The sequence below is a fragment of the Callorhinus ursinus genome, unplaced genomic scaffold (assembly GCF_003265705.2).
Source record: "Callorhinus ursinus isolate GAN/ISIS: 27379988/994484 unplaced genomic scaffold, GSC_fseal_2.0 scaffold5, whole genome shotgun sequence".
Lineage (NCBI taxonomy): Eukaryota > Metazoa > Chordata > Mammalia > Carnivora > Otariidae > Callorhinus > Callorhinus ursinus.
This window is the reverse complement of record NW_027397067.1, coordinates 34,034,981-34,107,069: the sequence shown is the minus strand read 5'-3', so window position 1 is coordinate 34,107,069 and position 72,089 is coordinate 34,034,981. Positions and strand designations below refer to the sequence as shown.

The following is a 72,089-nucleotide window of genomic DNA, read 5'->3' as shown; positions in this document are numbered from 1 at the left end:
CCATTGGGTGGATTTTAATCTTTGTGATTTTTAAAATCAACTAATTGAAAGTAACTCAGATGTGTTCTGTTCTGAGACTGTTTCCACATTCATTAAAATTGATTCTCCCTCTGAGTCAGGTTTGTACTTGCTCTGTTCCTACTGAAACCAACATTTTGGACTCAGTGAGTTTTCTTTCACCTTATCTTCAGAAATTTCACTATGAAAGAATTGCCTGCTCTGTCCCCAGCATTTAGATTCCATGAGACTGTATGACACATTGCTTACATTCATCTATCCAAGTCAGGATTAAAGCTGAGCTCTGAAACCCATATCCCAGTTCAAAATGTCAGTTCTCCCTGGAAGAGCTAAGAGTCATGGTCTCAGAGAGATTGGCACAAGGGAGGCCAAGGACTAGGAAACAGTGTGGCCCCAGGAAGAAGGCCAAAGGGCTCCTTCTCCAGAGGTTTCACGTTTTATTCCAACAATTGCTTGGACATGTGGGTAGAGTTAACAGAAATCAGAACAAAACAAAACAAAACAAATTTTTTTCCCACTTATCCTTCCTTTACAAGTGCCTGGATATTCAAGTCTTCTGTAGACGGACCATAAGGACAAAAATTAACAAATGAATACTGACTTTTATCCAGCCCATGTCTTATCTGAGAGGCTTTACTATTTAGCTACATTGTTTAGAATTTTAGGTTCTATGTGTGACTTCTTGTGAAGTATTTCTGTGGCCACATGAATGATGCTGTAACTTTTGCTTTGAAAAGGGGCCGGGACAAATTGTTAGTGGTCATAATGTATGGCCCAGAACTCTGGGGACTCCATCACTGCTGATCCACACGTTGGAGCAGAGGAAGAGCTGTTTTCTCAGGAGGATTTGACACAACTTCCTGTTGGTGGGTACTTCTGTTGCTCACATTTCTGCTAACGTTTCTGTGGGATGGCTGTTCCTGTAAGGCATTTCTCTTAGTAAGAGAACTTTACCCTTCTGTCTGCCTCTTGCTCAATAATCAATGACCTATCTGCACTTCAGATTCTTGGCAGAAATGATAATTCCAACCCGCTCTGTGCAACTCCTCAATAAAAGCCTCATTACGAAAGCTGGTACTTATGAAGCAATGTCTGACAGACATATATTCAATTCTCTAGTTGTGCTAAATGTTTTCTCCAGACTAAAGCAGAAAATAAAAATAAAAACAACCAATTCTTGAGCACTTATTCCATTCCACTGTGCTAGACATTTACCTAATTGTGTCTTTATAGTGCTATCATATACAGTTAGTTGTTAATTATCATCATCTTACAGAAGAGGCATAGCTAGGATATGAACTAGTATTCATATCAGTGTATCTGATCCCAGCATGAGTTTCCTTTATCATCGTAGTAAAGTGTTCCTTATCAAAGAACCAAATGCTGAAATTGTATTGTTTTGGACCTTCATGAATTATTTTTACTTAACTGCAAAACTGGCAATGTTGATGATGGTTATTACATAGATGAGGACTCATCAGAAATTACCTCAAGGCCTCTTGGTCAAAAAAGGCTGAGATTCCTTTGAATAACTGGTTTTGTTTTATCTCAAGAACACCAAATTCTATGTAATAGCTCTTGTTTCCTTCTTTGCTTTGGTCACTAAGAAGCACGCAGATAATTGTCGCCAACCTCTAGCAACTTTGCATATGCATTTCCATACACCAATCTTACCACAGACTTATTATTTTCCTGCCTGTACTTTCCCTTTGCCTTAATTTCCCTCATTTACTTATTTTACTTACCTTTTATTGTATGTATTTTTTATTTAAATTCAATGAATTAACATATAGTGTATTATTATTGTTTGTATTTTTTAAACCTACTCAAATCCTTGATGAAAATAGGCAGAGTATATTAAATGCAATATAGTCATTGTGATTGTAATTCATTTATTTGGAAGAATCTATTAAGTGCATATTGTATCACCAGAACTATTATAGGTACTGCATATTTACTGAAACCTCCAAAATAAAAACAGTAACATAATCACATATTACCCTGGTGTTTGAAATATAACTTCTTATTCTACTTCTTTTTCAACTGGCCAAGCAGTGTCTAGCCAAAAATATAAAACTAAGACTCACAGGAACATACTGACTCTGGTATTTTGCTTTCTTGTACTGTAATACTCAATGATCTTTTTTTTTTTTAAGATTTTATTTATTTATTCACGAGAGACAGAGAGAAAGAGAGAGAGAGGCAGAGCGAGAAGCAGGCTCCCCAAGGAGCAGGGAGCCCAATGCTAGACTCGATCCCAGGACCCCGGGATCATGACCTGAGCCAAAGGCAGACGCTTAACCATCCGAGCCACCCAGGCGCCCCTCAATGGTCTTTTAATCTACCTTTTAACTATATTGAATATCATCAGTTTGAATAGTTTAGTGCATGAGGTATATAGATCAGTTACAACCAAAACATATTCACAAACACAGCCAGTGTGGTGCAAAGCCCCAGCAGTTTCTTCAACATCATTAGAGATATTAATCCTCAAAACTATTTTTTCTCATCTGATTAATATGCCAGCCCTTCAGGCCTAAGAAGGGGAATGAATTATACTTTATATAACCCCTTTCATTTGACAAAAATGAAATTCAGTAACAGAACACAAATGCAAGCCAGAGTTGCCTGTTATGACTACTAACCCAAATCTACAGAGAAAAGAAGAAACAAACTAAGAGATCAGTCAGGATTACCCATAACAGACATGTTTAATTCAGTTTTATTATCCTCTGAGTTTATCTCACTCGTTGAGTGCTCTGGCCACTTTTGAGAAGGTAAATTAATTATTAAGCAATTTCTGTAAAGCTACTTAAGTCAGCTTTTTCTTTCCACCCCAAGAGTAATGATGCAAGCAAATGCATTCACAGAATAGGATGCAATTAAAACTTCAATTGATTTCAATTATTGACTATATTTCAGCTAAATTAGCAGTTTAGGATTCATTTTCCCATCTAACTTTAGTTTTCTACACAAAGGAGAGATAGATGTTTTAAACTTGACTATTTACTTGTAAAACACGCTTTTTAATGTTTTTTTTTTACATTACAGCAACAATTATCCACTGTTTTCCTATTAATAGAGACCCTTCCAACTAATATGCTTATTTTTTTTCATAGTTATTTCCAGAGAAGACTGATACTTGATTCTGTCAAGGCAAAACAAAGTTCCTAAAAGGTCCTGAATTGTCCCTCTTCAAACATATATTCAACCATTTTTTAAATGTTTTGACTCTATCTCTGGTTGCCTGGTGTAATGATTTTAAAATTAGATGAACTACATATTTATATTAAGAAGAAACCTGAGATATACTTACAAGAGAAACTCAGTTAAAAATCTTTTTACTGAGGGGCACCTGGGTGACACAGTAGGTTGTGTGTGGACTCTTAGTTTTGGCTCAGGTCATGATCTCAGGGTCATGAGATCGAGTCCCTCACTGGCTCTGTGCTCAGCTTGGAGTCTGCTTGGATTTCTCTCTCCCTCTCCCTCTGCCCCTCCACACTGTGTACTCTCTCTCTCTCAAATAAATAAATCTTTAAAAATTATATTTTTACTGATGTGCAGAATTCTGTGTCAGTCATCAAATATTAAATTATGACCTTGCTTAGGTTCTACTCAAGGTAGATTTGACCTTTCAAACCAAAGAATTTCCTTGCATGAATCATTTGTGCAATTCTTATCAATGTTAATGACAAATGAAAATTAAGAGAAATATTTTTTTTAAAGATTTTATTTATTTATTCATAAGAGACAGAGAGAGAGAGGCAGAGGGAGAAGCAGGCTCCCCGTTGAGCAGTGAACCCGACACAGAACTCGATCCCAAGACCCTGGGATCATGACCTGAGCCGAAGGCAGACGCTCAATCATCTGAGCCACCCAGGTGCCCTAAGAGAAATATTATAATCACAGTTTATATATATGACATTTAAAGTGCTTTCTATTGTGAGTCACAGACAACCCTTCCCAAAGTGGCTTAAACAGTAACAGGAGGTTGAATCAATCACCAGGTGCTGGTGGCTTCACCATTTCCATTCCATGCTGTGTCCCCAAATTTCAGCTTTATCTTCAGATGGCTCCCTTCATAGAGTCAAAATGGTTCATACATTCCAAATGTCATATTGATGAACGCGATATTCAGGAAGAGATCTTTTTTTTTTTTTTTTTTTTAGTTACTCTCTGAAAAGCAAGCAAACCTCTCCTTAACAAAAGCTGTCATCTCATTAGATTGAATCAGGCCATGTGCCCATTGGGAATCAATCCCTGCAGACAGAGAAATGTCATGCCCTGATTGGCCTATGCCTGGGCGCCTTAGCCAATCATTGTGGCCAGAGGGTGGGACTGACTTGACCGGCTCTACCAATCAGGGCTCCCCACTGGACCTGGTAGAAGAGTAAATCCCACCCAGAGCACAGGCTACTGTCCCGAGCAGAAGGAGAATGAATGCTGGGTGACAGCCAGGTGATCAATTTCAGAGTTCTTTTGTTCTTTTATTCACAGGGTAAGAATGGGGGCATAATATGAAACTTAAGCATACACAAAAGCAATTTTTTAAAAATTGTTGTAGATAGAAGCCTAAAAATTGATGAGTCCCAATTTCCAATTTGTGAGACTTTACCCAAATCTGAAACACTAAAATTTGCTAGAATTCTAAATCAAAGTCAGTGTGGCTTTTCATAGTATTTTCTCACTGTTTTTTTTTTTTTTTAAGATTCTATTTACTTATTTAGAGAGAGAGCATGAGGGGAGAGGGAGAGGGAGAATCTCAAGCAGACTCCCTGCTGAGCGCAGAGCATGGATCCTGATTCAGCTGGATCTGACAACACTGAGATCACCACCTGGGCCGAAATCATGAGTCCCAGGCTTAACTGACAGAGCCACCCAGGTGCCCCAGTATTTTCCCACTGTTTTTATGAGAAATTTTACACACAAGACTTTATTGCAACTGACCCGTAGGCTTCCACAAAACTCAGCAGGCATGAGGGTTCACACCTGCCTCACAGCTTCCCTGAGGCAACTGCTCCTCGGTGATGTCACTGTGTGAGAATCCAAAGACAAAGAAGCTGCTAAGTGAGCTAGAGTCTTCTCTCTGGCACAGAGTCAGGTAATACATCCTTGTCACCAGCAGGAAGACAAAGAGACCTGATGAACTAACAACCCCTGGTCTTGTGCAGTGCTAGAAAAGAGAAATAGATACATTGAAGAATGCATCTGAGCAAATGAGTAAGTCTGGCCTAACGAGTCCATACAGGCAGATTGTTTCTGATACAGAAACAAAGTCAACTGTACCACTAAACTTTATCATTGCGTTTTCCTTCTTTCAATGATTGTTAGAAAAGACTGTAATAGTATGTAAGCATCTAGTGAAGGCGTTCTCCTGAAAGGAAAAAGGTGTCTGAACCTAACCAAACTAGTCAATTTAGAAATTTAAGAATAGTAGTCATTACCTATTAGTGTGAGGAGTTATTCTTTTATTTATTTAAGATTTTATTTATTTATTTGACAGAGAGAGTGAGAGACAGAACACAAGCAGGGGGAGTGGAAGAGGGAGAAACAGGCCTCTCGCCGAGCAGGGAGCCCGAGGCGGGGCTCGATCCCAGGACCCTGGGACCATGACCTGAGCCGAAGGCAGACGCTCAACTGACTGAGCCACCCGGGCGCCCAGGAGTTGTTCTTTTAAAACAACAGAATTTACAGTGTTTTCTACTTGAAACTTTTTATTTTAAGTCTCTTGAAATTGAGTCTCTAATAAATCCTGTCAGCTTCACAAAAAAATCATCAAACCCAACTAATCAAAGTCCTTTCAGTAGCCAAGTGACAAGTCTGTTAGGGCCTAAAGAAAGAGAAGCAATCTGTTTCGACTTAGGCAAAGTTTTAGACTCTGTCCTACTTGGCATATACTGTAAAAATCCCCTTCTAAAGTTCTACTGGCTGGAGAGTGGAATCTGTCAATTCATTAATTCAGTCAGTCAACAAGCACTCTTCGTACACTTACTGCATGCCAGGCAGAGTGCTCGGTGCAGTCTGAGTTTCCGACATTACCACCAGCAGCACCAACTGACGGTTGCAAAAAACAGGAGTGAGGAATGAAGGAAGTTAGGGGAGGTGAGTGGGGAGGAGGAAGAGAGAAAGAGAAGGACAGAGTAAGGGAAGGGAAGAGGGGAGATAAGGAAAAAGGGGAGAGGATTTATCCTTTGCTGGCCAGTTAACGTCGGTAGCTGGCTTCTGTCCTGTTGAGTGAGAATAAAGAGGAAATAAAAGCAATCTTCTCTCTGGCACAGAGTCAGGTAATACATCCTTGTCACCAGCAGGAAGACAGAGCGACCTGCTGAACTAACAACCCCTGGTCTTGTGCAGTGCTAGAAAAGAGAAATAGATACATTGAAGAATGCATCTGAGCAAATGAGTAAGTCTGGCCTAAGGAGTCCATACAGGCAGATTGTTTCTGGTACAGAAACAAAGTCAGCTGTACCACTGAAACTGATCATTGAGTAATATAAAAGCAGAGGCAAAATGAGGAGAGAAAACTCTGCCCAAGAGCGCTCTACTATCCCCACTCAGTCAGCCTCAGTGCCGTTCTTAATCTTCCACACCATCCCGGGGGCGCCTGGGTGGCTCAGTCAGTGAAGCGTCTGCCCTCGGCTCAGGTCGTGATCCCAAGGTCCTGGGATCGAGCCCCACATTGGGGTCTCTGTTTAGTGGGGAATGTGCCTCTCTCTCTGTGTGCGCGCTCTCTCTCTCTCTCAAGTAAATTAATAAAATCTTAAAAAAAAAAAAATCTTTTGCACCGTCCCACCACCAACCCTCTATTCAGTGGCAGATCTCTAGCACTGCTTCCCTGATCCCAGAATGTTGAAGACAACTCTAGTGTCTTGAAACCACCAGGGATGAAACAGAAGATGTGGTCTTGGCTCCCTAGGATGTAACTCTGAGTGAATATTCTGTTAACAGAGTCTCTATTACTACCTACAGTAGTTCTGTAGAATTAATTTTTTGAATTCACCGACTCCTGCACTGAAGACCCACTATTGTTAGTCACTATTCCAGGCTGAGAGACACCGTGATTACCTACTACCAGACGGAAATATATAATATACAAAGAAATTAACAAGAAACTATCAAGTGGTAGATTTTTGGAACTATACAAAGAATTAAAACAGGATAACAGAATAGAATGACTAGGTGGCTAATTTACCTTGGGTGTCAGAAAAGATCTAATAGTTAAGTTGAGTCGACTAGGCAGGTATACCCAGTGACATTTTTTTCTGAACGTGTGAAAGACAAGAAGGAACCAGTCTTGCTAAAATCAGAAAGAGCACATCTAAGTGAGAAAATAATGAGTGCCAATGCTCTAAGGTGGGAACAAATCTGATTATTGAAGGATCACAAGAAAGACCAGTGTAACTGGAGCACAGAGAGGGAGGGGGACGTGGTGTGAGGTGAGGTGTGAGAGGAAGCAGAAGGCACAGCACACAAGACATGGTGGGAGAGTAAGTGGTTTGAGTTTTACTCCTGGGTAAAAGGAAGTCATCGAGTCAGCCCTATTGCAACACACTGGCATCGTATGCTGCTAGCATTGTCAGTACATGTGCAAATCTATTCCATGTTAAATAAGTTTGTGGACTCTCCCGGGATCCAAACCACCATGAGAAAGATTACATCCATGAGAAAATGCTTTCTGAATTACAGACAAAACACAGAATTCCAGCACAAATCTCTTCAGACCTGATCCATTTGTAACCTAGGTGGGGATCTTCCCTTGGCTTGGGCATTGTCCCAATATTGCATCACTGTTTACTTTTATTCTTGATGAAAAAATTTGGAAAATGGACAACTATAGACTATTTGAATCTTCTAGGCCTCAAAGAAAATCTGGTTTATCGCTTCTCTCTTTTCCAATGTATATAGAATCTTGCCACTGGCAGAATACATTTGAGAGTGGTCATTTATATTAACTAGGGCTGGGTCTACAAGTCTTAAGTCTTGTTTAATTGCTTTAAAATGTTTTCTGACAAAAGAAAAATTAACTCATACCATCTTCTCCACAGTTTTAATTAAGATGACTTTCACCTTAGCACAAGATTACTTCACCTTGAATTTTTTTCATAAACCCTTTTGACTTAAAAAGCAACCACTTCAAAAATTTCATTAGTAAGCAAAATGTGAAATGCAATTATATATTTAGTTATTTGTGAAAATTATTCTCTGAGGTTCAGTTACTTTATTTTGGGAAATATATCTTGTTTTATGGGATTAGGAGATCACTCTAGTATATGTCATGGGCCACATCAATAGTTTGAAACAAATTGGGACTTAAGTAAATATATAAATGTAAATGGTGTCCTTCAAAAAGCTTACCATGTGAATCCCACAGACCCACAAATCCAAATTGATCAAGTAATTTAACAAAATTAAAATATGATTTTCCAATTATGAACACTCATCACACATAATACTACAATAACACTTTGAAAAAACTTTATATTATGGAAACTTCAAACATACCCCAAAATAAAGAAAATAAGACAATGAACCTCCATATACACACCACTCAGCTTCAATAGTTATCAGCATTTTGTCCATTTTGCTTTATTCTCCAGCCCTACCTCAGACAATTTTAAGAGCTAAAAAAAATTATATGTGTAAACTGGTAGTTATTTTGACGTTAACTTTAAGATTGCTCTCGTTTCTATAGTTTTCTTATTTTTATCACAAATATTAGATCTAGATTTCTTGAGTAAAAATTTAGGTCAATTTAAGTAAAAATTTACCATATTTTTTTCACAGCATCGCATCTTTGAGTGCCTTGTGGGAATTCAATAAGAGATAAGTACTAGTTGTTTTGATGTTTCCAGATTTTCTATTTCAGAATCCTAGTGGTAAGAGGTTGGGGGTGGGGGGCGGTGGGTGGACGAATGAGCAAAGGAGTAAGATAATGCTGATAAGGACAAAAAGGGAACTACTTTATTGTTTGATGATACTTGATGGATTTAGATTGAATGATGTTAATGATAGGAGAGGAATCTCAGGATCTGGGAATCACTGTAAAAGAATAAAATTCTTCATGGGCTTGTGTCTAATGAATAATCTTAGATTTGTTTCCCCTGCCGTAGAATCCAGTCTTACCAATCTCCCTATCTATGGCCATTCTTCTGTTTAAGGCTTTTATTTCCCCCATACATTTCTGTGACTGCCTCTTCCTGACTCTCCTAACTCCAGTACATTTTCCACTTTATCTACCCACAATCAGGGAAATATGTCTAAATATGAACATGTTGGAATTTTCCAGTGGTTCCTCACTGACTTCAGGATAAGGCTATCTCTTTAGTAGGAGAACTTAGGAGAACATTTTAAACCTGACTCCAGCTTACCTCTTTGCCACCACAGTATTCTGAACTTGTTGCATGAACGAGGATAACTGGCCAAGGTGTCACTTCCTGGTGAAACCTAACTTCACACCATCTATTTATTCTTCAAATTGTCCTCTCATTTAGAGTCCTGAGCTTCATCTGTATGAAGTGCTTCTCCCCTGTTCCCATAGCACTGATGTTGTAAAGTTTGTTGACATCTTAATTTCCCAACTAGACAAAAATTCCCTGAGGCCAGCAACCATGCTTTGCTCATCACTGCACCCTCAGTGTGTTTCCCACTGCTCAGCACATACCAAGTGTTTAATAAGTGTTTGTTCTAGAAATGGCTGAGTGAATGAATGAAAAATACACGATTCTGGTTTTTTTTTTTTTTTTTTTTGTAAAATGATTCTGCCAGAAAGAAAATGAAAGAATCATCATTTGGAGTGTAATTTGCTATAATAAACCATGGTAGAAAATTACTTCTAGTCAAGTATAAAATTCTAGAGCTATTTGCATAAATATATTAATACTCTTCCTATATTCTTAATTTTTAAATCTATTTTCTTAAGTAAGTGTATTCTAGATCTATAATCTTAAAATATTATTATTCATTGTTATCAAATCCACATTAACAATATGCCTCAGTGGGGTTTCAATGGCACATTTTCATGGTGAGCGAAATGTGGGTCCTCCACCTTTCCACCCCACATGGGTTACTATCCTGAATAGCTCTGTGTTCCCTCAGAGACTCTGAGGGAATAAGAATGGATGAGAAGAAGTTGAATCTATTTTTCCCCTCAAGAAAACAAGCAGACATTCCCCCAGAAACTGATAAGCACAGGTTACTTAGGTTTTTGATGGGATTTATTGATTTATTTGTATAATGTTTCAGGGTTTTATTGCAACTTTAAGCCATTTGTATTCTATACACTGAAGTCCTTCAGAAACAGATGGAACATAAATTTAAGATAAATAAAAGTACAATTTAATCTATATATAACTACAGAATTGTCAACACTTATGCCACATAATATGTTGGTCTATTTGTTTTATGTTTATGAAATGAAATAATTGATTTTGTTACCTATAGGATGAATTTAAACCTTATTACCTTATGGAGAATGTGCCTGACTGCTTCATTTAAATAGCTCTGATCTTAATGCAGTGTATAATAAAGAAAAGAAATAAAGAATTATGCCCCTTTTAAGTGCCTGGGGAACATACAGACCTTTCAAATACACTTAAGAATGATTTGTCTAAGAAGTTGTAATTCAAGCTACAATTTATTTTTACTTCCAGCATTTTACTATCATTTTTTTTGATATTGGTTTTTCTGCCAAAAAAAAAAAGTTTGTGTCTATCTCTAACAATATGTATTTTTAATGAGACTATAGAAGAACTTTCAGCTTTAAAGCACATAAGATTTTGTAAAGGTCCTCCAGTCTTATTTAAAAATTATAGGGAAAATTATGTGATTCAGATTCAACAAACATTTATTGAAAAGCTACTATATGCCGACCATTATGCCAAGTGCTTTATCATGATATCTCTTTTGATCTCTATAACGAGATGGGGAAGATGGTATTGTTAGCATCTCTGTTTTACAGGTGGGCAGCTGAGACCCACGGAGATTGAGTAAATTACTTACTATTACACAAATAGAATGGAAAATCTCTCTAAACAGTTTCATACATGGTAGACATTCAGTAAATGCTTGCTGAATCTGAAACAATACAGCCTTTTAAGACAAATGCTGTTTCTTTTCAGCATTCTTAGATCCTACCATACGAAATGAGTAAACATGAGGCTTGGCAAGCATTCTAGCTTATTTATGTATTCATTTTTTAAGTAACCTGTTCCTTTATCTGAACAGAATATTGAACTGTTTGCCATTTTTTAAAAACTCTCTAAGCATGATTGAGGCCAAGCTTCTCAAATTATATTGTATTATTAGCTCAACACATTTCTCCCCTTTATTATTTTATTGAGGTATCGAAGAGAAAATTTTTTCAGTGGAAGTAGTTTGAGATTCTTTTAGTCAATCTAGAAAACCATCTCCTATGTTTAATCAATGCTTATATGTACTAACATTGAAATTTGGGCTTTGCAAATGACAAATTGCTTTAAAGTCAAGCTTTATGTTTTCCTGGTCATTTTCCCCCAGCACCAACCAGATAGTGCCTTGTACATCAGAGATGTTCAATAAATATCAGATCAATGAAATAATAGATGAACAATTTCTACCTTGAATGCCACACACATATAAAACAAATAATTCTTCCCTGAAATGTTTCTTTGGGTTGATTCAATATGGCTAGTTAGGACAGTGTTCAAACTCCATCACTTGCTTGCTGTGGGAACTTGCTCTAATCATCCAACAACCCCAAGCTTCAGTTTTCTTCTTTTTTAAGACAGTAACAGTGAATTCTATTCGCAGAGCAAATTATTAAGGGATAAAGGTAGTTCTTGAAGTTTATACCTGATATGGGTTGGATCATGCCTCCCCTCATTTTCTCAAAAGGTGACTCTACTTGTACAGAGGTAATCAAGTTAAAATGAAGTCATTAGTGTGGGCCCAAATCCAATATGACCGGTGTCCTTATAAAAAGGGGAAGTTTAGAAAGAGACACACACAGGGAGAAGGAACACCACATGAAGGCAGAGATTGAAGTGATGCTTCTACATAGCAAAGAATACCAAAGATTGCCAGCAAACCACTAGAAGCTAGGAGTGAGGCTTGGAACAGATTCTCTCCCATGACCCTGAGAAGAAATCAGCTCTGCTGACACCTTGATTTTGGACTTCTAGTCTCCAGAACTATGAAACAATAAATTTTTGTTGATTCAAGTCACTGAGTTTGTGGTATTTTGTTATGGCAGCTCTAGAAAACTAAAGTAATGCCTGTAATTATGTCCTCCATTAAGAAGAAGTTCAAGTTATGTTTTGTGGGGAAAGAGTTTGGCATGGAGTTGAAAGCTTGAGAAGAGAGATAAATTTCTTCATTCATTCCACCTATAATGTGGTAGAATTCCATGTGTCAGCTATTGTGCTTATCAGCAGAGATATCACCGTGAGTAGACCTTCATGACCACTACCCTCATGAAGCCAAATGACTAGTAAAGGTTTGGAAATGCCGTGGGGGAGAACAGATAATGGAGGCAATTTAGGATGAATGAACGGATTATCTCACTTGATAAAGAAGATCATTTATTATGGATTTTGCCTGCTTCTTTGCCTTTAATTTTAACTTCCAACCTCCTTTTTCTTCCCCTCCACCCCCACTGCCCATGTACTATGTATACACACACACATACACACACACACACAAACACATACACACCCCATGCTCTATGAAACTCCAATATTATTCTTTATTTAATGACTTTATGACTTTACACATTCCATTCTCTCTGCCTGAAAATCCCCTACTCCGCTGTATTTATGTAGTAGGCCCCCAGGTCTTCTAGGAGTCTAAACTCAAGCATTACCTTCACATTTTTAAGACTTTCCCAACCAAGTCTAAGTGGAAGTGCCTCCTCTGCTCCCACAGTACCAGATACTCATTACCATGCTGGACTATAATTGGCTGTGGACTTGCTTGAGAGCAGAGACTTTGAGTCTTTCATCTATTTCCCTCATGCTGAGCCAAGTTACTAGAATAAAGTGGATGTACAATACATGTTTCTTGGATCTAATATGTTAATTAATGTAGAGAAACATCACATGCAAAGACATTCAACAACCTATACAGGCATGGCAAAGTGGCCTAAGAGCTGATTTTTGGTATCACACACACCTGCTACCTGGCCATATGTTACTTTGTTCTATAAGACAATGCTTTCCGCCACCACCCTGCACGTCCTCACCCACCATGAAGACACCACCCACTAGCAGCCCAGCTTGCTATCTGATGCTAAATGTAGGTTTACACTCAGTAGGAAGTCTTTGGAATATTGGCATTTATCTTTAGAACACAATCCTAAAGCTGTGTTGTATTTTCCTACTGCATAACTTTTATTTAAAAAATGTATAACATGGACACCCTGAGAAGTCATTGAGCGTTGAGTCCCTCTACAGTGATATATCAGTCTTTTTGGAAATAAGTAAATACATAAAATAAAAGGAAAATTAAGGTAGTTGAAAAATCTTAATTTTTATGCAACCATGTAACTCCAATGGTATGGATAAATGAACAAGTACTATTTAATATATTCTTATAAGAATTAATAATAATAAATCCCAGTTTTTACTGAACATCTGCATCGAATTAATCTGCCATTAATCTTGGTTTTAATTTAGATTTTCTCCTGTTTATAAAATGGAAATGATTTAGGTGTTTCTACTATAACACATGTTCTCTTTCTGCAAAATAGCAGAGCAAAAATAAGAGAGCTTATGGGAAGAATAGGATGGGGGCCGATTGTTCAAAAGCTGTAGAACTTCATAACCAGAGCCCTAACAAGAACAATTAACAATCCTAATACAAATATAAGCACAGTTAAATCTCTCTTGGTATTTATCCTTACTCAGTAAATCTTTGCAGCCTTAACTCTTGTTGCTGGTGCTTCCCTGTGAGGTAGATATGCTGGAACAAACCATTCTAATAGATCATTTAATGAAAATTTAAAATCTAATTCATAGTGTAACATTTTCTAACTTTCCATTGTTTTAATACAAGAGAACTGTCTTTGCACCTTCATCTACACTCACGGCTTCTCAAGGAAACTCTATATAGTAGAAAGTACAGCAGTTCTTGAAGCCATTAAACTAACCTCTACCTGCAATTCCTTAGATCTCCACGGTTCTTCCTAAGGTCTCTGCAGATTGCTAAGGCTTTCTCCTTAATTGAGAGAAAGCCTGCCCCTGATGACTTCAAAACATTAGCCTGATGAGAAAAATCATAAAAGAACCAGTACATGACTAACATGTTAAATAGACATTGTTCTTCCGATTACCATGAGCAAATGGGATAACTGGTATCAAGAAAGCACATTTTGAAGTTGATCAGAGTGTAGTTTTAAACTTTAATTGATGAACAAAATAATGAGATCATGTCAGAAAACTTGTTAAATTCCATGGGGCAAATGCATTATGTAGCAATATCTCTTTGGAGCCTTAACAAATACTTGTTGCAATCACTTTCGCTTTTACATTTAAAGGAAATATATTGTTAGTTATGGCAACTCCTACCCTGGCTACCTTCCCAGAAAGTTGTGTGCTAAATATACTCAGGAAAAAACAATGAAGACTTGCTCAAATTTTGCTGTTGGAGTTCTTTTGTGGTTTTCGATGAACACCTTACCGACCAAATGATTTGGAGGACATACAAATCACCCCTTTCCAAGGCTACCAACTTGAATCAAAAACTGTTGGAATATAAACAAGTGTGATACTAGAGTGTATTGGAAAAAAAAATAAAAAGGGGTGTTCCATTACAACCAGAATATCTTTAATTTTACTTTTTAATACAAAACTATGTTTTCTGGAGTTTGGATGACAACTATGTAGCAATTATGCAGTATTCTTATGTGAAGTTACTGTTTTGCAATGAATATTTGGAATTCTTATCCTTCTGGATTGGTCCTAGATAAATTTCTATTGTATTGATGTTATATGCTCTTAATCCAACTACTCAAAGTTGTAGATTTGCAGAATGTTAGGATGGATTGGACCTTAGAAATCAATTAGATCATCTGTAGGTTCTTTCCATGGATCACAAATCTGATGGAAGAAATGAATGGTGAGCTATCACAGGGTATTGCAGGAGCTATTTTAATCAAGATAGTAAGGCTAAGTCTTTATAAAATGACATCATTTTAGCTGAGACCTCAAATGAGAGGAAATAGCCATTTGAAAATCTCAGAGAAAAGTATTCCAAGGATATGGAATAGCAAGCATAAAGTCCTTGAAGCACACACAAAAAAGGAAGTGTCCTGGAATGAAGTGAAATGGAAAAAGAAGGCAATGAGTTCAAAGGGGAAGGCTGAAACCAGACCACAAAGGGCCTTGAGAACAGGGTAAAGAGTGGATTTCCTTGTCAATTCTATGAGAAGCCATTTGAGGGTTTCATGGAGGGGAGTAATATGACCTGATGTATGCTTTATTTATTTATTTTTATTTTTTAAGGATTTATTTATTTATTTTAGAGAGGGAGGGAGACAGTGAGCAGGGGCAGAGGCAAAGGGAGAGAGAGAATCCTTAAGCAGACTCCGGGCTGAGCAAGGGAGCCCAACATGGGGCTTGATCCCAGGATCCTGAGATCATGACCTGAGCTGAAATCAAGAGTCGGGTGGTTAACCAACTGAGCCACCCAGGTGACCCCTGACTGATGCTTTAGATTGAGAACTCTGGTATGCATGTGGACAATAAACAGCAGGGTAGCCAGAACAGAGGCAGAGAGACAGGTTAAGATGTTATTGCAGTAGTTCAGGAAAGATAAAATAATGGCTTGGACAAGGGTGCATGGGAAGTATTGGGGGAATAGAGGAATCAGATGAGATATCTACATGTTTGGTTTGAGCAACTGGGTGGGAGGTGATGCCATTTGGCTGATCTAGAGAAAGCTAAGAACAGAGAAGATTGAAGGGACAAGCTCGACTGGTCTTGTTGATCATATTAAAGTGTAAGGTGCCTCTTGGACATCCAAGTGGCAAAGTTGAATAGAGAGGAAATGCTGTGCTTCCAGGCAGAGGTCTGGAGTGGGGATAAAAAATTGGGGTTCTTTATCATGTGGGTAGCCTTTAAAGCTGATATCCTGCATGAGATCACATAGGTAGAAAGTATAGCGAGAGGAGAAATGGACAATGATTAGGTCTGTTGGGGACTCAGCAGGAGGTCTGGTAGAGAAAAAGTAGCCCGCAGATGAGGCAAATACGGGATAGGCAGTGAACTGGGAAGAAAACGGAGTGTGCTATCATTGCAGCCAACAGAACTAAGCATTAAATCCAACAAAAGAAAAAACAAAAAGAAAAAGCAATCAGTTATATCAAATGTATCAAGATGCCAAGTAAGATGAGAACAGAGAACAGAGAGTTTGCTTTGTTTCTACCATGTCTCTGTAGTCTTAAACAGTGCCATTTCAATGGTACAGTGGAGACAAAAAGCTGATTGGAGACCACCAAGGAGAGAAGGGAATGACGAAGTGGAGACAGCAAATATAGACAACCCTTTGAGGAGATCTTTTACGAACAAAGACATAGATTTGTAGCTGATCTGGTTGACATAACTTGCCCAAGTGTACACAGTTAGTAAGCAAGCAAATCCTTGCTTTGATCCTCAGATGGGATAAATAAGACAATCTCTTAACCAAATATACTCTGTCTTAATTTTTACCTAAAAGAGCATTTTTAAAAGAATTTTCTTTTTCTTTTTTTTAAATGATGACTTTGTTAAGGCTTTTTTTTTCCTTTTTAGTCAAATCTATACCCAACATGGGGCTCGAACTTATGACCCCCAAGATCAAGAGTCACGTACTCTTCCGAGGGAGCCAGCCAGGCGCCCCTAGAAGAATTTTCTTAACATTTTTTTAAAAATTTTCACCTTTAACGAAAAGTTACTACAGTCAATTAGAGAGTTGCCTAATACTGAGATGCTGTGAGAGCCAATTCTTAGATAAGAGGTCTGAGAATACTAGATAGCTGGCAGGGGCCCAAAGAATGTTGAAATGGAGCACAGATTTTATCACTGCAGTGATCCGTATCTGTCACAGGGGAGAAGTAACTCTTTATTGCATACTTTTGGGGTCCCATTTCAGAGGAGAAGTATTTCCTATTTCCCAACAGCTATATTGTGTAGAAAGAGTAGAGCTAAAAGTGATTTCATCATGGATTCACCTGAAAGCCTATCTATGACACACCAAGAAAATGATTTCTCTTTGGTTTGTATTTAAGGTCAGCCAACATATTATAATACAGGAAATGAATGTCACATGAGGTAGGACTGAATCGGAATAATAAAATATATTGTCATTTAAGTTTGGGAATATGGTTCTTGAGGTAAAATTTAAAAGCAGGCTTTTAAAGACTGCATGTGATGTTATTGATAATAGGCATTGAAAAGGAAGAAGGGAAGGGAGGAAGGAAACCAAAGAAATGAGCAATTATTGATCAGTCCTGTGCTAAGCACTATGCTAAGTACTTGAAAATGCATTATCTTTTTTGATTCTCACAAGGTCTTTTAAAGTTATTAACTAGATTTTTCAAGGTGGCAAAAAATTGAGGCTCAGGGAAGTTAGTTCCCTAATATAATGTATCAGGGAACCAATGTATAGTCTAACCAAATTCCAGCTCCAGCAGTTAAATATGTCCTATTTATCCATGGATAAATATCCATGCTAACAAACACTTCATCACAGAACTATAATGTATCGCTTTATTTCTTATTTCAGTTTATTTTGAGGAAGAAAAGCAATGGCATGGTGTGGGAATTCTTAGAATTCTGCTAAATACCATTCCGTTCCTTCTTAGCCGTGACTGTATGTCTCATGTCACTCATGTGAGCATGACACATGAGGGAAGAAATCCTTGCACCTCTCATTCAGAATGTATTTGTAATCCATTTACAAAGTCTTTTAGGAATACAAAAATCAAAACTACATAGTTTTGCTCCTATATTCATGGAAGAAACACATTTAAGTGGTCTCTTGTTTAGATTTTGAAAAAAGAACAATCCATAAAAGGTTTCTCCTGTGCACTCCTGGAAGACTGGAAGCTTTTAACTGAGAGCTCAGCACCTAATAGGAGGGGCTTGATAAATATTCACAGATAAATCAATTTCTGTGTATGTCAGACACTTTGGATTATAAGAAGGAAAGGATAACTTAGGCTGTCTGAAGAATAGGAAGCTAAGAACAGGACAGAGACAGAGACCCAGCTCTGGGGACCAGCTTCTCCCTCTTCTCTTTTGGGCTTCGAGAACTTTGTGTCCTAGACCCTGTGTGCTGTTTTCTTCCCCTTTCTCCATCAGACAATCCTCTTGTAGTCTCTAGTCTAGTTTGTAAAGAAGTCTGCCTGGTGGTTCATCTACTCCCTATTATCTCTTTTGGGCAGAAATCTTTATTCCAGGACATTTCTCGGTCCAAATTTGAGTGGGTCCTCTCCTCCACCCAGTAAGTGCTCATTGGTAACTCAGAATACAACCAAGAACTTCTTTTTTGACCAATGCATTAGTTCCTATGATCTTTAACCTAAGGATCTAATTTGATTTGTATCAACAGCATGGAATTTGGCTAAGCCTCTGCCCAGGTCATTTCAGGATAAGCCTAATGCTTTGCTGCTTGTCTTTGAAGGACAAAGGAAAATTATATGAAGTGTTGATTGAGAATTCTTTTTTTTTTTAAGATTTTATTTTTAAATAATCCCTACACTCAATATAGGGCTTGAACTCACAACCCTGAGATCAAGAGTCACATGCTCTACTGACTGAGCCAGCCAGACACCTCGATTGAGAATTCTTTTTAAAAGAAACATAACTGAAATCCAGATTGCCAGCATATTGGACACTGAATAAAGAAGTTTGTTCAACAACAAAAAATTAAATAACCCAATTAAAAATGGGCAGAAGACCTGAATAGACATTTTTTTAAAAAAAATACATATGGATGGCCAATAGATGCATAAAAAGATGTTCAGCATCAGTAGTCATTAGAGAAATGCAAATCAAAACCACACCAGTCAGCATGGCTTATATCAAAAAGTCAAGAAATTACAAATGTTGGCAAGGATGAAAAAGGAACACTGGTTCACTCTCGGTGGGAATGTGAACTGGTGCAGCCACTATGGAAAACAAGATGAAGGTTGGTTTTTCAAAAAATTAAAAATAGGAATATCATACAACCCAAGTATTTTTGACAGCTAACAAAGCTGTTAGAGCTTTATTTTACCTAATGATTTCAGGGGTGCCAGGGTGGCTCAGTTGGTTAAACTTCTGACTCTTGACTTTGGCTCAGGTCATGATCTCAGGGTTGTGGGATCTAGCCCCACGTCGGGCTCCGTGCTGGCCATGGAGCCTGCTTAAGATTCTCTCTCTCTTCCCAGCCATGCATGCACTCGCAGGTGCTCTCTCTCTCTCTCTCTTTCTCTCTGGAAAAAAAAAAAGAGAGAGAGAGAGAGAGAGAGATTACAAAAATTTGACACACTGGTGGTTGTAGGTCATATTTTGAGGTGTATAGAGGTAGCTTTGCCCTCGAAAAAGAATATGTCTTGTAATTAAGACCCTAGAATAACAAAACATGCTGGTAAAACACAGAATATGGGCAAGAAATTCATTGTTTCCCCCCCAAAATGAAGCTGTTAATAAAATACAGTTTAAGACATCAGGGACATGAGTATAGCTTCATACGTGGGTTTTTTCTTTCAGTTTGGCACCTACACAAATATGCTGTAAAAATTTCTGCTTCTTGTCAAAGACAGATTTACATACAATATAAACACATGGGGAATGTAGATTGTGTATTTTCTCCCTTCTTTTAAGGTGATGAAAATTTGTCATATATATTCCATAAAATCCTTTAGCAGGAAGTAATAATAAATAAAGTATAGACCCAAGACATTCAGGAATTTCTGAAGAATATAATTTTGCTTTGCCACATAACACAAATCTTATATAAAAGGATATTTGAATGGCATTATGGGTTGAATTGTGTCCCTCCCCCTCAAAAAAAGATATGTTGGAGTCTTAACCTTCCAGTCCTCAGAATGTGACCTTATTTGGAAATAGGGCAGGTACAGATATAATTAGTTAAGATGAGGTCATCCTGGAGTAGTGTGGGCCCCTAATCCGATATGACTAATGTCCTCATAAAAAGGGGAAATTTGGACACAGACACACAGGAAGAACTCCTGTGGAGATTGGAGTTATACCAGCACAAATCAAGGAACTACCAGAATCTAGAAGCAGTCCTGGAATAGATCCTTCGCTAGCTCCTTTAGAGGCCCAGACAACAACATCCTGATCTTGGACCTCCAACTGCTGAACTGTGAGGCAACAAAGTGTTGTTTAAGCCACTCAGTTTGTGGTACTGTGTTACATTCAAAGAATCGGTAAGAATGCTAAGCTTGCATGCTCTGGAGGAGCAGAGTTGGACAATACCCAACATGTCTGTTAAAATGAATTAGTTTATATAAGAGCTGAAAATCTGCTGTTGAAAAAGACACAGGAACACTGACTCCATTGGGATTCAAGTCTATAAAAACTTGTAAAGTGAATGGCACATGACTAAAACCAGACTGAACCATGAAAGCGAAGGTACCACAAGGTAACACAGAGTCTGGACCCTGAGCTGCCCATAGTTTGAGGGCCAAATGGCCCCAGTGCTGAGGAAGCATTCTAGAAATGTGTGTGTATGTGTACGTCTGTGTGTGTGTGTGTGTGTGTGTGTGTGTGTGTGTGTGTGTGTGGTTAAAAAGAAAAACAAACTGTGCCTCTCAGCATTTTGGAGCACTGAAAGCTCTTGGGTGGGTGGGACACCCCAAGGAAGTGTAATATGTAAGAAAAAGTGATCACCCCACCTCTTTTTCCCAAGAGCATCACAACCTGTGTGAGTGGAAGAAGGCCCACGCTAAGGCCATGCAAGTATCAGAGCTTAAGCTGAAAGCCCTGGCAAGGTTAATACTCCAGTTATGTGAGTGGGTTCCCAGCCCCAGTTGCACCTAGAAGTTACACCTAGAAGAATCAGACATTCCATTGGGCTTGCAGCATGACCTAAGCAATTTTTTCAGAGTCACACAGTTGGACCATAAGTCTTTCAGCCCAACTCTGAAGGCTGTATTTCCTGCTCTAAATGTCCTTCTTTGATACAAAAAAAATTTATTTTTATTTGTTTGATACGTTACCTGTTAATCCCTGTTGGTAGTAATGATGTATATGAAATACCGCTTTTCTCACAGCTGATAATTATATTTTCATGTCACATCAAGACTAAACTAACTTAAGAACGTGCTTTCGGTAGTAATTTCCCGCAGAATGGTCCATTAAGTAAAACAAGTAAAAATTGTCAGTCTGAAACAGATACATCATCTCCCTTTCAAAAAAATAAAAATGAAAGCAAAAATGAGAGAAAAGGAGACGAAATCTTGAATGCTTGGAGCTTGTCTCTGATACCACCTTGCCTAGGAACCGTGGAATCATTCTGCTGGTTCCAATGGGAGAAACTCAAGTGGGACTTACTTGACCAAGAACCACTTTTAAAATATACCCTTCAAGGTATTTTGCAGAAGGCACTGCAATAAGAAAGCAACTGGATTTTATTCTCTGGTTACATAAGGGTTTTCTAGACTTTGAAGCAAATGGGAAAAAATGCTTGTTCTTCATCCAGGTAGTCTTTATTGGTTTCTGTACATAAAACGACTTCACAGAAGGATCACAGCATAAATTCTTGGGGGGCATTATCCAAGAATGCAATATAGAAATATAGATGCTACCTAGGCACCAGGGATCAGAAAGAGAGGAAAAATGATAGATGAAGTCAACCACAGCTGTTTGAAAGCAGCGGCCTGATCTGAATTGGACTTATACAGAAGACTTTGCATTTTTAGTCTCTTTTGGGGTCCACAGCTCTTCCTACTCGTTGTAGCTGATATTTTTGGGGTGCTCTCTAAGCATGGTAGTATTTGTTTGACATGGATTAGCTCGCAAGAATCTTCTGTGATGGCTGGCATTATAATCCTCATTTTAGAGAGGAGGAAATGGGGATATAAAGAGATTAAACGAGATTAAATGCCCCAGTTCATGCAGCTAAGAGACAAGAAGCCAGGCATTGAATATAGACAACCTAATTCCACACCCCGTTATGATCAGCTGCAGTGTTTGCTACTCCCTTCTATTTGGCTCATGCTGGTGCCACAGGCTTGTATAAGGCCCTATCCAACTTTTAAGTGGGATTTGTAAGTATCTATTGTGTGCAAACCATGCCTCTATTCAACTGACAGGGAAGAAGTTAATAACACAGCAGTGGATAATGTAAAAGTAATTTACATTTGACTTTTTAAAAAAGCTGTGACAAAATTTGCCATTTTAATCATTTTTAAATTTACCCTTAGGTGCTATTAAGCACACTCACGTAGTTGTATAACTGTCACCAGTTATACATCTCTAGAACTTTTCATTACATTGGACATTAAAATATATTTATTCATTCATTCAGTAATATCTATTCAAAGTGTAGCTGAGCTTCAGTCCTGAGCCAGGCGCTGTGCTGGACAAAGCCTGGCTCACTTTGCATTCTCAAATTCATCCCCAAGTCTAACCAGCTGAGCATGGTGAGCCCTATTCCTTGTGGAATGAGCCAAGCAGTTTAGAGAAAGCACAGGGCTGGGGCTGGGGAGTTGATACAGTTGGAGAGCAGCACCATCAAGGATCACCCTTTACATTGCACAGTGGACGGCAGGAACACAAAACTTGTATCTGCATTCTCTTTTTGCCACATTTGCTGGGGGGACTTAGATATGTTTCCTAGTCCCCCTGATTCCCCAAGGCTTCATCTGTAAAATAGAAATAATTTTTACTTTATTCTGTTGAGAACATGAAAGAAAATACAGGTATGGTAGAAGAATTAAAAATACTAGTGACAAGCTCTTAATCTCAGGAAACAAACTGAGGGTGGCTGGAGTGGTGGGGGGGTGGCTGGGTGATGGACACTGGGGAGGGTATGTGCTATGGTGAGTGCTGTGAATTGTGTAAGAGACTGATGAATCACAGACCTGTACCCCTGAGACAAATAATACATTATATGTTAATAAAAAATTTAAAAAGAAAAATAAATATTTATAGGGGCACCCGGGTGGCTCAGTTGATTGAGCGTCCAACTTGGTTGCAGCTCAGGTCATGATCTCAGGGTTGCGACGTAGAGCCCTGCATCAGGCTCCACGCTCAGGAGGGAGTCTGCATGAAATTCTTTCTCCCTCTGTCCCTCCCCCTGCTTGCACACAGACAGGCACTCTCTCTCTCTTTCTAAAATAAATAAATCTTTAAAAATAAATGAATAAATACATAAATAAATATTTATAATTCTCCTGCTACTTTTATGAAAAGGAGCTCTTAAAACTGGAGGCATTTTCCTTTGCTGGCCTTTAATATAGTATCAAGGGATGGATATGTGTGCGTATGTGTGCAAGTGTGTGTTCATGTTCACGTGTTCGTGTGTGTGCATACACATGAGAGTGTGCACATGTGTGTATTAGGAGGGAGGAGGGGAAGATGGAAACTAAATTACTCAGTTAGAAAGAGAAGAGAAAATGAGGCTCCGGACAAGGGACCGCAGTCCAGGGAGATAGAGTCCTTGAGGGGAAAGAGAATAGAATTGATGAGTCCCTTTTTTCTTGCTATGCACTATATGCTAAAAACTTCACTTCTGTTCTCTCTGTGATAATGTCAGTCCACATTGCTCAGCAATACTTGAATTTCCTCTTTACTTTTGAGGTTATAGACCAGGGGAGTGACATGGAAAAGATGTAGCACTAAATTCTACTGCATTATTGGGTCCTGAAAGAACCAGGTGGCTCTTTAGCTCTATAGCTCACTAAAAGAGCTATAAATAAAGTATCTTATACTTACTATCATAAACACACATATTGCCAGCCAGCCAGTGTGTGTGTGTGTGTGTGTGTGTGTGTGTAAAACAGAAAATTGTTTTGGAGTTCTACATATGGGTTGCATGCAGAGATCTCAAGGCTGAAAGGCATCATTCTTCCTGCCAGAACTCTCTAACAATAGACTCCAGACAAAGCCTGCAGACTTGAAATCTTTTAGAAAGTGGAAACCTAGGTGGAGTGAAGGGAGGGAGAGAATGGACTGGTGAATGAGCACTGGGGAGACCTGCCCTGGGCGAGCATGTTGACCCCTGCCAAACAAGCCAGAAACATCCTTCTAGGAGGAGGACCAGGAAAAATACCTTCTCTAAAAACATCAGGGACATTTCTCTTTCCAAAGACAACGTGTGTGGAGAAAACCTTCAGACGCCTGGGGCCACAGGTTTGGACAGCAGAAGCGGGCGGTTCCGGCCACCATAAAGGTGGGTGTGCAGGGGGCCCAGTGTGCACTGGATCCACTCTCTCCTAAGGCAATCACAGGCCCCTGTCAGCTGAGGGCTGAAAGTTTGTTCCTAAACCTTTTCCAAGCATCTCTACTTATAAAAAAAGTCCTTGATAATGAGGCCATGATGAGGCTCTGCATATATAATTCCATCAGAGGTGCTGGATGTGGTCTCAAGCCAATATGGTGTGGTTCTCCCCCCCAAATCCCATAGAAGCCCCATCCTGACCCATCCTAAAGGAAATTGAATAATTCTCTTTTTGTGGAACATGAATTTTTCAGTATCAGAGCCTTCAGGGTTCTCTTTGGTTCATTCCACCAAACTGGTAAAAATACTAGATGAGAGGTAATGATACTATTTTTTTTTTTTTTTTTTTTTTTTTTTACATATTTCAGCTCTATATTCCCTCATAATGAAGGTAGGGATCAGGGGCAGAGAGAGGATGAGGAGAAAAGGGGAAGAAACACAAATTAAATTTCTTCCTTTCTATTAGATTTTACCAAACAGACTAAAGAAACCGTCTGAAGCCTTCAGGGGCGACCTGTTGCCAGGTGTAATGTATATAGGAATTTAAAAATATTTTCCAATGGACCTTCCCCTATCATGAAACCAATTTTCTTTCTGGGCAGTTTGTCAGCTGTTGTGACCCTAGAGCACACGGCCTCCAGAAGGAAGCGGAGTATAAGGGAAGCTCCTGTCACACAGGAAGAAGGGACAGCTGCCTTTTCTGAGCAGCGTAAAGTGTCAAGGGGAGCCGAAGCAAAGATGTCAGGTACTGAGGCTGTCATTCCCTTCCCCCTCCACACATGCAGTCTTTCAGGGCCAAATCTGGGTGGTGAGGGAAATCTAGAACTCCAGGACCTAGGATCAGAAGAGGTAAGTTGTCCCTGTGTCCCCGGCAAGTTCAGGACTGTGCAACCCGAGACAATGGTAGGGAGCAGTTCAGCTAGAGGCATCTCCAAAGACCTGATGAAACATGTCAGCAGACACAGATTGGTACAGGGCCAGCCTAGGCCAAGCCCTCCATGGCAGAGGCCAACAAGAATCTAGGGGACAACTTACCCATCCAGGCCTGCTCACCTGTCACCAAGGCACCATCTGTGTGGGTTGGGATGGGAGTAGAGATAAGAAATCTAAGGGGGTGCCTGGGTGGCTCAGTCGGGGAGTCTGCTTCTCCCTCTCCCTCTGTCCCTTCCTTCCACCCCACTCATGCTCTCTCTCTCTCTCACTCAAATAAATAAAATCCTGAAAAAAAAAATCTAAAAAACCTGCTTAAACCAGAGTATATTGAGATGACGTTTAGTAACAGGTTTGAGTTTTCAACTACCCTGCCCCACTACGTGTAGAATTAGAGATGAGAGTGATCCTAGGGAAGAGGAAATGAACCGTAGTAAATAGTGTAAATAGAACTACATTGTCTATGCCCACGAAGCATGGAGTGCATGTAGGAGACAAGGTTTCTCCTCCCCCTTCACCCACTCCACTTATTTCAGATCTAAGACAAAGTTTACTCCCCTCAGAAGGCTTTTCCTAATGCCACCCAACGCACACATACCAAACACCAGCTACATACACAGCACCCTGGGGTGAAAGACAAGCTGCCTTCCAGGAGCTCCCAGGACCAATAGGGAAATGGCCACCATCACAATTATAGCACCAAGTCGAGGTGGTCATGGATGTCAGAAGCCACAAAAGCACAAACTCTCCCAAATGAGAGATAAGGGTCAGTGGTAAGAGCTGATATTTGAGCTCGGCATCCAGGAATGGTTAAGATTTCACAATTAGGGATGGAGAGAAAGGACATTCTGGGCAAAGGGAATAATCACCACCAGGGCCCCGAGGCTGGGCTGGTAAGCTTCTGGCTACCCACAGCTTATTCTCATATGGATTTCCCATGTTAACCCAGGGTATCTACGACTATCCCATTGTTGCTGTAACGAGTTAGCCACGAACTTTGGGGCTTAAAATAATACAGGTTTATTGTGCTACCTTTCAAGAGGTCAGAAGTCCAAAAGGAGTCTTCTGAGACTCAAATTAAGATGTCAGTGGGGCTGGTTCTTTCTAGAAGCTCCAGAGGGGAGTCTGGTTTTCTAGAAGCTGCCAGCATTCCTTGTTCGTGGCCACATCACTCCGGTCTCTGCTTCTCTCATCCCATCTCCTTCTGCTTTTGACCTTCTTCCTCCCTCTTCTAAGAACCCTTGTAATTAATTTGGACCCACAGGATAATCTCCCTATCTCAAGATCTTTAACTGAATCACACCTGGAAAGTCCCTTTTACCAGCTAAGGTAATGTAGTCCCAAGTTCTGAGGACAAGGATATAGGCATCTCTGGAAGGCCATCATTCTGCCTACGACAGTATCCTTTATGCCCCCTCCCTTCTAACTGAGTGTGAATAACTGACATGGGACCCTTTCAGTGAAAGTCAAAAGAGGAATTCAAATACATTTCTTAAAAGATTTTATTTATTTATTTGTCAGAGACAGAGACAGAGAGCACAAGCAGGGGGAGGAGCAGAGGGAGAGGGAGAAGCAGGGAGCCCAACCCCGGGACCCCGGGATCATGACCTGAACCGAAGGCAGACACTTAACCAACGAGCCACCCAGGTGTCCCTCAAATACATTTTCTAAACATGCTAACACCAGTTATGATATCCATTAAGGTGGTACACACTTTATTTAAAGCGAACGATTGTCCTTGAAGAACAAACATAATCAAAATCCTCAATATTTATTATTAGGTTACACTTCTCAAACTGGGACTTTCAGGGTCTCAGCAGGTACACCTGATGACCAGAAGTAATAAGTTGCAGGATAAACATTCCCAGAGTGCCAATTTCAGTAACTATAATAAGCCAGTTGAAACATTTTATAATAAAGATGAATGTGGTTATAAGATAGAGTAGAATGTAAAATTTGAAAACATTTAGTAAAAAAAAAAAAATGAGACTTTAAAGAAGCAATGGTTTGTTTCAAACTGTGCCTGAGTACTAAGACTATACTTCTCTGCTTTAAGGAATATTTTGATGGAACATTTGATAAGCACTTACATAAATTAGAATAGTTTGTGGCACATTACAAATATGACAAAAAACTTTCTCAAAAAACTCAGAAAATAGTATCTCCTGGTTAAAATTAATTTTAACTAAGAGTGAAATAAATGTTTTTATTGCAGTATTTGGAGATCATCTGTTATGTGCCAAGCACATAATAATTCATCTATATATAGAACTCAGTTGTTGATAAGTTTCTGGTTCAGTATATAACTGAAAGCCAATATGTAAAAATATGCACAAATTAAACTCTTCATTTTATGTTTGGAAGAGATCCTCAGCAATTCACCTGAAGTAGGTTTACTTTTAGTTTACAAACAATTCCAGTTAAGGTTGGCTATAGGGGTTCCATACCCAAAGCAATAAAAAGTGAATTAGAGGAGAAGCCTCATTCCGGGAAACCAAGAAAAATTGATGGTACAGTTAACAGAATAACACACACACACACACACACACACACAAAGTTTAAAAAGTATTTTTGACCACCTCCAATACACCAGACATTACTTCATATAATTATCACAATCCTGGGTGTTATCCTCTTTTTATAGCTAGGATCAGAGAGGTTGAGAAGAGCTGGGATTCAAAACAAATCGAGCTCCAAAGCTTGTGATCTTTCTCTTACACAAAACTCAGCATAGTTCTTTAGTAAAGCAAGTGAGGGGTGTAAATGAGCTTAGAGACTTTTTTTTTTTTTTTTTTGAGAGAGAGATAAAGTGAGTAGGGCAGAGGGAGAGAGAATCTTAAGTAGGCTCCACATTCAGCACAGAGCCCGATGCAGGACTCAGTCTCATGACCCTGAGATTATGACCTGAGCCAAAATCAAGAGTCAGACATTTAATCGACTGAGCCACCTAGGCACCATGAGTTTAGAGACCTTTTTTTTTTTTTTTTAATCTCAAGTAACAAAGAGGTTTTATTCTTTGAAGGTAGAACTTGAGTTATGTGTTAAACTTGGCTTTCCAGAATAACTCATCAGCCAAAAATTCATTCTATGGTCCAGGCACACAGCTAAATCCAGAACAGTCATAATAGTGGGAGATATTGATTTCATGTATTCTTTTTTCTTCCTATCTGTAAAGAGTATAATTTACCTTTCTAAAACTCAAATTATTCTTTTACTTGTGGGTACCACTTGAATTCCCTTCTTTAAATAAAATGAACTTTTATTTGTTTTATTTCCAGGGAATATACATTGATTCCGCATATATACCTTTCTCTACCTTGCTGCTTTGAGTCTAACCAGTTCCTCTCTCCCTTGCAGGATTCATTCTTGTAGGGTTCTCATGAAGGTCACATGAGTGAGTGCTCAGAAGGCACTTAAAACAGCTCTTGGCAAATAGTACGTGACCTCCAAGGTTTTTCCTTTTATGGAAACTCCTACAATTATGAATACCCAATTATGATGGCTTATTATTAATAATGAATTAGTAGGAGTTATAAAAGTACACATTTTGCTCTTCCATTATTACCCAATGCCCAGCATAGGATAAAATAAGCCAAAATAGAAGTCTAAATTTTATTAAAGAATATATCTAAAATACAATATTTATTAAGTTATGATATATTATTGGAATGGAAATATACTCTGTATCACAACTATAACAATTTTTACAGATAATACTTCATATACATCTCTGTAATTCAAAAGACACTAAATTACAACATAATTCATTTTCAAGATAACATTGCTACAAATATATAAGAATTAAAAATTTTTTTCTTTAATATAACATCTCAGAATCATGAACATTTATTTCATCTGATTTACATTACATAGAATCATGACTATTTCACCTGATTTACATTACAGAGCTCAATTTATCTCATGGTATGGATTTGCACTCAATCATCCTACTTTCCTATGTTTTAAAGTTAGCATTTTTGTGAACAAAGGTCAGTGCTCATCACCCCATGTGCTATGAACAAAGTCAAGATGTTTTTTTTGCCTACTCCTTATATTATGTTCTCTAGTACAGAAAGGCTATTACCATAAGCAAAGCTCTAGTCACAGCAATTCGGTCAAGCACGACAACTGGTCAAGTTCTTCACATTTTACTAATAAGCACAACAGGTGAGAGATAAAGGATCTAGAAAACCAGATGCAAAGCAGCCAAGGTCCAATTTACCAAGGTAGATTTGTGCTTAGCTAAGGGGAAGCCCAAAGATCCACTCTTTGGCTGTGGGCTCTGGGGCCATCCTATTTGAAGGATGCTTTAATCTGTCTGTTGTGCAGGGGCTGAGCTGGGCGCCAATTGTCCACCATCAGTTCCTCAGGCTCGCCCTCCTTATTGAAATTAAGCCTGCGGAATTTCAGCATCTAAAAGGCAAAAATAAAAGGTTAAAAAATTTAAAAATACAAGTTTCCCAATAGTATTCATTTATGTGCTTATTCTCCAATATTCACCAATATTCACCATACTATGTATGTATCAACGTTCAAATTTCACTTTGGTTCCCAAGAAATATACAATCACATAAACATAATATATGTATGCTTTTAGATAACAAATCAATTTCTGGAAAATACAGACAAGATTGTTGGTGTCATCTGGAAGGAAATTGTCAGTGAGCTTGTTTTTTTCCCTTTTAATTTTAAAATCAAACATCAAAAGCCTATAAAATGCTTCTGAGATATAAAATAATAATAAAAATTCTAGATCCAAATTATAGAGTTTTGTTTTCTGCCCCAGGAAGATAAACTACTGCATCTATACTATTGGATAAAGTGGTCCCAGATCCACTAAGGGATAAGTGATTGGAGGGCATCTCTGCTTCAATGTATAGAAACACATAAATGAATCTGCCCAAACTGGGATTTCAAATCCTTGACACTGGCTGATTTTTATTCCCTTTTAACCTCGTTTTAGTTCTCTGGCCCAATGATGTGACACAGACAGCCTTCAATCAGTCTCCTACTGCTTTGAGGTTCTTTTTGCAAAGTGGTCCTTCCCTTTCCCTTCAAAAATCTTGATCTAAATGAAGAAGGGTGGTTTGGGCAGTAATAAAGCAATCCACAAATCAATAGCCTTTAATGATCTCTTTGGTCCAGTAATATTCCCTCAGTCTCAATCCTCAAAGTCAATTTCAATGTCAGTCAGCTACTGTAACATTAGTTAAATTATCCAGGATCCAAGTTCTTGTGGATCCTATTGAGGACTGTCCATTTTCTACATTTCAACTGTGGGGGGAATAGAGACAGTCGGTGGGCAGCTTCTCAGTCACTGACAGTGAACATTAATAACTTGAACCTCATAAACTATATTGTATGGGAAAGGTAAGAGTCTGTGGTCTGGGCTGTTAAAGCAATTTGGAGTGAGTTTTGATAGATACTTTTTCTCCAAGGGATGGCTTTTACTTTTGTCAGAACTCAGAAATATATTCTGATAGAAATAAAACTGCCGTAAGTTCTCATGTGAGTGAGCCATTGGCTGTGAGTTACCACTGATATTTATGTAACCTTGAATGTGAAATCTCATTGTCCAGGGTCTCAGTTTCCTTGTAGCTTACATAAAAGGTGACAGACACCTTTCTCACTTAATCCTTTACAGGGCAAACAAACTGCCTAAAGTTACGGCTAATCACAGCAAATATTTCTTGAATGCTATTTATCTGCGAAGCACTGTTATGGACGCTAGTTCCACAGCTAGAAGCAGCAGTAGGATTCAACACCAGGTCTGTGCGAATCCAAAAGCCAAGCTCCACTGCCTGGAGAAATGCTCTACCTCACTTTAGAAAACCGACCTGCTCACTGCTAACGCTGATGGGCTCCTTGAGCACAATCCAGGTCACGCATTCCAGAAGGGGAGGAGTGGTCAGTGAGCCTGGGTAGGTCCAGTAGTCCAAACTTTCGGGAAGGAGGCCACAAGGGTCAAAGTTAGTGAAGTCAGCACTCTTACCCTGGAACAAGGCAAACACACGGGTTACAAATGCCACGTGATCAGAGCGGGAGGAAGGCAGGGGAGTGGGAAAGACATATTCCTCTTTGGTTGCTAGAACTTTTTTTTTTTCTTTTAAACAGAGGTCCCATGTTTATCAGGAGACAAAGTAAAAAAGAAATTAACAGAGATATCTGACTTGGAAATACAGATGAGCAGATATGGGCAAGAGAGCCTGACTATAATTTTCACAGGTCAAATTCTCATCTTGTCCTCTGAAATCATCCCTTATCATTTCCATTGTTACTAACTGATCAGATCCAGTATTTAAAATGAAACTGCTGCCTCTCAAATAATATAATTTTAGGCCACAGTAACAAAAATATGGTATCTTAATGGGGAGATAATTGTCTTGCTATTCTATCTGATGACTAGGTCAGGACTAAAGAACCACCTTCCTTTCTGGACACTACACTTAAAGCCATAGATGCACACAGTAAGAGTTACAAGTAGAGGGACAAGGTTGTTACAAAGGAGAAAATCGTTGTATGGGAATAAAGGGCACTAAAGATAACTAGTCTGAGGGTAGGTAAAATGCTGTTAGAGAATGGGGTCAAAAGAAAGAGGGATCACATTTTTTACTTTATTTTGTTTTGTTTTACTGAGGTATAATTAACACATAACATTATATTACCTTCAGGCGCCCAACATAATGATTTGATATTTGCATATATTGCAAAATGTTCACCACAATTAAGTGTACTTGTTAACACATAACAGTCTGTTACCATGCCTAGTTACTAATATTTTTTCTCTTATGATGAGAACTTTGAAAATCTACTCATAGCAACTTTCAAATATGCAATGCAATATTATTAATAGTCACCATGCTGTACATTATATCCCCATGACTTATTTATTATTATTATTTTTAAAGATTTTATTTATTTATTTATTTAAAGAGAGTGAGAGAGAGAAAGCACGAGAGGGGGTAGGGTCAGAGGGGGAAGCAGACTCCCCGCTGAGCAGGGAGCCTGATGCGGGACTCGATCCCGGGACTCCAGGATCATGACCTGAGCCAAAGGCAGTCGCTTAACCGACTGAGCCACCCAGGTGCCTGATTTATTTATTTTGTAACTGGAGGCTTGTACCTTTTGACCCCCCTCAGCTACTTCCTCCCACCTCTGATAACCACCAATCTGTTTTCTGTATCTAGGAGCTCACTTTTTTGTGTTTTTGTTTTTGTTGTCTGTTTTTTAGATTCCACAGATAAGTGGGATCATATGGTATTTGTCTTTTTCTGTCTGACTTATGTCATTTATCCTAATGCCCTCAAGGTCCATCCACATTGTCATAAATGGCAAGATTTCCTTCTTTTTTATGACTGGACAATATTCCACTGTACATATATATGTGTATATATATATATAGTGCACATTTCTTTATCCATTCATCCATTTTTGGACAGTTAGACTATTTCTGTATCTCGGCTATTGTAAATAATGCTACAATGAACATGAAGGTACATATATCTTTTTAAATTAGTGTTTTTGAATCAGGTTTATTCCACATGATTCAAAGGGTTCAGCTAGGAGTAATGAGTGAGATTTTCAGAAGATAAATGTGACTTCAGTTTGAAAATGAGCATTATAAAGCCAGGGCTGACCTTGGTGATTGTATTTAGCAGATGTTCAATGACCTAAACGTGGCTCTGCCGTAGTGAGAATTTAAACATGGGGATGGATTATTCTTCATACTCACCATTGCATCTCCTACGTTAACAAAGTGACTGGCACAGAGTAAGTACTCAACAAATATCTGCTGCGTGAATAAGTAAATAATTTGACCAGATGATCTTTCAATTTCCTTGCAGTCATGAGAATTCTTTGACTCTTATAATATGAATGTTCAAATGATGGGGAAGCAAGATTAAATAAATGTAAGTCTTAAAATTATGCTAGCATTAGGATCAACTTTTGGATATAGAAAAGTTAAATGAATATATAAGCAACATTTTACTTCTATTAACTCCTCATCGAAACACCACATGTCAAACCAAGACTATTCATTTTGATCCAAAAAATTTCCTAAAACCAGTGGAATAAAAAAAAAAAATAGGTACTCTATCGAGGTGGCAAAAAATTCAACTGTACCTTTGTTTTTATAGAACCCAGTGCATCAAGGACTTTTTGTAGGCCTGGTCTGGCATCACCAATCTATAGGAAGACACAACATATAAGGTACTGTAATCCGGTTGGTGCTACATCAGTGATGATTTGAGCAGCTCTACCATAAAATGTTTCCAAGTAGTGCACCAAAGTCTCCCACTTGCTACCTGCCACCCAGCTAGCCATCCTACTCTGATTACATTGGCACCATGAACTTCCCCACTTTCGCTGACCACTTTCCTCCAAGTCCCCCCTGACCCCATCCCATGGTTCCCCTGATCCACCCTCTAAAAATCACCAGTGACCTCTAACTGACTTCCAACTGCCAAAACAAAGAACACTGTTCAAGTGCTTACCTTAATCTTGCAGGATTTTATACTATTGACTTCTCTCCTTTTTGAAATTCTCTGTCCTTTGGCTTTCCTTCTGCCCTCCAGCCTCAGCACTCTCCCTTAACTCTTGTATTCCTTTTTAGTCTTTTCATTAGCATCTTTCCCACTGCCTTAAATGTCTTAATATTTTGCAGCTTCTCAGGACTGCATGCTCAGCAGCTTTATCATCTCCCTCTTCATGCTTTCCTTGGATGATTTCATATTCACATGTAGCTCCCACCTTGACATATGATGTCAGGCCCCATGCATCTCCAGCCTTTCTTCACTTGCTTTACAACTGTCTGGAGGGCAGCTCAACCTATATGTCCCACTGTTGCCTGAAATTCTCCAATATTGAGTTACTGCCCCTGAGCCCTCCAAAACTTGATCTTAATTTCGCAGTCTATCAAGAAACAGTACTATCCAGTTAAGGATGAATTTTAAAACAAAAACCAGTAGTCATCTGAAGTATACCTCTTCTTCCTTTCACATTTCCCATGTATACACCCTTCACATTTACATATAAATAGCACCTAATGAATACCTCTCAGATTGTTTCTTTGTCTTCCATCTCCTCAATCTAGCAGACATGGAGGGGGACAGAAGCCTCAAAATACTTTGGAGCCAAAGGCATTTCCTCGGCTCTTTGTAGAATGTCCTATTATGAATGTTCTGTTTGGTTAATCTTTCTCAAAAACAGGGAAAAAAAGAATTTGGGCCATCAACTAACCTTCAAAAAAATACCTAAAACAGCAAGTCCATCAGGTTGCTGCACAGCTTTTCCAAACTCCCCATATTTGGTGTTCCAGTGAACCAAGTGAAGCTAAAGCAGTGGGAGACAAAACCACAATGAATGATACACATAATAAATCTTACAGATTTTATCCAGTGATCTTTTCTTCACAGCTAGAGGTTATTAAAGAAAGTGAACATGTGGATAATTTAAAATATAAACTTTTCTTTCATTTTAATTCTAATTATCCACTATTTGGCATAACAGCAAGTGACTTTGTCAACTCTAAGACAAAGAGTTACATATTCTTGCGGGAAGACACAAAATTTATTTCTAGATTTATATTAAAACAGAATCCTCCAATTGGAATTCATTTTACTTTTTGCAAATGATGTCCTTGGAAGTAGTAGAGAATGTTTTGCACTATTAATTGTAATACCACAAATAAAAGTTATAAGAAGTAAATGTGAAGGTCCTTTGTAAAAAAAAATGGTTCACTTGGATTGAGTCGAATTTACAAAATTAAGGTTTTGAAATTAATGCTGAATATCAATTTATATCTTTCCCTGGAAAGCAAAAAAGCATATCTTACCTCTGCAGCATATTTCTTTTTATCCACAGTATGCTCAGAACCTTGCCCATCAGATGAACCCCAGTGAAAGTGAAACTGAATCAATCTGTAAGTGCCAGTGAGGGGTCCTCCTTTCAGCACTAAAATTTAAAATATATATATATATAATATATGTATATGTATATTATACATGTGCATATGTGTGTATGAGTGAATATGTGCATATGAATGCATATACATACACACAATCACGTGTATACACACATATACATACATATGCACATGAAACACACACAGTACTAAATATTACAATCTAACTTAATCCTGTTTCATAGTTCTGAATTAATGCTTATAGCAACATTTTTGCTCTGTGAAAATTAAATCCAGACTCAAGTTTAGTCTATAGTGCTGAACAAAGTCATTTCAGCTGGCTTTTCTCCTCACTTGTGTTGTCTAGAAGGATGGGTGCTTCTCCCATCTGTTTTCTGAGCACAGTGATACTTCTCTTCTGGGTTTGGTTTGGAGTCATAGGTGCTGGTTCAGAGAGAGGAAGTTTTAGATGGAGTTATTAAGTCCTCTGTGAATCACTGAGGAAGGGCCCATGTAGCTGCTTGCCGATGCAGTTCTGTGGCACATGCTGACAAACGTGGGAACCTCTGCTCTACATGGCCCAGCGGCTGTCCTACCACTTGCTTTGCTAACCTCTGAGGCCTGTTCTTACGTGACAGAATTTGTGAAACTGTAAGCATTCTATTGATCTTAGTAGAATATCCAATTTTCCTTGCTCTGGCTTTCCAAATTCTGAAGAATTTGGATTGTCACTGGTACTAACTAGTTTTGTCCCATTAAAAAATCTTTTTTAAGATTTATGTATTTATTTGAGAGAGAGAGAGAGAGAGTTGGTGCACAAGTAGGGGGAGGGGCAGAGGCAGGGGGAGAGGGAGAAAGCATCTCAAGCAGGCTCCGTTGGAGCCTGATGGGGGCTCCATCCCCGGACCCTGAGGTCATGACCTGAGCCAAAACCAAAAGTCAGCTGCCTAACCAACTGAGCCACCCAGATGCCCCTCCCAGTAGATTTTTTATTGAATATTTCTGACCCTAATTTCCTCATCTGTAAAGTGGATATGTTCGATTGTTTATTACTTCACTAAGAATTTGTTGATCATCTAACAAATTCAGTACTCTATTGTCTCCAAAACCTTAAAATTCTAACTTTAATAACTGTCTTAAGATTCTACTATTCTGGTATTAATGGGACTTTGTTAGAGTAAAACACAAGACAGAAGAATATGACTAGATGTCATCTTCTTAGACCACAGTCCATTTGCAGATAATTAATGAGTTGTGTGTTACAGAAAATTAAAATAGTATGAAATCAGTTTCTCCCATCCTCCCCATAAAACTTTTTATTTAAGTTAAATGTATTAATGAAATTTTACCAATATATTTAAAAGATTTTAAAATTTAATTTAGTTCTACAATCTGTTGTTATAAGTGTATTTTATTAGCTTTGAGTTATAATTCTATAAAATAATGAACCTAAACTTACTTTGGCTTTGCAAAACAAAGCGACAAAGTCTGTAAAATCAAGTTTGCTTAACTTCACCCAAATACACATAGATGGTAGCAATACCCATTCATCTAACCAAAGTAAAAAACAGAGCTGGCTGGAAGACATTTAGGCCTTTCTTATGGTTCTTAATACAATCTCTGGTTGCCATCTCTGCCTTACAATAGGCCAGGAGAAAAAAAGAAGGAATAAAAAAAAAGGAAAAGAACCAATTATAAGTGGTGTTACAGATCTGGTAAGAAACACCAATTTGGATATATTCTGATAAGATCACATCTTTTGAAACTTAAAAACAAATTATTGTAAGTTTCTTTTAATCTAATTATTCTGTAAGGAAAGAATTAGCCTTATCTGCCCCCAACTCTAAGCTTTTTCAAAAACAAGAGAATTCCCATTTTTCATGATGATATAACCTCAAAACAAAATATATACTTATGAAATAAATTGGTACTGAAATAATTCCTTTATAATAACTTTAAAGCTACTAATTGGCTGATCCCAAAAAGCAAATATCCTCTGTAACATCATTAATTCTACCAAGTGGCAAAATAAACGAAATAACACCATATTAAGCATTCAAGATATAACTTATCTTTCTAAATGTATCTCCTTTCCCTTGTGAAGAATCATATCAGAATCTTAAATTTTAAAAATAATAAAGCTGATCTGCTGTTTCTTATTCTTATTCACTCCCTTGTAGATCTTAAGATTCCAGCCTAATTTACTTATTTCGGAGAACGTTTAGAATTAGGCAAGAATGTATATGAGTTTTTATTAAATAAGCTTTGCTAATATTTAAAAAATGCTCGAGGTTCAATGATTAAACTCGCTCAGTGCCAATCTATTATTACCAGACACCTGTTTTAGCTCCTGTTAAAATAAAACTATGTTGCTATGTAGATTAGAAGCCCGTCATACCTAGGAGAGGTTATTAAATTCTTAAAAATAAGTTGCTACAAAAAGAAGCATTTCTCCTCTTCTTCAGCTAGTTAGTTATTTCTCAAAGTCTTAGCATGGAGTTTAGTCAATGAAGTCCTCCCAAAAACATTGTTATAATAATCACTACAAACTCAAATAAAGGTAGCATATATTTTTTTTATTTGTGAAATAAAAAAAAAACATTTGGTTGAAAGATAGGGAGCTTGCACTTTTTGCAGAACTATTTATTTACTTACTTGGATGGCTACATGCCATGTCCAAACTGCCCCAGTTTAAAATGAAGTCTGTTTTTCTGATGCAAAAATAATTTGAAAAAATAGCAGAATCTGTAGACTCAGTATATGTTTCCTCTTTAAAATCCAGCCCTGCTAGTGAGGGCTCTGAAGAGTCAATGATTATTATATCACAGCAATGTGTTCCACAGGGATGGAGAGATACAAATGGGGTTTTCTACCAGGATATCTTTTTCAAGTTTCCTAAAACTTAATTTAAATCCAAATCTCAACACCAAGAGCTCCAGCTAATTTTAATTTCGATGGTCCGCCATCAGTTATACGTACTGCATGCATAACACACAAAATAAGCACTAACTATATTATATGTTATCCTATACATATTACTTAGGGAAATTATGTTTTCCTATACATATTTTCCTATACATATTCATGTATAGGAATCCTGTTTTCCTATACGTATTACTTAGGGAAATTATGTAAATTATATTATTTGTGAAAATTAAGACATTCACTCCAGTAATAAGTAAGACTACACAAATTAAAAACTGAAAATTTAACATTTTTAAATTTTTTTTCCTAATCACTTTATTATTACTTAACATAAGATGTATCCAAATAACAAACTAAAGACCTTAATGAATACAAAAAATTTCTCTTAAATCCAAAATACAAATAAGCCATTTCCAATAATCTTTAGTTTAAAATTCATATTTAAGGGATTTCTTATTAATGAAGTAAAGGACTAAGTCTACTAAAAATGTGGTATTTTTCAGCAGGTAAACAATCTTCTTTTATGAATAATTTGAAAATTATTAAATCATGCATTGCTGTTTTGCTTTTTTAGCAGTAGCCAATATTCCTAGGGTTGACATACTAAAATCAAGAAAATGAATGAGGAAAAGATGTCCACAATCCATTTCTTTTAAATAGTGAGATGTTTAGCTGTCACTTTCACTAGGGTAAACAACAATTAAAAATCAAGAGAACAGAAGTTTTTAGTTTCAGGTATATGGAAATTATATGAGAGTAAAAAAAGAAAAAAGAAACTTTTGACATAAACAATTAAATACAGTATTTAGAATGGTTTGGTCAGTTTTATAAATACTTAGGTTTCTGCTTACTCCATTAACAGTATGCATGGCAAACCCGTTCACTTGCTGTTATTTTGTTTCCTTTTAACTTAAAATTATTCATGGAAGGATAATTTTAAAGTTTCAAAAGCAAGTCCTTGAAAATCAAGCAAGACTCATGTATGAAGTTCTATTATGTCATACAGGCAGTGGTTTGCTTGAAATGATCATAGGTAAGCTGTCTGTTTCCTTCTTTATTTCTTGAAATAATATAAACAGATAAAAATATTTCCATTTCTAAAGAACAGAAATGATATGAAAGTTGTATATGGATGGGCTCAATAATTTCGGGCATTGGTTTTTCAGTATTTGCCTCTAAGATTGCCATAAAGCAGGAGAGTTTTAAACTCATTAAAAGTTAATGAGTTAGCAGCAGTTAATAATTTGACTAGTATTCTTTTCTCCCAGATAAAGCTAGTAATAAAGGAACTCAAGCAGAGTTATTTTTTAATAATTTTTTGAAAGCCTAATGGGATTAGCAATTTTTCATTAATTAAAGGTGGTTTATTTTTAAAGGAATTGAGAAGATTGATGAGAGCTTCCAGTTAAAGACTATTATCCCCACATTTTTTTATTAACTCCGCACTTAAAAAGAATTCTCTCAAGCGTAAATATACTAATAAACTCAACCAGCTCAGTTCCTGATACCTTAGTACTCAAGTTCGAGTCTAAGATAATATTTAGGATATATTTGAAAACAAATCTATGAGAAGTCCTAGAAGGCTGAAATCTCACTGAAATAAAAATCAATAAAATGAACTGAAGCACTTAAGTGTAGAAAACAAGACATAACAGATATCTAAAAATGTTAATGCCATTGGAGTAACTCCTAGCAAAAAGTTGTTGATTTAAAATATCGAGTGACCAAAATGAATGTTATTTTTAGACTTAAATGTATAGAAAAGCATATCAATTTTTAAAAGCATGGTATGTACACATTAAATATTAACTATGGTTATCATCCACACTTGATCTTAGCCAAAAGGCCGAGAAAGATTCTCATTCAACTTCCTTTTTTAAGTGATGGGCATTGAGTCTCACAACGACAAACCAGAAAGGAGATGACTAGCAAGTTACTTAAACTCCTTAGCATTCTGTTTCCTCATGTTTATTTTAAATGAATTTGACTGGAGTATCTCCATCACCTGTTTTAACCTGAGAGTCTAAGATTCTTTTAAAAAAAAGTCTAAAGGGTGTTTCTCTGCATGGTATGATTGTTTTATTCTATAGATGGGTTTTTCCTCAATGCCAACATTTTAACATAGTCTGCGTCCTAGGAAAAAAAATGCTTCCTTGTTTAACCAAAACAACTGACAATGTTGAAGAGGTTTGGGCAAAGTTACAAAGGGATCTTTCTTACATAAAAGAGAGCAGGTCATTCTAACATTAACTCTTCCTTGTTTGACAGAGTAAATACTGCACTCTCTCAAATCCCCGGGTCTTTCCAAATTCTCTTTGCCTGGAGTCTCCTCCAAGACACCAAAATCCTTCGAGCCTCAGCACAAGTTTTATTGACCCTGGAAAGTCTCTGCTGACTTACACAGGACGACTCCTAAGTCTCTTTCAGGTTTCCATTATTCCTTGGAATGGAACAATGTATGTCTTTGTGGCGCTTGCCAAAGTCACTCTCCACATCTGTAATTCCTGTGTCTTTCTACTGGATGTTTCCCCAGCACGAGTTCTAGGAACACAGGAAAGAGACCAGGCCTCTATCCTGCCTTCATGGTACCTAGCTGACCTTGCATTTAATTGGTGTTAGGAAGGGTTTTCTTGTGGTTGTTATTGTTTTATAAGAACTGAGAGAATAACACGTGTGTCTTTAAAGACATGGGTTTGAGACCCAATTGGAACCACTTTTTTCACAGTCTAGACATGGCTTTAATAAGATATGTGTTACTCACCAGGAGAAGTAGTTAGAAAAGTGTGGCTAGCTCTAATCAGTTACTGCCTGTGTAGAAATCCATCAGAACTTGACATATTCATGCCAAAACACAACTATATAATAACATCACATATAACATCAGTACACACTTTAATATGATAAATGGGATGTTCAGGAACATATAAAAATAAAATTTTTAAATCCCATCAAGGGATGGCAGGTAATCTCACAGCTCATTAGAAACTTTCTTCAGAAATCTTATCACAGGTGGGATTGCTAGGGCAATTGCCTAATAAAAGCAGTCAAATGATATGAAGACATGGAAACAGCAATGGTCACTTAGTGTGGAGTTATTATGTGCCAGGTGCTGGGCTAGGTGCTTTATATCTACTGTCCCATTTAATCCTTCCTCTGTGGTAGATATTACTGTTACCCCAATTTTACAGTTAAGGAAATTAAAAATTAGAGAGATTAAGTTGCTATTGTTCCCAGGGCCACTGAGCTAGTTAGTGGCAGGGCTGGAACTTGATCCCATGACTGTCTGACCCCATTCTAAGCTTACAGTTGCTTTACTAAATGCTGAAATCCACTTTCCAGGAATAATATACTACTGGAACAATTATTTCATGATCAGATTTGTAAAGAACATAGGGAATTATCTCATCCGGTTCTATTTGTTAGACATTTGTTTCCTCCTTGTTCCAAAAAAGTACTCAATTTCTATGTAGCATCCAATGAGATATATAACTGATGGACATAACATTCACTGAAAACAGTGATCTCACTGGCAACATTGAAACATACATTCACTGCGTCTCTTTTTGTAGAAGTCGATAGCTAAAGACTAAAATAGCTCACTTTTTTGGTCTTTAAATAACTAAATGTGAAATTTTATAGCATCCTTTTTATACGTACAATACCACCAAGACCTATGGTCTTGTCCTATTATAATCAAAATATACAGTATCCTTAACAGGAAAGAAAAATATTTGTTTCCCTTATCTTTAGCCTAATCACTTGAGCATTGTTTCTTCGGAGTGGGAGGCTTACTTGGGAAGACAGTGTAGCAGAATGATTGCAGGAGTGTCTTCAGTGAACATCCTCTACTAAATCTAATCAAAGTCTAATTAGTCATTACACTATGCCAGAATGTGTGTGCATGTGTGTGTACTGGGGGGAGGTGCACACAGGGCACAAGTAGGTTGAAAACATTTCTTAGATGATCTCCACATCATCCTCCATCAAACTGTCTTCCAGAATCACTATCTCAGAAATCCAAGTATCAAAAAGAAAAATTTTAAAGGGGAGAGGAGGGATTTTTTCCAAACTGGACCAAATACATTGGATAGCTACTAAAAAAGAATGGTCAACTTCGTTATAGTGGTTATAATTACACATTATATATTAGTACTATCGGTCATTACTCCAAAATTTTGACAGCATTATTGAATGCGTCCCTGTTTGTGTTCCCTTTTTGCCCCATGCTCACCCCCCTCCCATACCAACACCACTCATTATGTGTTTGCAATGACCTTCAGAGGAAAGCACTCAGGAAAATAGGGCATTGGCAATTAAACCAACCAGTGGGCAAAGAAAGCTGCTACCATGTCTGAATGGGATTGTTCTCCTGTTTCTAAATAAGAAAAAAGAAGCATTCAATGGGCATTCTGTAAATAGCTCCAATACAGATAAATTACGGTAATTGGTTTAGTCAGCAATGGGCCAGGTGGGTCAATGCCCACCAACTCTAAAACATCTTCATTTGTGGAATGTCTTTCTGGGTGCATATCAAAATATACTGCCACCTCTTATCACATTTGTATCCATAAATGCAATGTTTCAAAAAATTTCACTATTTTAAATAGTGAGGTTTTCATCACTCCCCTCATTGCTGCCTTGAAGAGAGCACTAAGGTGTACTTTTATTGGATAAAACCAATTCCGGAAAGCAAATATTTTAGAAAGAATCGTAAAAGTTCAGTTTTTGCAAATCTCATCCTTGCTGATCTTCTCTTCCTGGCGACCTTGATTTCTGTGACTTTTCACAAGCAGGTCACAGTTATTCAATGCCCTATATAGAAACCAGGAATTTTATAGGGGAGCAACAGTCCCAGGCCACTTCAAAGTAATTAGCCTATTTCTCAGAGCCTGGGACCTAATGAAGATTAGCAAAGTTGCATCTTAGAGTACTGAGACTGAGACAAACAGTGGTATTAAGCCACTGCTCCTGATTCCTCCCATTAAGCTGGGAAAATAGTCACTGGGTAAAAGGCACAAGTTATTTTTTAAACACTGACCTGCTTTGTCCTGTGAGTCATCAAATTCCACGTTGAAAGAGTGACCGTTGTTGAGGATCCTCCGAGAAACCGCTTGCTCGTAGGAAGGACACAAAGACTTCAGGGCAGGGTCATGAAGGGCTGCTTTGGTGTCAATGTCAACAGGGGACTGGCGCTCTCCCTTGGCAATGGGGAAGTCCTTATGCCAGTTCTCTGGTCCTAGCGTTCAGAAGAGACCTGTGAATCCCCCAGTGTTGGGAAGGGCACACCCAGCCCCTAGAAAGGGGCAGTGATTCTGGAGCCAATCTGCTCCGTTCTTATTTTGGTGGCACCACTTAGCTGAATACCTCTGGCAAAACCCTTAATTCGTGCCTCAGTTTCGTCATTTGCATTATGGGGTAATAACATCTGCATCGTAGAAGTTGTGAGAATTGGAATCAATACATGAAAGGTCATTGAACAAAGAGTGAGTGCCATGTGAATATTACCTATGTTTACCCTCATTTTATTGAATTCAGCAACTGAAATTGCGCAGACACTACTGTCAGGGCTTGTGGATAGCATTTAGGATATTCAAGCTCATTTAAGATTGGAGCAGATTGGGATTTCTCCCTAGTGTCCTACTGAATGTAAAGGCCGAGTCACTGCTCAGGCCCGGGCACCTCTCTTGTAATCATCAGGATCCCTACTACCTGGGAAGCCCCACACCACCCCCAGATGCGCAAGGTGCTCCAGACGCATCTTTCTCTTACGTCGGTTGACTCTGAAGAACCCAGATCGGTAGCCATGATAAAACCGGGTTTCTGGTGACCCCCTAACATTAGGAGATAAGAGATGATGGGGAAACTCAGAAATCACCCCAGTGGATTCAAACCAGCCCACGAAAATGCCCCGGGACAGTTCGTGTTGAGCGCCTTAGCCACAGGTGGTGCTGAGAATGAAGTGTGTAGGGGGGGAGGGGGGCCCCCTAATTTTTCTGCAAGCAATAACTAAAATTTTCCCATTACAAGCCTTCCTCGCTTCCTCCTAGGTCGGGTTTGGATAGTCTCCGGCTCGGGACCCGGGGACAACTGTCCTCCAGTCCCGACGCTGAGGCTGCGCTCCTCCTCCCTCGGGCCCTGCGCGCCACAGCTGGACGCAGGGATTCCTCGACAGTGACCTCGGGGGCTGGGGCAACGCGGGCATCCCAGGGCCGGGGAGCAGCGGGCGGCGCAGACTCGGGCGCACACCTTGCCTCGCGTGCTCCGACTAGCCGCGGTAAACAGCAGGTGCGAGCCGTGCGGGGCCGGGGCCGAGATTGGGGCCCCGGGCGCCGCCGCCGCGCCGCCCTCCGCCGGAACTCACCGTTGTGCTTGCTGTATCCCCAGTGATGGGCCATGGTCGCGGCGCCGCTGGTCGAGGCAGGTCAGGAGTTGGCGCCGTTGTAGCGGCGGCGGCTCGGGCGCCTGCACCGTGTGTCCGCGGGTCGCGCCGTCACCGGCTTTTATAGGCTCCCGCCAACTTCGTGTTCAGGGGCGGCTTGGGGGAGGGAGCCTCGGGTGGACCTGGATGAGGGGAGGAGGAGGTGACGGCGGAGGTGATCTCCCAGTGCTTGGGGCGGGTCAGGAGGGCGAGGCACCGGGGGCGGGGAGAACGCCCTCTCGGCGGGCGCTCAGCTGGGCTCAGGACCTCCTCTCCTGCCCCGCGGCTCCCCTCGGCCCGCGGCCCGGGCCGCGAGTCCCTGGGCTGGCAACGAGGCTCCAAGCTCTCGGCGCGCGCGGTGGCGGCGGCGGCGGCTCCCGGGTTCCTGGGTGGGACTGGGGCTGGCAAGCGTCTAGGAGCACCCCATCCCCCTCCTGGGCGCGGAGTCTGGCGGCCGCGCTGACTGCTCGGGACCCGGGCCCCTGGTGCCTTTCATCCGTCGTCCGCATTGTGACCGCATCGCTGGCCTCAGAGCCCTCCCGCCCCACCCTATTGGCCCCACCCGCGCCGGGGTCTCCAGCCCCGCGGGTTTACTCCTTGGTGTCCCCGGCCCGGGACTGGCAAGCTAGGTTAGGAGCTATGACCTTGGGGCAAATAGGGATACGGTCCCTGAGGCTCTGGGGAGCCAGCAGCTTCGGGTACTGAGAGCCACGCGCCCCCTGCTGGACGGCCGTGGAATAAAGCGAGCAAGAGGAGCGAGAGTCTGTTCTGCCCTTAGTCCACACTGAGGCAAGCATGGGAGATTGCGTTTCCTTGCATGCTGTCAGGGTATCGTATGAAGTGCTAATCTCTTCCTACCTTCCTCCTTCTCTTTAAAAAATTAACTTTGCGGGAAAGACTTCTTCGCTGAATACATATTAATTTAAAATTTGTTCCCCAAAACTTCTAAAACAAATCACTTTTCTCAGAGAAATTAAGTAAAAGAATTTCTTGCAAAGAGGTGAGAACTTTCCCTGGCTGAAAAAGGAAACTTAGTATCTGGGATACGTAAGAAATAATTCCCCCCCCCAAAAAAACTGAGAGGACTTTGTGGGGCAAAATGGGCCACCTTCTTCTTATACATACACACATGTATTTATGGTTGTACTGAAATGAAAATTAATATTTTAATATTATATATTTCAACATTTTCTTTGATGTATTTTTGTTTTTACCTTCTGACTTGAAAAGAAAACATTTTATTGACATCCTAAAGTGTTGTGGGCTTGAAGCAATGTCCTTACTGTACCTAATAGAAAAGTCAAGACTGTTTTTAGGTGGGGACAGAATTCATTTTGTCCTTCAAGGGACTTTGCCACAAAAATGGGAGGATGATTTTCTGTCTTGTGGATCTCTGTGATCTTTGAGTGATCGTATTAAGGTTAAAATTGAAGAAGCAGGAACAGTTTTATACAATTCTATCAGCCTTGACTTCATATTACTTTTACAGATAAAGGAATAAATTATAACACTAATATAAGTTTCTGTAATGTTGATCTCAAAATCTTTATTTACTACATATTTCAGTCACAAATATGATTCATGTTTAGATTTATTTGTTTTTGTCCTAAGATTCTAGAAAAGTGTGTACCTTTGGTTTTCGGAGGAAGAGAAGTCTTTTCGTTATGTCACAGTGAATTCTTAGGCAAGAGGAACAATGAACCATTTTTGGTTTCTAGGACCATCACAAAATGTAGTTTGTAATTAAGAAAAACTTTTTATTTGTGCCTCTCTAACTACATAGTCTCTCATGGGGCTCAGTGAAATAATTTTGATTCTTTGCACAATTTCAGGATATTTATTTAACTCAAAAGGAGAGGGCTTTGCAGTTGCTATGAGACTCTTCTCTAGGCCCTGGTGATGTAAAATTGACAAGTACCAGGAGTTGAGAGTTGAGTAAAGTGAGTTCTAAAGATTCTGTGAAGGTAAACAGGCTATTAGGCTGGTATCCTTGCCTCTCAGGATACCAGCTGGATTGTGGCTTTACAAACATAGAGGTAATAGGAGCATATTTTGATTTTTAATATCTCCAAAACTTCAAACATGACCAAATTGCAGTTAACCAAGTAGAGTTTTAGTATTCAAGTTTCCCCTTTCTCTTTCACTTGTAGAGAATGAACTACTTCTCAATGGAGCAGGCCCTCACCACAGAGCTGCTACTGGGGAGAATGTCATGTGCTCACTGCAGGGCAGAAAGTGGCTCACCTTTGTATACTCAGCAGAGATCTAAAAAATGTTTTTTAACATTTTTTATGTTATAGTGATTGTGTTAGCATTTATTTCTATCCAGTTTTTTAATATCTTTCTTTATTTGTATTTCTTTATTTTATGATGATGATGGCTTTATGCCTTCATGTAGATCATTCAGAATCTAACTTTATTTTACTGAGCATTCTTAGCGGACAGTTGTGATTTAGTTACATGGAAAAAGACTACTCTAATACTGGATTTTTTAAAACAAAATGAATAGTTATCATACACCCACGTTTCTACTAGAGGGAAGGACTGGTTCAGAATAATTCTAAGTAAACTGTATAAGTACTTGAATAAAAGTGCTTTTTTTCTACCCCAGGAGGAGAAAAAATGGCAGGCTGTATATCAGGAAAATATAATACAAAAATCTTGAAGACTGCGTTCTAATTATTATAATAAAAAAGTTTCTAACATATTAATCTTGGTAAAAATATAAAATAAAATGGAAAAGTGCTTTTCCCCCCAAAAGTAAAGATATTGTTAATATATTCTACAAAGTGAGATATACATGGTTTATTAATGTTTAACCATAAAACCAATAAGATAATAAAGAGCCAGATAGTCTCATGTTTGTTACAATTATAGTATCAAAGTGAATATGGAGGCTAAGAGCCACTCCCTTCTTGGGGCTTTTATAGGTCTTTACACACACATCCCTCTATCTTAGTATTTGTGACACAGCATTCTAATCAGACACCTTATCGTAATCATCAAGTTGTAATCCACCACCCCAAAGAGCTGTTGGCTGCTCATTTGTAAAGCAGAAATGATGACACCCACCCCCAGCTCAGAGTTGTTGTGAGGATTCAGTTAGTGACTACTATAAATTACCTGCTACATGAAGGCATTCAGTAACTAACTAGTGGTTATTCAGTTCCTCCCAGACAGTGCTAAACTATTAGAATATAATGTAATGAATGTAGAATTAAATACCTGGGCAAGGTCCAAGGGAATAACTAAGGAGAATGATCTTCCAGAGATACAGGTGTTTTTGTTGGGGGGATGGAAGACTGCTCGGGTCATGGAGACGTCCACGCTAGCACACTTGCATTTTTTTTTTTTTTAATTAAACTGAGCGCCCTGAGGTTGGGAACTGTATCCCATTATTCACCTCTGGATCCTAGGTACCTACCATGTTTTTGTAAACTGAGCCCCAGGACACAAGTAGTAACTACCCAAGAATTCTCTTTGAAATTATGTAGTCGTTAATCCAAATGGAGGTAATTTCAGTTTTCTCTTTGCAGAAATCAGTCACTTAACGAATAACGTGCTGAAATTATACTTGCTTTTGAATCTGGGCTAATTCACTAGTCCTCTGACCTCGGGCCAATTGCTTGCTCTTGCAAAGATTGAGTTTCCTCATGTGTAAAGCTAGGATATTAATAATGTCTACCTCATAAAGGTGTGGTGAAGACTATAGGAGATAATTCATATAAAGGATTTAGCACAGTGCCAATAATTAGAGCTTGATAAACGTTAGTTATCATTTTTACTATTATACGTTTTTGAGCTCCAATTACGTGCTTAACGTTTTTAGGTACTACAGAAGCTGTAAAAGCTTTAGTCATCTATCCATTCATTCATTCAGCAAGTCTATGAAGTACTATAATGTGCCAGGCATCAGCCCAGGGGGTATAGCCATGAACCAGATCAACAGGATCCTTGCCCTCGTGGAGCTTAGGTGGGGATGGATGGGGGTAGTATACAATAAATAAATAAGCAATAAAAAAGTTAATTTCCAATACTGGTAATTACTACAAAGAAAATAAAGCAGGAATGACGCAGAAAATTATGAAAGGGAGATGTTACTGTAGACACAGTCAGTGGTTATGGAAACTCTGGTGAAGGAAGTGCCATTTCGGGAAAGATCTAGGGAAAGACATTTCTGGCAGGGGAAACAGCAAGTGTAAAGGCCCTGACTGAAGACATTTCTAGAACAGAAAAGCTTGTGCCTGGAGCGTTGTGAATGAAGAAGAAACAAGTAGGTGTAGGTGGAAGCAAGCAGGGGCTGCAGGCTGCAAAGCCTTGCAGACCGTGATACCAGAAGGATTTTATACCAATTACATAGGGGAGCCACCTGGAGGCTGTAAGAAAAGGAATGATACAAACTGCAACAATATAGCATTTCAGAAGGAAAAGCAGATGAGGAAATTAGAAGTTGCCGGAATGCCTTTGATCATCTGACAATGACCTTTCACAAAAAGATCCAAACTCCTCTTCCTGACATATAAAGCCACTTTAATCCAGGCTCTGGCTTTCCTCTCAGCCTCTGAGTTTCTTGACATTCGTCTGCCATGGGATGGGAGGCAATATCACACAGTCGCCAAGGGCTAAGGTTTTGTGAGTTCGGATTCAGCTTCTAGGACTTATCTTTTATATAACCTTGGATGATTTACTTCAGAAGCTCCCCAAGCCTCAGTTTCCACATCTGAAATGCAAAAAGGGTACCCTGGGCTGTTGAAATGTTAAATGGACTAATTCATGTGATTTTGTCATGTAAATTAGCCTGATGTCTGGTATACTACTAGGTGCTCCATTAGGATTCTTGTTCTTGCAGCAGAGACATAGAATTGTGTGATGGGAATCAACTTTGCAAGAAGAGAGACCTGAGTTCAGATTCTACTTCAGCAACTCACTTGCATCACCTTAGGCAAGCTAAGTAGTCTCGCTGAACTTCACTTCCTTATTTGTAAATTTGGGGGCAAATTCAAGCTCTGGATCATTATGATGAGAACTAATGTCTGGAAGATACCACTTATGGTTCTGGCACTTTTTAAAAAAATTGAATAAATAACATAATTATCATTATAGTACTTTCCACTGTAAAATAATAGATTGGCTTTTCTGTTTCTCTAACTCACATGAAAAAAAATCACATTTACTTTGTGAACATTTTTGGAGTTCCTACTCTTACAAAACAGCACTTACTGAAAACTGATTATGCTTCAAGCATGGTTCTAAATGCCTCACATAGGCCGACTTTATAGCCAGGGATGCTGAGGCATAGATGAAAGTCAGTTTACCCCAGGTATCCACTAGGAAGCAATGGAGCCATGTGGTCCTACTTCAGAGTTTGAGCTCTTAGCAATGAGCCTCACTGAGGGCTGGCTACGTGCTTTTAAGGAGTGTATAAAGGCTCCTTCTCCTGCTGTTGTAGTAAAAATGCCTTAGGATTATGTCTGCAATACTACTCTGTAAAACAGAAAAGTTATATCAACATACTGCTCATTTTCAAGGGTTCCTACCAAACCCCCTCTAACCATTAAAGTGGCAGGAAAGAGCATTAACTCTACATCGAATAAACAGATGAGTTCAATTCCCTGAGTAAAAAAATTTAGTTCCTCAATGTGTCTTTGTTTTTTCATGACAGCTAGTAGCATTTAAACTTTCCTATAAGTAATTAAATTCATTTAGGTTTTAAGAGTCGTTGGGGCATTCAAACATTCCTACCGAGTTTCAGTTTTAACCAGAACTAGAATGGAAATAATAAGTGGGACAATTACATGAAAAAAATGTAAATTCTGCATTTTAAATATTTTATGTTCAGTGATAGCTACCACATGCAGTACCAAGAAATACTCAGTTTAATAAGAATAAAAGTCTATCTCATCTTAGAGCATTGGTTCTTAGCTGGGGGGCAATTTTGCCCCACAGAGGATATGGACAATGTCTGGAGACATTTTGATTGTCACAACAGGGGTGGGTACTAGCTTCAGGAAAGCTGCTAAACATCTTACAGTGCACAGGACAGCCCCTTATAAAACAAAGAATTATTCTACCTAAAATGTTAATAGTACCAAGATCATGAAGCCCTGCCTTAAGAGTATCTATAAGGTTATGCTTTTGTGGAGGTCTGAAAAAAAGAGTTATATATGTGTCCAGCCACACAGGAGCCCTGGGACAGTGCCTTGCCCATAATATGTCCTCACTGATTTTTTTGTTGGTTAAACTAGACAGAAAAGAATAAAATCCCACCTCTGTACCTTAAGATCATTGTTTATTCACTTTGCTTCAGCATATTTCCAAAGATGCCTTTCCTACCAAAATCGTGATAGCTTGATTTTGTTAATAGTAGCTTCATCACAAGATTGAACTTCTCTTTTGCTTATATATAACCATGTTGTATGTGGAAGTTTTTACTTCCTTCTAGAAACAAGAACAATTGAACATTTTCCATGCAAGGGGAATTGTAGGCATTACAAGTAAGTTTTTCCTCCTGATCAAGGGCAAGCATCAGGATTCACCAATGTCATAAACTAAAGGCAAAACATACTTTCCCTCCCCAAATTATCCTCTTGTTCCTCCACCCTCAGCTAATCCCCACTCGGTGAGACAGTGGGTACAACAGTGGCCCAGCTCAGTGTGGAACCATAGAACAGAAGAAAGTTGCCAGCTAGCCAGAGACTGTATAACCTGATCTTGTCAGCAGAAGTTTCCAAACCAGCTATCTCTACGGCGTAATGCATCTACCCCCGGGGGTGCACAGGTGAGGCCACTCCATGGCAGGAGGAAAGTGTGAGCACTACAATTTATAGTTACTTTTTCACCCTCTAAGAATGTCTACTTTGCTTAGATTTTATAATACATATAATAGTGCAATACTGTGTGTATATAATATATTTTTAGAAATCCTATATTGGGGCTTCATGCCCTAAAACTATGCCCTAGTGGCCTATATCATCCAAAAGAAGTATGGAGGGGCACCTGGGTGGCTCAGTCAGTTAAGCCTTCAGCTCAGGTCATGATCCCAGGGTCCTGGGATCGAGTCCCACATCAGGCCCCCTGCTCAGCAGGAAGTGTGCTTCTCCCTCTCCCTCTGCCCCTCCCCCTGCCCATGCTCACTCTTGCTGTCTCTCTCAAATAAATAAATAAAATCTTTAAAAACAGACAAACAAACAAAAGGCGTATGGAGTCCATTGTTGGCCTAGAGGCCCAGGTGACCCAGAGCCTTGTTTTGTGGGTGGCCCGTACCCTTGGTTCTGCTATCTGCTCCTTCTTTCGAATGGCACCGATATCGCTATTGAACATATATTTCGTGCCCAGTGTGCTGGGTACCGTGGTCATGCCTGATAAGCCCTTCCCTTCCGTGGTCACAGCCATGTTTAATACAATTTCTTTTCAGTAACGTTGAGACATTGCCCATTTCTATTTTTTTCTTCTCCTTGATGCTTCTCGGTGGTTCCTTGACTTACTTTTCTTTAGTTCTAACTGGACACACTTTTGAAAAGCATGAAATCCTTTCAAAAAGAAGGTTTCTTTAGTCACTTGCATATACTTGTAAAATGATATATCAGATACTGAATGTTTTTGCCTGGCTAAAAGCGCTACCCTCTTAGCAAGTTGCAAACTTTGTTCTTTACTCCTTTTGGTTATTTCATAATTCCTCTGAAACTCCTCTACCCCTCTGAGGGCCTAATCAATGCTTCCTACCAAGTAAGCTGCTAAGGACAAGAGGCTTTAGTACACCTTGCAGTCTTGACAACAGGACCTTAATTTTTAGAGAAACGAAATCAGAAGGAAGAAATGAGACCTTCTCTGATAAAATATCATGAAAATAACTTTAAATAAAAAAATTTATAATAGGCAGCCAGAAATTTACATACCAAATTATGAGTTGAGCCACAATATACCAACCACCCCAACCACAACCAACAACCTGAGTCTGATTTCTGGTAAATTCACTGTCTGAGTAAATGTTTTTCTGAAAGAATTCTCAACTATACTATGAAGTAAGTTCTGGGAAGTAATTACAAGTACGTGAGTACATATGTGGTGTATAGATCTGTGTGTTTGTATAGGGCAGGAAATTTACCTGAGTTGACCATCTACTGATTAAGGTGGGGGTGTCACTTGAAAATGCTTATTGAATTTTTAAAAGTATCACACTTTGCTTATCTCTGGCCAGGCCACAAAGATTTGAGTCAGACAGAGTTATCTTTATTATGTATGTACAATTACTATGAGCATCTTCACACAAAGCTGAATGAAATGGAGAACTGAAGTCACTAGTGAGAAAATGAAGGCAAGCTCATAAAAGTTCAAGTACTAGTATGAATCATGCCAATCAGTATCACCAGAGGCCAGTGCCACAGGCTCATTGCCAACCTACCTCTTCGATTTGCACATTAGAAGCACAAGTGCTAAAAGAGATAAATATCCGGGTAGAGGATCTCCTTTTATATCTCTTAAAACATGTCTCCTCTACATTAAGTTCATTTTTAAAATTTAAATTTTCAAATGATAAGAGTTCTGAATATATGTGATGTGAAACTGCTTCTCTTCCCCCATCGTTTCTCCCTCTCTCTTAAGGTTTTATTTATTTATTTCACAGAGAGAGAGAGAGAGAGAGAGAGAGCACAAGCAGGGGGAGCTGCAGGCAGAGGGAGAGGGAGAGGCAGACTCCCCACTGAGCAGGGAGCCCGATGCGGGGCTCCATCCCAGGACCCCGGGATCATGACCTGAGCCGAAGGCAGACGCTTAACAACTGAGCCACCCAAGCGTCTCCATTGTTACTCTCTTTATAGACAAGCCTGGGTTACAACAAAGGAACTTCTGCATTCCTCCAAGAAGTCTTTGAGATGCCAGTCTCTGACATTCCTAGGATGAGAGCATAGGTCCCATCAACTCAAGGTCTTAAACTGACATTCAGTATTTTAAGATTCTTATTGCCCCATCCATCCATCTGTCCATTCCTCCCTTATCAGCAAATGCTTTTTGAGCACTGACTAGGCTCCAGATACTGTGTTAGTGCGGGGGTCTCAATTGTATAACAAGATGGATAAAGTCCTTATCCTTTTAAAACCTCCCCACCGCCATTGCTCATCTCTCACACACACACGTACACACACGCGTACACACGCACGAGGCCTACACTACAGGTAGAATGTAAAAATATTCTTGTTACTCCTAAGATTGGCTCCTAGGGTGCAAGAACCAGACCCCTCCATGTTCAATGAGCAGCAGGCTCCTTATTGCTAACTTTCTGCTTGCTCCTTTTCCCACTTTGTTCTCAGTTCTTCCCCCTGGCTGGGCCCTGACTTAGGCCTGCTCTTCTTGGCTTGTTTCATCTTCCTACCCTTGCCAGGCCCACTGTTTGGGGTCTCCAGCGAATGCCTTAGGCCCTCCATTAAACCAATCACACAGAGGAGCAGAAGTGTGAATTTTACAAGCCAAAGTTGCATAGCATTTTCAAACACTTCCATTTGTAATATACTTTCATGGGAGTCAGGTGTCCTTGGGGGAATGACTTCCCTCGAACAAATGTGTTTGGAACCATCCAAATTTCAGATGAGTTGAGTGAGTATGATAGAAATTTATGGACATGTTTGAAACAGAGAATATGCGCATTTAATGGTCTAAATGTTTTCCCTGAGTTTCTGGCCTTCTCTACCTGGTAATGACTTAACTACAAGGGAGAACCTGATTCTCTGTTTACTGCACAGAGTTGATTCTCACCGGGCTAAAATTAGCTTTCAAATCACTGGGTTTTATGCCTCTGCAGCGCACTTGGTCCCCTGTGACTGCACAGTTAGACTCGCTCTCACTCCTGCTGATTACCTGTGATTATCTACCTGCTCAAGTTGTCAGATGGCTGCCATTAAACACCTTTGAATCTAAAGTAGTTCATCAGCTCTCTGGTCATTCATTCCCTTGATCCTAGATTTTATGCCTACCCTGTTTTATTTCTTTTTGTATAATTGGAGTTGAGTCACCCCCAAATGGATAAACTCTTCTCCCAGGTTAACTTAAGCACCTCATTCAGGATCCTGACTTTATGACATGCCCAGACAAGACCAAAATTAATTTCATGGCAGGAGACTTTCTGTATTTACAATTAGGATAGATTTTCCATTTCATGCAGCACTCCAAGGGACTCTATCCTGCCCACATTTGAAAGTCAGTAAAGCAGAATGAATGCGATGGTTTTCCCACCTCTCCTCTTTGGTTTATTTTCTGGATGTTTTGCTAACCAATACACTTCCTCAGGTAAGGTACAGAGCTTCTGGAACAGAATCTTCCTCAGGAAAAATTCTTTGGTCCTCCTCCAAATCACCCCTTCTACCATCATGCTGGTTTCTAACATGACCACATCTTGATTTTCTGCTGCCTAGTATAGGGCAAGAGTTATTGTCATTGTCAATGCCAAGCACAGACAGAAATCCACTAGGGGAGCCCTTACAGTACCTCCTTTACCATCATCTGAATTAAGATGTGAATTCATGATGTTACTAATAGATACATAAAGAAAAAAGCATGATTTTAGGTATCAAATAAGCCATTAGAGTTTTTCCCGGTTAAAATAAAATTAGTTTTCAGGAGAGAATTAATTCCTATTGAGAGTTTTATTACATGCTACAATAACTATTCTAAGAAGTTACATGTACTAACTCATCTAATTCTTAAAAAACAAAAAACAAAAAACAACCCTCTGAGCAAGTATCATTATCATTCCTATTCACAGATGAGGAGATTGAGGCCAGAGAAATTAACTTGCCCGAGAGTACATATACAGCAAGAGTTGTGTGACTTGCACCCAGGCCTCCAGAAGACTGAACAGGGCTATAAAATGCTTGCCTCTCATTTATTTAAGTTTTGGTTCAACAACTACTAAACTCTAATCTCTAAGGCCTCACTTTTGGCTATGAAAATGCTCAAAAATAAGAATCCCTCACCATCTTTTCTTTTGTAGATAGATATTAATGGTTAACATTAAACATTGAGAAAAGGAAAAGGAGTGTTCTGGATTTTAAAAAACAAGCAAACAAACAAAACCTCTCATTGCTCCGCACCTAACAGCCTGGCTTTTCATTTCATCGTCATTTTTGTAATTGTTTTGCTGCCATCTAGTGACCCAAATGAAAATTAAATACGAACATAATTTTGCCTGCTCATTTTCATTTTAAATCTGTAAGCGCTAGTTTAGGGATAGTTTTTAAAAATCATTAAATTTTCATACATTAAATCTGAAAATGTTTACAGTTCTCTTTTTTTTTACAGTTTTCGTTATTTGTAAGATTTATCTCTTTATTCGAGAGAGAGTGAGTGCGAGGAGGGGCAGAGGGAAGAGGGAGAGAATCCCAAGTGTGAGCCAGATTATCCCATCACCCTGATCAGGACCTGAGCCGAAACCAAGAGTCCGACGTTTAACCAACTGCGCCCTAGATGCCCCAGTTTTCATTCTTACCTCTTCTCACTTGCTCTTCCTCTACTAAGATAATATTTTTACTCATATCCAGAATTCCTCTTTAATATCAAATAAGAAGCTGTTAGAAGAGAAACTAAAATCTAATTTATTTATGTGCGGTCTCTGATGTGGTTTTGGACTACAAGTATTTGTTTTAGAACAATTTTATTTGTGGCAACTTTTTACATGTATACAAGCCAGATAATAGCTGATCAATCTCACCCATATTTATTTGATTACATAAATGAGTACAGTTAGATGCTGAAACCTACATGTCCTATGTGGAACACTTCCCGTTCACCTATGTAAATATTCACTGATTGCATATAAAGAGTTTTGGATCAGTGGTCATGAATATTTACCTTTTCATAAGTATATTGTCTCCCTGTTAAAGGGGTAGGATTATAATATATTTGCACTCTCAAATCTAACAGTACCTTATATTCAGTAAATTCTTATTGATTATATGCCATTCATAGACTTTTAAGGATAGAATTATCTGAATACTGACACACTTAATTCGAATTAGTTTCTGTTCTGTGTTGAAGTTTAAAAATATCTATGATGGTTACATCCTAAAGAACAAAAGTTGGCAAGTGCCGAAACACGTTCAGCACAGCTCCTAGCCATGTCTCCCGTGTAGGCTGCGTATCTCGGAAGTGCAATTGTTTGGAGTCTTATGCGTGATCGTGAAAATGATCCCTCCACTGAATAAGGACATATGTATGGTTTCAATATTCTAATGAGCATGTATAATAACTCAGCATTTTGAGTGCAGGGAGAAATTGGAAGTTTTAAGTTGGGTGATAATTGTGAGCTTTGACAATAACTCGGATTGGAGGGGAAAATATGTTCCAACAGGGAAGCAGTCATCTGAAGCTAAAGAGAACATTTCCCAAGAAAGTCTAAACTAAGTAAGATGAGCAAAAAAGCCAGTATTAGTCTTAATTATGTAGAGTAATTGGTTGTTCAAGAAGATGAGTATTTGTCCTGGGGTCATCTGTGTTCATCACATCATTTATTCACCAGATATTTATTGAGTGCTTATTAAGTGCCAGACACACTACTAGGGCAATAAGGGGAATTTCAGTTTATAAGATTCACATCTGTGCCCTCATGGAACTCATGGTCGAGGGAGATAGCCGTTCTTGATTGGACCTTTTTCCCTTAAAACAGTTCCAGCCTTGTGTAGCCTGTGTTCTTGAGTAAGGACCACTGTAGCTGGTGTTAAGTTATATGTTCCTCTCCTACACAGAGTGTATGTTGGATGCATTTTTACAGTGCTTTAAGCATTACTAAGTAAGTACCCTGAGAGAATCAGCTTGTGTATTACCACTAATTGATGAAAGCTCCACACCTCCTAATTTCAAGGGATTTAATTAACACATCCACTTGGCACTGACCAACCTGGTTTTACTTCACCCAAGTGGTAATCTATTAAATAACTTGAGTGTCCTAGGGCTTTGTCGCCTGACTTGACTTCCAGCATCACAGGAGTCTCCTGACCCAATACCATTTTCATTCCTTAGGGTGATGAAATTATTGCTGTCATTTTCTAAGGTAAGTTAGTATATTAACCAGTGATGTGATGAAAGACATATCAAAGCCACTAACTACAAAATTAGTCTTTATGTCTAAACATATTAAATGTTTTGAAGGTCTCAATGTATGGGCTTTTGTAGTGTTAGATTAGGATTATCCCAATGCACATTTAAAAAAATAAAGATGTAAAAGCTACAGTTTGACTTGATTCCATGCCCCTAAGTAGCAATCATGGTATGGTACCGGTATGGACCCCAGAATCCTAAACCAACTTCGAGGCTTCTGGAAACTAGTCCACACTCTCAAATATATGGCCATACATTCCTCTTCTTGTCTGTGATTTTCTCTGAGGGCCCTCACTGACTCTTAGCTGTTCCGTGAGGAATGTAACATCCAATTAAAATCAGAACCTGAGTTTGTCATCATCACCCTTCAGTTATGAAAACAAATTTTGTCATTCTTAGTTTTAGTCCATGTTTGTCATTTATGACCGTTTTCTTCCCTAAAAAACACAACACGATTTTTCTCATTCATGTCTTTATTAGTTTTGACGATCAATGCAACTGCTTTTACTTCGAGTGCAGTCATTAAATCCTTTATGTTCTAGGAATTATTCTACCCTCAAATTAGAAAGATATCAGAGGCAATTTTTATTTAATAAGCATGCAAAGAGAAAAGTAGTAAAATTAAAAATAAACGGCCCTCCTTCAGGTAAAGAAAAATGTTAGGATAAAGTTAGCGATCTTTATGAAGAAGAATTTCAAATACCGGATCACATTTTTTAAGCTCCTGGTTGAATGTGTTTTCCTTTCATCGATAATCAAAACCAGGTAATCTCTACAGCAACTAGAATTGTAATAAATAATGGACTTCTTATTGGTTTTATTTAAGGGTTAAAACGCATCATTTCATTGCTTGGTGTGCATAGTCATTTTAATTTCTGGCTTATGTTTAATTGCTCTATGATCTTCATACGCATCTACTCCTACATGTAGAATTACTCATTATTTAAAATGGACAACTCAAAATATGAAAATAGTAAAACTGAAGTTCTGTGAAATTTAAGAAGACAGAAAAATGGTGCCCAATACCCATTTTTCTATATCTTTACTCTCCCACTTGTTTCTTCTTTGAAACCTTACTAACAATGCTACTTTTTTTAGGGAGGATGATTATTACAAAGGCCAAAAGCTTTCCTATTACATCTTGTCAAAAGTAACTTTGGTTTCTCGATTATTGCACTCTTGCATTCGTTGCTCAGTGTGGAAAGCTGAAATATACTTGGAGTAAGGAGCACCAAAAGGAGACAAGGAACCAAGCTCTCCAATGGCAGGTTTCCTTTCCTGAAGAGGGCAAGCTCCAGCGGCCTCATTTGAAGGAGGCTTTCACCACCCTGCCCTTGATCGGCTGCGGAGGACGCCAGTTCCCCACAAGGGGCACTGGGGGCTCGTTCTCAGCGCTGGAGAAGAGGCTCCTCAGCTTTGCCATCTGCAAGGGGCAAGGGAAGACTGTCAGCGTGACATTCAGACCAAGTGCACATATTTGTACGTGACAGAAATTTCTGGCTTTTAAAACAAGACAAACCACAAAACCTGTTGGTCCAGAGTTATCTGGCTACCAGCTCCTGCATTACAGAAGCCTTTTCTGTATTTGTAAAAACACTTTTCTTTTCTTCATTTTATATAGGATCACCATGGCCTCTGGTCCAAGTGTTTCCTCCTGAATTCTGAAGCAATTATTTTAATTTGACGGGTCAGTATGAAGCATATACTTTATGTAGGAGGGGATGACAATATCAGCGCAAATGATAAGCATAATTGGCTCTTCGTTGTATACGTTTATGGAGTCTTTTCTTTTTTAAAGAACGCAAAGAAATTAGTCATGCTATATTTAAAATTTCAAGAACATTTTTAAAGATTTTTTTTTCTTAAGGGAGAAGAATTTAGGAAACTGTTGTCAGTACTGTATTTCTACATGAAAATGTTTTTAGCTTTCTCCTTAAGAAGAAAATTTCATTCCTCTTTCAGAATATGTATATGAGTGAACCTGACCATTAAATCTGATCTTTTGACAAAAGAGATCGTATATACTTGAGTCTGTAACTGGCAGAAATATGAAAACTCTTGTCTTAAGTAAGGGAAATGTACTGGTAAACTACTTTACTATTAAAGTAGACATTCATGATCTATTGTGTGAGTTTCTGTGTTGTCTACTTGCTTTAATTTGTTCTTCTCCATATCACTGCCTACATATTTTTTCCCAGTCTTTCCTTGAAAGTCTCTTTGATAAATGTTGCAAGGACATTCTTTAGATGAACACTAAGAACAAAAGCCTGAGCAAAGGAGTGAAGAGGTGTTGGAAGCAGACAGACATTGAAATCTCAGCTCCTGCATTTGGCTGGGTGATCATGGACAAACTATTAACCTTTCGGAGCCACAACTTACATTTCTGTAGAACTGGAAAAATTGCATACAGTTCACAAGGATGTTAAATCCTTTCCATTAGTATCCTTCTCCCCAGGCCTGTATTTACAATCTCCTAACCGGTACTTAGTAGTTGAGGGAGCTCCAAATTAACAAAGGCAAACTCATATTAATAATCTAAACCCTTAAGTGTTTTTAGAGCATAAACTCAGTCCTTGTTCAGTGTCACAACCACCATTAAATGATCTGTGTTTATCCTGGTACTTTTGGGAGCCAAGTTTTAGAAAGTTGAACAAACTGACTGTAATTAACCTGAGCAAACTCGGAAATGCCTAGTCATAGAGCTGGTCTGTAAGCATCCTTGTAGCCGCTGTACATTTTCCATTTAGCATCTGTATCTTATACAGCCACTCAGCGATGGAAGTTAGCATGTTCTCAAGGCTCTGCCTGGAGCTGCCATTTACCTGGTCGGAGCTCACGGTGATGGGCTCCTTCAGCAGGAGCCACACGATGCACTCCTCACAGGGCGGTGTGGTGAAGGAGCCGTGGTAGGTCCAGTAGTCCCGGCAGGTGGGGAACAGACAGGATGGGTCGAAATGTGTGAAGGGCGCCTCCTTGCCCTGGGAGAGAGCAGGGCACAGGCCCGATCAACAGGTGCACTCACACTGCCCACCCCAAGGGTCTCACCATTTTGCAAGAATGGATTTCAAATGCAATAAAGAAAACAGCATTATTATTATTATTATTATTATTATTTGGTAGCCTCCACGCCCAGTGTGGAGCCCAGCTTGGGGCTTGAACTCAAGACCCTGAGATCAAGACCTGAGCTGACATCACGAGTGGGACGCTTCACTGACTGAGCCACCCAGGTGCCCCAGGAAAATGGAGCTTTTAAACAAAGTTCATGCCTTTCAGAAATAAAGGTCAAAGAGGGGAAGCCGGTTTATATTATGACTTTGGCACAGTTGTTGTAACATTTTATTCCCTATTATCTGTCAGTAGAACTATAATTCCTCACTTCTCAAGAAAAAGAAGAAAACTCACACTTAACTGTAACAGAAATATTTCATATTAAGTTAATGCTTACGTTCTCAATGATAAAAAAAAAAACAGGCTCGCTTGAATATTATATTTGGAATACTTTCTCTGGTGGTAAAACTTAATAGCATTTGATTAGAACAGTTCCAAAGGCAATGAAAATGAGTCTGTTAATTAGAAGATTCTACTGTTAAGATTTAAAATATGTAGGTGTCACCCAGGAGAGAAAGGGCAACACCAGGACCCAAATATTTAGTACTTCTGCAAGTGTGTGCATGTATGTGTGTGTGTGTGTGTGTGTGTGTGTGTGTGTGTGTGTGTCTGTTGGGGGGCAGGGGGGTGACCATTCAACTTCTCTTACATCCACTTCACTAAGAAAGTCATTATCTGACAGACTGAGAATTTAATAAGGTGATGTATGTAAAATTGCACTAAAAATTATAAGCCATACGAATATAATAACATTTGTTTGTATACATATGCTTAGCATATTCATCAGACTTAGTAACAGACTTTGGGTGGAACAAATGCACTTGAAAATGTAATAATAGGGGCGCCTGGGTGGCTCAGTCATTAAGCGTCTGCCTTTGGCTGAGGTCATGATCCCAGGGTCCTGGGATCGAGCCCCGCATCAAACCCCGCATCAGGCTCCCTGTTCAGTGGGGAGTCTGCTTCTCCCTCTCCCACTCCCCCTGCTTGTTTTCCCTCTCTCCCTGTGTCTCTCTCTCTGTCAAATAAATAAATAAAATCTTAAAAAAATAACAATTATTCCCTCAGAATTGCCTAGCTTGGGGCACCTGGGTGGCTCAGTCAGTTAAGCATCTGCCTTCCGCTCAGGTTGTGATCCCAGGGTCCTGGGATCGAGCCCCGCATTGGGCTCCCTGCTCGGCGGGGAGCCTGCTTCTCCCTCTGCCCCTCCCCCTGCTTGTGCCCTCTCTCTCTCTGACAAATAAATAAATAAAGTCTTTAAAAAAAAAGAAAGAAAGAAAATGTAATAATAAAAAACTGCCATACCCTGCTTTATGTTCTAGGCAGGAACGTGATTTATTTTTACCTTTGTCTTAATTTTGTCCAGTGTGTCAAGAAGCAGCTGGAACTCGCCTTTCTCTCGTCCTATCTGTCAGAAAATCGAAAACCAATGGTTACATTTTTCCCTTCTCCATAATCTACGATTGTCTTGAAAACTAACTTTGATCCATCCATCCGCAACTAGTGTTTATAAATCTGCCAGACTATCTGGTACTAAGCAAAAACATAAGTTTATTTCTCCTTCAAGATTTTAGGGTATATATTTTCTGAACTAAATTTAGACTCCAGGCCTCTGAAGTACAAAACCACAAAATTATACGTTGATTTATTTCTATGTCCTCGACCTTCTCGGCAGTCTACTTTTTTTTTTTTCTTTTTTATAGAACTCAAGCTAGGATGGATTCAATGTATGCAAAGCTATATCTACTGTCTTCCCGGCATAGACCCACTCCACTTCCTGTTGCATTGCATTCAATCACTAAAAACCACCCAATGAACTCAGGACATAAAACAAATTAGGTCATTCAAAAAGAAAGAAGCTAGATTTTCGCCTCTGGCTTAAAAATCTAGATTATGTTACCACTAAATTCATGTGTTAATGACACTAAGTCCACTTTAAACCGAAGCTGGCCCAACAACACACACATTCCATGTGCTGTCTTAGCCTGAGATCATGTGAGTGGTAGCCACTCTGAGCTGAAGGGATGTCCAGCCAGGGACTTGGCATCCCAGCAGTTTCCAACATTGGCTTTTCTGGTTTCCAGTGCAACTGAGGTAGAGTAAGAGGAAAGGATAATGAAACAAGGCTGCTTTTGCCCTCCCCACCACCACAATAAGCTTCTTCCAAGGCTTTGTCTCTATGGCCCCTCCACAGGCCCACACATTCATTCTTGAGAGAATTTAGAAGTGTTAGGGGGACTGAAGTATGGCAAAAGGTACACTTTTGAGGGAGAGCTAAATATTTTGAGCTGATCTTCCCAGAAATGTCTTGATCAGTTGAATGAATAATGAAATTCATTCCTCTCTCCCCTTTAAATAAAAGGAAGGAGGGAGACACATGCCATTCTAACCATTGACAAGGAACTAAATTTTGAAAGAAGATGGCCAATTTTTACCTCACCTTCAGAAAAATGCCAACCACAGCTATCCCGTCAGGTTGCTTGAGAGCTTCTCCGAAAGTGTTATACTTTGGATTCCAGTGAACCAAATGAAGCTGAAACCATAGAATACAGGTTATGAGGTACATTTCTAGAGTAAGAAAATAAGTATAAAATTATTCACAATAAATCCAATAATTTTACTAAAGTCGCTGAACACTCTCATAGGAAGTCGATAGAGTTCTAAATATCAACATGCAATATTTTGGTAAAATTTTTAATGGTTTAAATAAAAAGTGTATAAAATTATTATAAGTAGGTTTAGAAATTTATAATAAGCAATGAGTAGAAGTTGAACTTTGGTTAAACTAATTCAAAATATTTATTTTAGTTTTGTGCAACATCACTCCCTTTTCTAACAAATCAAAGAGTGAAACACAGAGCTATAAGCAAGAAGCTGATAACATTCTAAAGTTACAATTAATTAGGAAGTGGGGGGAACAAAAAATAGGAAATTTCTTGGGCATTTTCATATTTTCATATCTACCTCCTTTTAGTCCAGGCAGTGTTCAACAACCTGGTGGGAACCTTATCTTAATTTAAAACACAGGCACCAGTTAAATTAGTCAAATTTCCCATATCGAGTTACACAGAATGGTAAGGGAATACAAGAGTTCAGAGCAGTTAAAAATATTGTATTCAAGACCAAAAGTGTTGAGATCATCCCATGTGTAAAGGCCAAATGACAAGCCGTGCCCACAGTTGTAAGAAATACACTAAACTTTCCCCATTTTCAGGGGGAAGGTGTCTAGAAGGCATTCTCAATAATTTACTTATCCTGTCACTGACCTTCTGATGGGCTGTGGAGAAATGGAATGATCATAGTGAAGTACTTTGGGTCTCCCAGAGTTCAGTTTAACCAACAATTAAGCTGCCTAAGGATTCTGCCCAAGAGAGTGTCCACAGTGCCTCCAAGTTTCCGTCCCAGCTCCCGTGTTGGCTCCTGTGTTGGCCAGAGCTTACCCATGGAAGACTGTGCCCGTAAAAATGGAATGATCCTCACCTCTCGGGCATTTGTCACCCCTTATAGCCTTACAAAAACAATATGTGGAAGGCTTGTCTTATTTCCTTGTAATTTGCTGCCTTGATTGGAGCTACAAACCATGCTTTTCTTTAATGGGTTAACTGAGACAGTAATATTTGCTCATATTAAATTGTAGATGTATCCGTATTTACCTATTCATCTATGTGTGTGTGTGTGTGTGTGTGTAAATATATACATATATATATAATCATGCACACATACATATACACACCCTTCATTAAGAGACTAGAACACAAGCATTAGCCAGAATTACTAAAGGCTATTTTTAGAGCCTTACATTCTTATAAAAGAGGCAGTCGAGGGCACTGGACAAGATGATAGATTCTGGGGGCGCCTGGGTGGATCAGTCAGTTAGGCAGCCAGCTAGCTTTTGGTTTGGCTCAGGTTATGATCTCAGGGTCCTGGGATGGAGCCCCTTGTCCCTTGTTGGGCTCCCCGCTCAGCGGGGAGTCCGCTTCAGGATTCTCTCCCTCTGCCGCTCCCCCCCTCTCAAATAAATAAATAAACTTTTAAAAAGGGATGGTAGATTCTAAAGCCCATCTACATAAGGTAGAGCACCAGGCTTAGCACTCTTCAGCTCTGTAACTTTGTCATGTAACTTTCCTGTGCCTCAGTTTCCTCATCTGTAAACTATCTCATAGAGTTGCTGAGAGGATCAGATGAGTTAATATTTGTAAGCACCTCATGAATGCTAGCTATCCTTATCTTTTTCTGTTCCATTCAGGAACTTGGCCTTTTTTTTTTTTCATTATTAAACTGCTCTCCAATTTCTTAATATAACCTTGAAAATTTTCATGCGTGACACCAACTCATCTACACTCTCTTAACCATCCAGCCTAGACTGTTTGGCAGCTTCAGCTTATGCTAAAACTACTCCAGGTCTTTTCACAACCTCAGGCTTGAAGGAAGGGCAGTGGATGCTATTTTGTTGTTATTTTTCACTTTTCAGTTTTCACTTTGGGAGACAGTTGCTCCTACCTCTGCTGCATACTTGACTCCATCCACGGTGTGCTCAGAGCCATGATCATCAGAGGCGCCCCAGTGAAGATGAAACTGGCGAAGTCGATAGGGTCCAGTGAGAGGACCACCCCTCAGCACTGTGATTCAGAGAAGCTGGGTCAACAGTGAACTCATGCTTCACTTACAGAGTCCTACCTTAAACAAGTGCTCTTACAGCCAAAGTTCAATGGGCAAAGGTAGTCAGTCTGCTGGGTGGATATACTGCTCTCAAGCCCACTGGTCTCTTTCCCACAAAGTCTTGGGATATATCAAAATAAATGAATTCTCTTTTCTGTCTTGTTTTGTTTGCTTGTTTTATTATGTGTAAAATGTCAATTTAACATTTATGACAATAAAGTTAAAACAAAAGATGGGCAATAAGGATGTAGACAGTCAACAAATGAGTCTGTTGTGTGGTGCGGTGGGAAGAACAGGACGGTTGAGAGCCAGACTGATGTAGGTTCAAATCCTGGCTAATTGTGTGATCTCAGGCAAGTTGCTAAACTTCTCTGAACCTGTTTTTGCATCTCAATGAGGGTGATAATAATATCAACCTTTCAGAGCTGCCGTGAGGATTAAATGAGATTAAGGACTTTAAAGTGTTCATCACACTGCCCAGCACACCAATCACTGAGCAAATGTGAATTCCTTCTCCATGTCTTGCTTCCAGCTCCACTTTTCTTTAAGACTACTCTCATTCACATTTAACATAAACTGTGTCTATCTGAATAAGATAAAAAGGAAAATTCAGAAATTTTCCAGGGAATCAATCAATGTGGACAGCCAAACTACGTAATTCTCAGTGGCATTAATTTTTGAGGTTTTTTGCCCAAATACCTCACCACAACACATTACTTTGATCTCACTTCATTCACCTGAGGAATGATTTAGAGGTTCAAATATTTTCTGCAAGACACTGGAAATTATGCAAAAAAACCCAAATCAAGATCTAGCAACATAAGAAAGATCAAAATAGAATTCAAAGTAGCTATTCTAGAAAGGATTGACCAATTCTTGGAGCTGAAATGGCACACTGGAAGCCACATAATGTAAATCTAAAACAATAGAGCTAGACTCGGATGAGCTTAGTCATGTAGAAATAAGTGGTTTGATTCATAGCATTTTTCCTGTCCAAGCACTAGAACAGTTACTCTCTGGACATAGGAGTCCAATTGATTAGGATAACTCATATGGAATAGTCAATATTTCACCACTTTTGCTTACAAAAATGGTGTTTTCATGTGGTTCCACATAATAGGTACTGTTTAATTTTGTTGTTTATCCTTCAGAATGGAACTTGATTTAAATGGAGAAGGGGAAAAAAGTAATAGCAGTATGAAATAATGGTTTAAGAAAATATAAACTTCTGATACCCATTATTTGGAGCCTCCTAGTAGGTAGGAATCATGACACTATTGCTCTTTCCTCTAACATCATTGAGGATATTTATTTATGTACATCAATAAGGATAATTTTAACCCTTTTTACAAATGTGGTTATAAGAAAAAGTATTATTGTACATCAAGCACCAAAATATTAAAAGGTAGATTCTTTCTTACTTCATTTACTTTGAAATAAAGTATTTCTAAGTAGCTGTTTTTATTTCATTGATTTGCTTAATAGTGTAGTAAAATAGAGTTTTTGGAACATGTGATTTTTCATTTTCATGGCACACAAATCACTACTCACAAAATTGTCAGGAACTTCAAAAACACTCACCAAAAGGATTAATCAGATGAACCCCACTAAAGCATTGAAGGCAATGTTCCTGACTCATATAATGACCTTATCCTCTCCCCTGGACTGGGCCCCACCCACACACTACAGGGAGAAAGTGCCTACTTTGTTTCTTTGCCATGTTCCTTGCTTTGTAGAATGGAATCTCTGCCACCCATGGGAATGGGACCCTTGCTCTCCAGACTGTGGTCAGTGACCTCAGGTGTAGGCCATCCAAAAGGACACTCATTTGGACTCATTGCCATCACCTCCCTATCAAGCTGCATTTCAAGAACGCATTGCCTGGGTGCCTGGGTGGCTCGGCTGGTTGGGCGGTTGCCTTCGGCTCGGGCCGTGGTCTTGGGGTCCTGGGATCGAGCCCCACATGGGGCTCCCTGTTGGGCGGGGACCCTGCTTCTCCTTCTCCTCCCCACTTGTGCTGTCTCTCGCTGTCTCTCTCTCTCAAATAAAGAGAAAAAAAAAAAAGAACGCAATGCCAACTATTGGCTTGGCCACGGGCCCATTTTGCAGCAGCAAAGTTGACTAAGGTTTGAGAGTGAGGTATTTCCTATTCCATGCATGAATATAATTCTTCATGACAAGAGCAAAACAGAATGTCGTCTCCATTTTCAGAGATGAAGTGACCCATCTTACCACTAATTCTGTTACTGGGCCATCAACCTCATTTTTGCCAATATGGGCATTGAAAATGTCCATGTGCCTCTACCTAAGTGTCATACTTACTTGACCTATCATAGGTATCATCAAACACAACCCTGCAGGTCTTCCCATTGTTCAGGATGGTCTTGCAAGAGGCAGGATCATAAGATGCTGACCATGGCAGCAGAGAAGGGTCGTGCTTGATGTCTTTAGTATGCAGTTCGATGGGCGACTGGTTGTCTCCCTTGGCAATGGGATAAAGTTCATGCCAATGGTCAGGACCTAGGAAATCAAGTTCAGGGGATTTATTTATTTGGTGGCACATTCCAAGCCCTCTTTCTAATCGACTAAATCAGCAAAATACATGGAGGCTAGTCAGTGATTATGAAAAGGTCTTGGATATCAGTTTGGGCAGCACAAGGCTTAGCATTTAAGACCTTTTCATAGTTTCGTTAATAGTGTACCTAGAAATTATATTTAACTCAGTGTATTCCCCGCTGCTTGCTCAAGAATATAGCCTCAAAAGCTAATTTTTGAAATGCACTTCATCACACGTTTTACCAATGCTATCTTCCACCATATCACTGGAATAAATAACACTGACCACATGAGGTTTTCAAAGCACACCCCTATTTTTTTGTTTGTTTGTTTGTTTACTATGGGTTAGGCAGAAGCCAGCAGGCAGAGCAAGGATTCTTAAACCAACACTGGACTCAGAGAGGTTAAGCACTTGCCCAGGATCTTGGAGTAAGGGACAATCAGAACTGGACCTGGGTGGTCTGACTTCTCAGTCAGAGGCAGTGTGATCTTGGGCAAGTTACCCAGCCTCTCTCTGCACTTCAGTTTCCTCCAGCGCAAGTAATAACGGCTCCATACCAGAGAGAACTAAATGAGATAAAGGTAAAAGGGTCAGCAGCTTTTGGCACTTGGTAAGTGCTCAGTAAATGTTAGTTTCCATCGACTCCTCCGCCCATATTTCCCCGCGCACTCCCTAGAGTTGCCCACTTTCTGTGCAATGCCAGGGGATCCTCTGGCTCCATCCCGGACCAGAGTGGGGGCGGGGGCGGGTGGGCGGCTGCTCAGACTCACCGTTGTGGCTGGCGTAGCCCCACTCCTTGGCCATGGTAGTCTTTGTAGTTACTGGACCGCAGCTGACTTCTCTCCCCGGGGTCGTGCAGCGTCCCTGAGAGCCCCCGCCTTTTATATAGGTCCCCCACACACTGCATGGCCTTATTAGGTCAGCGAGGGTGGGGCAGGGGGGCTAAACTGGATTGGGGTGGTATTTGGGAGGCGGGGTGGGGAAAGCCAATGAATTCCAAGAGCTAGACAGCTGTCCCGCGTGGGGGGGGGGGGGGGGGGGGGAGATGGGCGGAAGGAGGCCCCCACCCCCTCCCTCCCCTATCACTGAAACCTCGGCTCCTGGCTCTCCTACCTCTCCCTCCCGCCTAGCAAAGCTGCCTGTCTTTCTAACGAGCGGCGCCACTTTTGCCTCAACCTCCCTCCCTCTTCCAGGCTTTTCGCTGTTGTTTTTGCGGGAGATGGGGGATCTTAACTGTGCTTAGCCACCAACGAAAATCTGCAGCCCGGCGGCACTTGCAGCCTCACTTCGAAGTTGCTTTTAGCGCAGGCTGGTTGTCTGGCTGCGGTCTCTGGACGCTTCTGCGAGTTTATTTCGCTCCAGCGATCCGATTACGGTAGCTGGAAAGAACACGTCTCTTTGCCTGACCCGTGTTTGACTCCCTGGCAGGCAACTTGTAAAATCTTAGGAGCGGAGGATGGGAAGAAAGAAGCCGGGAGGGCAAGTTCTATAACTCCGCTACCCTTAAAGAGATTGACAATACCCTGGTCTTGGAACCGCACCAGGCAGCATTTCCCAACCTAGCGGGTTCCTTTGGTCTGCAGGACGCTGAGGGCTAGGTATCTCGGGGAGCTCGGGGAATCCGGCACAGGTCTGCCTCCCAGGTTAACCGAGAGCAGGAGCCTGGACTGACTTACCCGTGTTGTGTGAGCTGTACGTCTACTCACGAAAAGTCGAGAATATTCTGGAGTCTTGGAAGGCCACAAACATAAAGTGAGTCATATTGTTTAAAACGTAGGGCCTCATTCCTCAAGGCATAATGAGAGATTAGAAGAAAAGGAAAAGGAAAGTCTTCCAAAATACTTTGTATTTTTTCTCCCCCTCCCAAGTTGTTTTATAATATGATGACCAATGCAAAAGGAGAATAGAACGGGCATATCCAATGCGCACATGTCAAGAGATATATTTTTAAAGGCCTGGTTATGGTTTAAATTGAAGAAGTCCGTGTAGAAGATATTTATAACTCTAAGACTATGTTGTAAATTTCTTCTTTATTCTAGGTCAGTAATAATTTTATTTATAAAAAAGACAGCAAAGAGACATAAGCCTAATTTCAGTGTTATCTTGAACAAGGTTGCAATATATATTACCTTAATTACTTTGACTTTTATTGATGCAGGTATTTTGTATTTGGGGATTACTAAACTTGAAAAGGAAATCTCTCATCATGGTAAAGATAGCTCATCCCCAAGGCATGTGGAATGACTGACCACACTCATAACCTGGACGCCAGGGGAGTCACTCCCCAGCGTATTTTTGTGAGCAGAGATCATTTGATCCACACAATAGCAATGTGGAATCAAGAACTGAGATAGTTCGGAAAATCCAAGCAAAGAGCAAATGACCTTAGACTCTGAGCTCAAATATTCAGGATCAGAAAGTCTGCAGATTTGGGACGTCTGGAGTCAATTTTCTGCTTTATTGTGACAGTGTGGTGCTATAGTTTGTGGTTGATGGAAGTGTTTTCTATTTCTTATTGAATGCATAATTATTTATATCAGTAAACTGTGATCTTTGTTTCAATACATCAAATCATTATAATCTCTTCTTCTGGTATGTAAAGGTTGGTAACTACATTTCATGTTATTGGTATAGTAGTAATACAGGTGAAGTGACTTTTTATTGGAGTAGAGTTGGCATACAATATAATATTAGTTTTGGGTGTACAGCATAGTGATTGGACATTTATAGACATTATGAAATGATCACCATGTAAGTCTAGCTACCATCTGTCCCCATACAAAGCTATTACAATATTAGTGACTACATCCCCTGTGCTGTACTGTTCGTGCCAATGATTTAGTTATTTCATAACTGGAAGTGCATACCTCTTAATCCCCTTAGCCTATTTCAGCCATCCATTCCCTTAACCCTCGACACCAGTAACCACTGGTTTGTTCTCTGTATTTATGAACTGTTTCTGTTTGTTTTTGTTTGTCCATTTGTTTTGTTTTTTAAATTCCACAATAAATGAAATCATACAGTATTTGTCTTTCTTTGTCTGACTTAATTCACTTAGTATATACCCTTTAGGTCTACCATGCTGTCACAAATGGCAAGATTTCATTCTTTTTTATGGCTGCATAATATTTCATTACATATATCTCCCATATTTTCTTTATCCATTCATCTATTGATGGACACTTAGAATGTTTTTGTGTCTTGGCTATTGTAAATAATGCTGCAGTAAAATAGGAGTATATGTATCTTTTCGAACTAATGCTTTTGCTTTCTTCAGGTAAATACCCGAAGTGGAATTGCTGGATCATAAATTTTTTGAGGAATCTCCATCCTGTTTCCCATAGTGGATGCACTAATTCACATTCCCACCAGCAGTACACAAGAGCTTCTTTTTCTCCACATCCTCAATAGCACTTATTACTTCTTGTCTTTTTAATATTAACCATTCTAAATGGTGCAAAGTTGTATCTCATTTTTGCTTTGCATTTCCCTGACGATTAGTGATATTGAGCATCTTTTCATGCATCTGTTGGCCATTTGTACATCTTCTTTGGAAAAAATGTCTATTCTGGTCCAGATGAAGTGTTTAATAAAATCTTTATACCAAGCAAGCCAACAATCTGGGGATTCATCATATTGTTATTGTTTATGTATAGAAGAAATTTTATTTTATTTTTTTTAAAGAATTTATTTACTTATTTGAGAGAGAGAGAGAGTGAGAGAGCATGAGCAGGAGGAGGGGCAGAGGGAGAGGGAGAAGCAGACTCCTTGCTGAGCAGGGAGCCTGAAGTAGGCTTGATTCCAGGAACCTGAGATCACAACCTGAACCAGCAGACACCTGACTGAGCCAACCAGGTACCCTTGTAATGAAGGAATTTTATTTTATTTTTTTAATTTAAATTCAATTAATTAACATATAGTATATTATTAGTTTCAGAGGTAGAGGTCAGGGATTCATCAGTTGTATTTAACACCCAGTGCTCATTACATCATGTGCCCTTCTTAATGCCCACCACCCAGTTACCACATCCCCCCACTCACCTCCCCTCCAGCAACCCTCAGTTTGTTCCCTACAATTTAGAGTC

At 39.3% G+C, this 72,089-nt stretch overlaps 3 protein-coding genes across 3 annotated transcripts; 1 reads left to right on the top strand and 2 right to left on the bottom strand.

The window, feature by feature from the left end:
• Positions 1–29,183: 29,183 nt before the first annotated feature.
• CA2 (carbonic anhydrase 2) lies at positions 29,184–45,052 on the bottom strand. Its single transcript, XM_025870793.2, has 7 exons — positions 44,544–45,052; positions 43,221–43,418; positions 35,189–35,307; positions 34,594–34,686; positions 33,478–33,540; positions 31,191–31,346; positions 29,184–29,766 (listed from the first exon to the last, which is right to left on the bottom strand). Exons 1-7 carry the CDS (start codon positions 44,575–44,577, stop codon positions 29,647–29,649), a joined length of 783 nt encoding a protein of 260 aa, XP_025726578.1. The 5' UTR covers positions 44,578–45,052; the 3' UTR covers positions 29,184–29,646.
• Positions 44,037–60,486, top strand: LOC141372707 (uncharacterized). Its single transcript, XM_073892667.1, has 5 exons — positions 44,037–44,145; positions 44,230–44,353; positions 44,390–45,389; positions 51,206–51,378; positions 59,305–60,486. Exons 1-3 carry the CDS (start codon positions 44,037–44,039, stop codon positions 45,303–45,305), a joined length of 1,149 nt encoding a protein of 382 aa, XP_073748768.1. The 3' UTR covers positions 45,306–45,389; positions 51,206–51,378; positions 59,305–60,486.
• Positions 58,139–68,915, bottom strand: CA3 (carbonic anhydrase 3). The gene is made up of 7 exons (XM_025870792.2): positions 68,775–68,915; positions 67,770–67,967; positions 65,289–65,407; positions 63,229–63,321; positions 62,134–62,196; positions 60,506–60,661; positions 58,139–59,106 (listed from the first exon to the last, which is right to left on the bottom strand). The coding sequence occupies exons 1-7, from the start codon at positions 68,806–68,808 to the stop codon at positions 58,987–58,989; spliced, it is 783 nt and encodes a 260-aa protein (XP_025726577.1). The 5' UTR covers positions 68,809–68,915; the 3' UTR covers positions 58,139–58,986.
• Between the last annotated feature and the right edge of the window lie 3,174 nt (positions 68,916–72,089).

Coding starts and splice junctions, on each gene's coding strand:
- LOC141372707 (XM_073892667.1), top strand. CDS start 44,037: ATGGGGAAACTCAGAAATCACCCCAGTGGATTCAAACCAGCCCACGAA. Junction 44,146..44,229: donor TGGTGCTGAGAATGAAGTGT/GTAGGGGGGGAG, acceptor GCTTCCTCCTAG/GTCGGGTTTGGATAGTCTCC. Junction 44,354..44,389: donor GACGCAGGGATTCCTCGACA/GTGACCTCGGGG, acceptor CGGGCATCCCAG/GGCCGGGGAGCAGCGGGCGG.
- CA2 (XM_025870793.2), bottom strand. CDS start 44,577: ATGGCCCATCACTGGGGATACAGCAAGCACAACG. Junction 34,687..35,188: donor AAAAGAAATATGCTGCAGAG/GTAAGATATGCT, acceptor CCACTGCTTTAG/CTTCACTTGGTTCACTGGAA. Junction 31,347..33,477: donor TGGGTTCTATAAAAACAAAG/GTACAGTTGAAT, acceptor GCCTTGTTCCAG/GGTAAGAGTGCTGACTTCAC.
- CA3 (XM_025870792.2), bottom strand. CDS start 68,808: ATGGCCAAGGAGTGGGGCTACGCCAGCCACAACG. Junction 62,197..63,228: donor TGGTTGGCATTTTTCTGAAG/GTGAGGTAAAAA, acceptor ATTTTCTGACAG/ATAGGACGAGAGAAAGGCGA. Junction 60,662..62,133: donor TGGACAAAATTAAGACAAAG/GTAAAAATAAAT, acceptor GCTCTCTCCCAG/GGCAAGGAGGCGCCCTTCAC.